Genomic DNA, 72,089 nt, shown 5'->3' with positions numbered 1-72,089 from the left:
GAAGGCAAGTTCTATTATTATCTTCATTTAATTCATTTATTTTTATTTTAAAGGCATGGAATCTGAGGCAAATAGAGGTTAAATCTTGCTGTGGCAAGAGAATAAAGGTAGAATTGAGATTGGGTCAAATAAGAGAATTCAGATTTTTTTTCTCCCTCAGAATAAAATATTTCTCCAAGTTATTTATGAATATTTTTAAAAAGATGAACTTTATAATAAATTTCATTGTTATTTTAAAAATAGTATAATTATAATAAAATAATAAAAATTTAAATTTAATAATTACTTATGAGGGTATCCAACAAGTCTTAGTTCAGTTTTAAGCTCCTGACACTAAAAACTGAACCAAGATTTTCAGAACACATTGTATTTGTCTATATATACTTTATCCCTTTTCATCCTTACAACAATCCTGTCAGGTAGAACAGAGATAGAAAGAATTTAGGTGCTTTCTCCAAAGTAACACAACTAGTTGATTGTAGAGCTAGAATTAGAACCCATGAGGATTCTATAGATTTATTCTGCTTTGCACAGTAATGAACAAGCAAACAAAAAACTTCTTTCTAAATTTCCCAATTTTGGCACGGTAGAAAGGAGAATTGCTCCCAAAGTGGTGATCTTTCTACATAGCTGTGTAAATTTGTTCATGTCAGTATCCTCAAGCTTTCCAAAAAAATGGACTTAATTGCATATAAATTAGAGCTCCACTCCTTTATTCACTCTTCTCTTGAAAGACCTGTGACCTTGTCCATGAGGACTTGGGATCTCCTCCCATGGGAAATATCATAATTGATGTGATGTGAATGTGATAAATGTGTAGATTTCCTATACCTGTCCTCCAAACCAGGTTCAATAAAACAACGAATAAAAACTGAATGCTTGAAGTTTTGAAATTTTTTTTAATAAATATTAGAGACATTTATATCATCTAAATATCCCCATTTCTCTCTACTTCCCTGACAAGACAGTGATCTCATATTAGAATTGTTTTTAAAGAAAAATAAAATCAACAAAACCAGTACTGGAAAAAAAAAATCTGATGATATATGCAATGTCCAATATTCATGGACCCCCTACTTAAAGAACAGAGTGGGAAGAAGTGTTTTATGTTTCTTTAGAGTCAAGTTTTTTATTTGTAGCTTAAAAACATCCCTTTTTATTATTTTGTGGTTACTTTCTATTTACATTTTTGTAGTCTTTGTGTATTTTATTTTCTTGACTCTGCTTACTTCACTTTGCATCAGTTCATGTAAGTCTTTCTATATTTCTCTGTATCCATTACATTGCCATTTATAAAACACTGGAAATTTCTATTATTCACGTATCACAGTTTGTTTAATCAATCCCCAATTGGGATACTTTTTTTTTCCTGGTTCTTTGTTAACACAAACAAATACAAATATGTGATTGATTGGGGGATTTTTGTTTGTTTCTCAACTTATCCTCTTAGAGTGTCATTCTAACAACATAATCTCTGAATTATAATGCAAGGATAATTTTAGTTACTTTATTTGCATAGTTCTCAATTGCTTCCCAGAATGGTTATACTTATGCATATTTTCACCAAAAATGTATTACTGTGCACAATTCCTCCAAAATGAATTATTTTCATCTTTTGACATCTTTGCAAGTTTGCTCAGTATAAGGTAAAACCTCACAAGCCTGGGGAAAATTTCAGGCTTGTTGATTATTGCTTTATTATTATTATTAGTGATTTGGAACATCCTTTCCTTCAGTTATTAGTATACAATTCTTTAAGAATTGTTTTCTCACATCATTTTACTACTTTTTAAAGTTAGATCTTAAGTATTTTTCTTTGGTCTTAACTATTTCTCTTAGTCATATCTATATCTTGAATATCAAGCCTTCATCTAAGATATCACGTGAAAAGATCTGTTCCCAGAAAAATAATTTTCTTCTTATTCTATATACATTCATTTTGTGTCAGTTTCTCAATTTTATTCAAAATTGAAATTCAAAGGTTTTTTTTTTATATTTTATAATTGTTTTTCTTCTTTGGCCAAGAATACATGTCCTACCCATAGTTGTGAAAGATATATGATCTGCTTTTCATATAATTTTATAAATGATACAATTTTTAAAATTCATGTTATATCCATTTTGAATTTATTTTGTAATATCATGTATCATTTTGATTTTCTGCCAGAAGGATTTCCAATTTTCTCAGAAACTCATATTAAATACGGAATTCTTTCTCTGGTAACGTATGTTTTAGTGTTTATCAAAACTGAGTCTTTATGTTTAAGACATAAACAGTTGGAAACCACATAGTTATGTGTCAGCTACAATAACTCATGTTTCTGTGGAGCATAATGGAGAACAGAAAATCAAGGAAGTGGTTATACTTCCAAACCACCCAAAGAATTAAGGTTATTTGAATTTTTGTGGGCAATAGCTCTCTAGACACTATTCAGAACTTCCTCTCCATTATTGTTAGAAACTTGAAAAAATTCCCTGTTATCACTGGGTTCCTTGCTTTTTAGACTATCCAGAATAGGGATTGAGAAAAACAAAGCATATACTGAAAATGCCATTCACAAGGAAGAGAAAAAATATATATTTATATACAGTTTCTGCATATGTCTAAGTCTTGCCAAATCACATAATCACAGATCATTGTAATCGGAACACATAGTTTCCAAGTCTGTTTAATCCAATCCATTCTCAAATAGGAATCCCCTTCATAATAGATCTGACAATCATCCTACCAAGCAGGAAGACCTATATTCAAGTCTTACCTCTGTCACGTGTTGTCTGTGTGACCTTGCCAGATCACATTTTTAAACTATAATTTTCATAAAAGATGCTAACCTGCAATACTGGAGGGATTTCCTCCCCTGGGAAATTCTTTAAGGAGTGAAATCACAGTTCTAATCTCTATTCTAACTTTATAAGAAATGATAACAAAAATATTTTTATAGTTTTATTTAAGATTTACAAAATACTTTCTATACATATACATTTGGTTCTACTAGCATCACTATTTGAGACAAACAATGGGACCTGGATTTGAGGGGAGTGAGAAAACATTTTGGGTCATATAGCACTCATTTCACAGTTTGAATTTATTTAGTCAGGATAAATAATGCAAATGCAGCAATTAAATCCACATTCTAAAAGCATATCTAGGCAAATTTTGTTCCATTGTCAGTTTAATTTGCTTCTTACCCCGCTGAGGTCCTAGGGTAAGTCAAAAGAAAAATCGTTTTTAAAATTTTTTTAAGTACTCAAATGCTGATGAATCATGATTCCCAATACTGCCTCAACCTTCACTTTTATAATACTCCTGTGATTTCCATAAAAGATGGAAAAACAAAGCTTTTTTCTACTGCTAAATCAGAGATAGAAAATTTTTTCTTTTTATTTTTTCCCAAAAGATAAGGTCACTGAACCAAAAAAAGTGGGAAGAGCTGATATAGGCAGGAAATATGCTGTCAGGGAGCTGGAGATAGAAGATATAAAAGTGAATTTGCTGTGACTCATCAATGTCAATGAAAGGAATTCATCTGAATATGAAAGGAATAGTGGCTATCAGTCAAGATATTTTTCATGGTCATGTGTATTGCAACCTGAAGGACTAAGACAGTAGTATCATTTTATAGCAGGGATTGGAGTTGGTTTTCTTTTAAAACTCAGCAACAATAAATCTGTAGTGCAAGGGACAAGCTTTAGAGTAGATACAACTTAGTTCAATCCATAATCACAGCTGTGGCAGGACAGGGAGCTTTGAAATACTTTTTATGATATTCTTGGTATGACTCCATATTGGAAGAGTTTTCTTTGGAAAAAGGGCTAGCAATTTCACCTGCTGAAGCTACAGATACTGCATTAACTCTATTAGAGTGTCAATCAATAAACATTTTTTGAATAATCCTACTCTGTTCCAGGCACTGTGCTAAGTGCTTGGGATACAAAAAGAAGCAAAAGACAGGCAATTCTTTCAAAGAGCTCACAAACCAATGAAGGGATTATGGGAGCTATCAGTTACTGGGCTCTGTTGATAGCTCTTCAAGAGTTATGAGCACAATCTGCTGGGATCTGTGAAGAACTGTAGAACAGAAAATAAATCATAACTGATGAGATTTATGGAATTCTGTAGCAGGTGCTCCACATCAATGAATTATAAGAGGTAAAACTTAATGGAAGTTCTAATTAGTGTATTATAAGTGAACGAAGCTATATTGATCTTGAGAAAAGAATAGTTAATTGATGTATGTCAATAATTCCATGATTTGTCATAAAAGTGCTATTTTTATTCTTTGGAATATACATTAATAACCTCCTTTGGGAATTGTATGCTTGCAAGGGAAGTTAGAGATAATACATGGTATGGTGTTCCACACTGAATTTCCCAGGGTTTTTTCTTTGTTTTTAATTAGTAGAAATTTGCTAGACATATGAGAAATCCCCCAGGATTTTATTATAATTTGTCCTACAGGCATTTAAAACATATTCCCCATCCATCCATCCATCCATCCATTCATTATTTATACAATTATAGGACAATGCCAACATGATTTTTCTTTATATAAGTGTATATTTGACTATATTCAGCACACTGATTTCTCACCCCTCCATTGCTTGTACACAAACATACTCAGTGAGGTTTAGTTGATCCTTTTTATTTCCAGGATTAAATATAATGTTCTCTGGCATTTAAAATTTCACAACCTGGGTCTTTCCAACCTTGTTAGTTTATCTACAATTTACTGTTCTCCACCCACTCTGTGAACCAGTTATACTGACTTTCTTGCACTTCCTCAAATATGGCACTCCATCTCCATTTCTGTACCATTATACTAGTTCTGCTCCTGCCTGGAATGCTGTGCCCCTGGACCTCCATATCTTAGTTCCTCTCACTTCCTTTTGGTCTCAGTTCAAATACCATCTATTTTTTTTAGGAATCTGTTCCTTCCTTACCACCTCCCACCCTTGCTAGACCTTTTCCTCTGCAGTCTCTCCCTGAGATTATCTTCCACTTATACTATCTTGCAGTTGGCTAAATGGGTCAGTGGAGAGAGTGCCAGCCCTGAAGTTAGAAGAACCTGAGCTCAAGTCCAGCCTCAGACATTTACTAGCTATGTGACCCTAGACAAATCACTTTATTCTGTTTATCTTAGTTTCCTCATCTGTAAAATGAGCTGGAGAGGAAATGGAAAGCCACTTCATCTTTGCCAAGAAAACCCCAAATAGGATCACAGAGTGTCAAACGCAACTGAAACTTATGCAACAATCTGTTCCCATTATTTACCTATTGTCTTCACCTTTTAAAAAGAAAATCTTTGAGGGCAAGAGCTGTTCTTTCCCCCTTTCTTCATATGCCCAGGGCTTGCCATAATATTGACACATTTTATTTTAATTTTTTTATTAAAACTTTTTATTGACAAAACATATGCATGAGTAATTTTTCAACATTGACCCTTGTAAAAACTTCTGTTCCAACTTTTCTCCTCCTTCCTTCCACGCCCTCCCCTAGATGGTAAGTCGTCCCATATTTGTTAAATATGTTAAAGTATATGTTAAATATAATATATGTATACATATTTATACAGTTGATACTGATACATTTTAATGCCTTAAAAAAATGCTAATTGAGTTTCTACTGGGCATATATCCCAAAGAGATCTTAAAGGAGGGAAAGAAATCCGCATGTGCAAAAATGTTTGTGGCAGCCCTTTTTGTAGCGGCCAGAAACTGGAAACTGAGTGGATGCCCATCAATTGGCAAAAGACTGAATAAGTTATAGTATATGAATGTTATGGAATATTATTGTTCTGTTAGAAACAATCAGCAGAATGAATTTAGAGAAGCCTGGAGAGACTTACATGAATTGATGCTAAGTGAATTAGATTGTATAATGATTCAGAGATCATTGTACACAGTCACAACAAGGATTATACAATGATCAATTCTGATGGGCGTGGCTCTCTTCAACAATGAGATGATTCAGGCCAGTTCCAATGGTCTTGTGATGAAGATAATCATCTACCCCCAGAGAGAGGACTGTGGGAACTGAGTGTTTTCACTCTATTTGCAGTTATTTGCTTGAATTTCATTTTCTTTCTCATTTTTTTCCTGTTTGGTTTGATTTTTCTTGTGCAGCAAGATAACTGTATAAATATATAATGCACCTATTGGATTTAACATATATTTCTATCATGTTTTTTTTTTAAAGTGCTGACTGACTTTTTCTGAGCCTTTTTTTAAAATCTGTGAAATAATGTTAATTCTTTTACTTACCTGCCTCACAGAATTTTCTTGAGGAAAGTATTTTGTAACCCTAAAGATTTATAGAAAAGTGAGCAATTTATTGAATTCAATTAATTCAACAAGCCTATATTAAACACTTAATGCAATGGATAGATAGAGCACTGGTCCTGAAATCAGAAAAACCCAAGTTTAAATCCAACCTCAGACATTTACTAGCTGTGTAACCCTGGACAAGTCACTTGACTCTGTTTGCCTCAGTTTCCTCAAATGTAAAATGAGCTGGAGAAGAAAATGGCAAATGACTCCAATATTTTTTCCAAGAAAACCCTTAAAAGGGGTCATAAAGAGTCAGACACAACTGAATAAAATGCATTCAGGTCACTGAGTGAGATGGAAAATTTGAATGATAGGATTACTTCTCTTGTATTTGCAGTCTCTTAAGGGGATAGTACCTATGTTGAAATGGATTGAAGGCAATGAGGTAGCTCAGTGGATAGAGTGCTGATCTTGGTGTCAGGAATACTTGGTTTCAAATTCTGCCTCAATATACTTATTGACTATGTTACTCTGGGAAATTATATAATTTCTCCTAGCCTTCCAGTTTCAATAACTGTAAAGTAGAGATAATAGTAGTATAATAGAGATAATAGCTAGAAGCACCTAGCTCATAGGATTGTTGTGAGGACCAAAAGAAATCATGGTCTATAAAGTGCTTTGCAAACCATAAAGGTCCAAGTAAATGCTAGCTATTATTAGTAGTACCTGAAAAGTTCAGATGAGAGAAGCAAAAGGCTAGAAAAATTTGAGAATAGTAGCAATTCACATGTTTTTCATTTGATATTAATTAGGGGAGTCATTATAGCAAGTATCATTATAGCAAGTATTATTATCCTCATTTTATAGATGAGGAAGCTGAGGCTTGAGGGTGGGGGGTTAAATAATTTGCCCACAGTCACATAGCTAATAAAAGCTAGAGTTCAGTCTCAAACCTGTCTTCTTTCCCTACCTAGGTCCAGCGTTCTTTTTCAGTATCTAATGCTATTTCTTTGAGTTTATACTTATTCTTTTGAAAACAGAAAAAAATTCTTATTAAAGCAACTTCACTTTGAACCATGTCTGTATGTCTCAGAGCATTGACTCAGAGCTACAGGGAACCTCTGGTATACAATATAGTCTGCGCATGAGCCTATGACAGTCTTTCAGTTTTTATTTCTCCCTATGGTCTCACGCTTCATTTTAAAATAGAAAATTTCCTCCACTTCTCAAGGGACTTAACTTTCTTAAAGCATTATTTTTCCAAAAGTTTAGATTTGGGGGAAGATATCAGCTTCAGGAGAATGCCAAAGAGACTGGTCCAATAATCTATAGGAGAAAAAAAATCAAACAAACAAATAAACAAACAACATGTGAAAATGCCTGTGCTTAGCCCTAGGACTTGCAGTTTGATGGCTAGTCAATTGAGTTGATATATCAGTGCAAATGTCTGGGAAAAGCATGGCAGGAGGATGATGAGGTGGGAATAGAACTGAATTAGAGGGAAAAAATAGAATGTATTGCATTTGAGAAACTGAGCAGTGCTTTTAACACTTTCAAATTGCTTTCTAGCATACAAACTCACTGCTTTTATGAAAAGTGTGATGTGTATTTTTTTACATTGCCTCCATTTTCCAACCTCTTTTACTTCCCTCTATGCCATCACGGAAAGTCAAATAGCCATATTGTATCAAAATATTTTTAAAGTGATTCTTTAAAGCTAATCAACAATAAAAGAAATCTGGGAATATTTTCATGATTTCAGAATTGTTCAGGAATTTATATGTCAAACATAGAAATTTGTATTTGATTAAAAAGATAATAGGAAGTGATTGGCATTTACTTACTAGGGGAATGATATGCAGGACAATAACCTCTGGTCCAAATAAATCCTTTCCTCATCTTCTCAACCAAATAGCACCCTCCCTCTCCAACTACCTTCTATTTATTTGGTATTTATCCAGTATTTACTTAACCTTTATATTCATACATACACACACACACATATACTTATGTGGTATACTAATCTATAAAATACCAGCTTTTTTTGAAGATTTCTTCTTCTTCTTCTTCTTCTTCTTCTTCTTCTTTTTCTTCTTCTTCTTCTTCTTCTTCTTCTTTCTTCTTCTTGTATTTCTTCTCCTTCTTCTTGTTTTTCTCCTCCTTTTTCTCCTCCTCTTCCTTTTTCTTCTTATCCTCCTTTTTTTATTTCTTCCTCCTTCTTTTCTTCCTCCTCCTCTTCCACCTTTTTCTTCTTCTACTTCTGCTGCTGCTGCTGCTTTTTCCTCATTTTCCTCCTCTTCCTCCTCCTTCCTCCTTTACATCTCCTGAATTGAGCACAATGCCTAGAATATAATAAATACTTAATTGATAGATAAATTGGTATTCCTAAAAGATAAGACAATTTGGGTTGCATCCAAAATATAAAAGAATATTTGTTACATAACTAAAATACATGTAATATTATACATATATATACCTATATCTGGATGTTAGAAATAAAATTCTTAACCCCAAGAGAGATGCAGTAAATGAACAACCTCAGGATGAATGAAGGAGTTTAAACTTTTAATGTACTTCTGCAGAAGCAAGTATAAAAACTCCATATGAGTTCACACACTGGTACAGAAAGAACAAGCTTTTATACTCTCCTCCCTTCAGAGTTCTGGTCAGCCAAAGTCCTTCTGATTTAGTCTTCCACATCCACCCCTTACATGTTGCTCCTAGACATCTTACCCCTCCCTGGTCATACATCCCACGTTCAAAGAGGATGACTCAGTGTGTATAGTTAATATGTATGAGGTTCATTAATCCTGCGTGCTTGCAAAAATCTTGTGTTCTATCATTGATCCCAGCCAGTTCTAGCCAATTTTAGGCCTGCATCCCCTTAAACTAGCATTAGCTGACTTCTTAACTCACAAGGTGATTGGTTGGAGATATCTTAACAGGATGTTTCAGTCCTCCTCCTTGTCCTTTTTTGCAATGTTTGTGGAAACCTACCAACATTTTTACAGGGATATATCTGCATATATGTAGGCACATCTAAGTGTATATAAGAGTATCTTTATCTGAATACATTCATAGAAATAGGCATCTTTGTACACACACACACACACACACACACACACACGCACGCACTCTTTAGAGTCATAATTTTAGTTGTCCATACATCATTTATAGATTAGTACAGTAATATTGTATGGAGGAAAGGTACTTAAATGAGAGTCAAAAGATAGTTATTCTAGTCCTGTCTCTGCCATGATTTTCCCATGGCCAAGCCTTGGATCCTCTGGACATCATCTAAAATGATGAGGTTGGATTTTTAAGGTCTCCTCCAGCTCTAACATCTCGAGAGTACAAAATGTCAATTAAGATAGACTCTAGAGAAAAGCAAACCATTGATCTGGTGACAGTCCACAGGGATCTGTTGCCAAATAAGTTGATTTAGAAACAAGGGATTAAATAATGAGAAACAATAGTGATTTACATTTCTACCTCTTTCGAACATGATTCCTGGTAAATGTCACTTTTGAACATCTTGAGTTGAACTTGCCTTTGCCTTTTGGCCGTAGCCCCACCTGCTAGGTTTATGCACGGGCTCACAGGTGCTTAAGAACCACTGTGTCTCAACAGCGCAGAAGTAGGTGCCTGAGTCTCCCGGCTGAGAAGCGAGGATGTGCAGGTTGCTATGCTCCTTCTCTAATGTGGCTCTAAATCTTCTTTCCTGTTTCTCTTCTCCTTTCGAATACATGGCCAGGAGAATCCTGGGGCCTTTTCCAGGATACTGTCTGTACCATTGTAAACCTCTAAAATTGCTTACTGTATACCTACAGGTCATCGTGACGTTCTCTCCCGCCTGGATGCTCAGAGATGGAGGAGTCTGTTCTATTTTGTCTTGACTGCTTACGCCTGTTTAGAAACATAGTGTTAGATACAGTAAATTATCATTTGTTCAGCATTCCCATACTTTGTTTCATCTAAAACTCCTCAAAAAAAAAAAAAAAAAACCAAGACAAGCCAGGATTAGCCCATTTCTTCTTTGCTTTTAGAGCATGTCCCCAAGGATTTTTGTTATCTGCTTCGTTAAATGACCTTCCCAACACCCATTTTCAACTCACAGTCCAGGTGTAGCCACAAAACTACTGATAAGACTCCCAGGACCTTCTCCATTCTGAGCTTCCAATCCTTGTTGTAGTATTCTAAGGATGCACAACAATAGCGAGCTTCTTCTTCTTAATTTTTGTAATACAAGAAGACTGAAAGTCTTAATTTAGCTGCCAATCAGAGACAAGCCCTTCTCTCAAATACATTCATCTACCCTGCTAAATAAGCCATTCATATTCTACAAGAATATAGAATACTATAAGAATATAGAAACATTGCCATCTTGAGGCCATATTCACAATTGTAATGAATTATTGCCAGTATCTATATCTTTTGGATTAAGTGATCCATATGATGTGCATAGCTGGAAGCCATAGGATGATTATATAAAAATAGAGCTTGAAAAAACCTTAGATATTACTAGGGAGAAGGTCATATAGGTAATAAGAGTAAAGCCAGAGTCCAACTCCATATGTCCAATTCTAAATCCAAGGATTCTTTTTCTGTACTATGATTGAATGATTTTCTTCTTACTGTCAGATGGACTTATGTGTTCATAATATTATTCTATATTTAAAACATGATGCACATGAGAGTACTTTTGCTTGATTATAGACTTAATTTTCTGGAAAGTGGGGCCCTGAAGTTGGCATTTAAAATCAAAATCCAGTCCCAACCTTTCTGATTATTTTACAATCTCATCCCACAATATACTCTTAGTTCAGCCAATCTTGGTTATTTATTATTCCTAAAATTCTGAATTCCATCTGCTGTCTCTATATTTTTATATATACTATTTTCCATGCCTGGAAATGGCAGAGTAATCTCTTTTTGAAAATTAGTCCTTGATTAGGATTAGGCTTCTATTTCCACAGCTCACTAGAAGGTCATGCTGTACATGTCCATTTGGGCTAGAGTTGGCCAGTCCTCTGTTAAAATTCCATAATAAAATTTTTATTATACTTCCCATGTTATTTGTTGCAAATTTTCTCTTCTCTCTTCATGCTTCCTCCATGTCTCTTCCTCTCATCAAATGACAGTATTGTCACTTACTTTTCAGAAAAAAAAGATATTTGTGTCTCACATCTCAGAACCTCTGAGCATTATAAACTTTTCTCTATTTTTCTTTAGCCTTTGAAAAGACCGAACTTCTCCTTGTTAAGGTAAAACTTTCATCTTGTGTCCTTTATTACATTTTTTTCCATCTCTTCCAGGAGCTTACACTATTGAGCTCTCTCATTCCCTAATTTTTTTTTCATCTTTCCTCTTTCTACTATCTCTTTGCTGCCTATAAATATGCTTGCTTCTCATTTCACTTGATTCTGACATCCCCTCAAGTTATTTTCCTGTTACCCTTTCAAAACCAAACTCTAAGGGAGGGTGGAGGGGGGTGGGAAGACAGCCATATGTATGCTCTTTGACTCTACTATCTCACATCTCGCTCAGTTCTCAATCTCTTGTTATCAGATTTCTAATACCACTACTTTTCTTTCAAGCTAAAATAAACTTTCCTTCAAAATTCCTAATTTCAATAAATTATAATAAAATTTAATTTGATCATATATAATTAAATATAATAAAATAAGTTATAATAAATGATAAAGCTGTTAAAATTTTTCTGTTTTCTTTCTTCTTGATCTCTCTTCAGTATCTGACAGTTTTAACTTATGTCCATCTTAGATATTCTCTCCTCACAGGGTGTTCATAACATTTTCCTTTTGGTTTTCTTCTTACTTGTATAATTATCATTCACTCTCCTTTGTTAGATTATCCCTTAGATCCTTGAATCCACCATGAGTGACCCTTGGGTTCTTTTTCTAGGCTTTTTGATCTTTCAATTCCTCTTGTGATGATAACATTAAACTGCATGGATTTGATTATTATTTCTGGATATGACTCCTATATCTATAAATGAAGGATTAATCTCTCTCCTGAGCTCTAGTTTTGTATCACCACCTATTTGCTGGCTACTACATATAGATGTTTTATAAACATTTAGAATTCACCATGTTCAAAATATGTCATCATCTCCTTCCAAAATCCAAATGTCCTCCAAATTTTCCTCTTTCTATGGAGGGCACCACAATCCCACCAGACATCGAGAGCTTTGGATCCGAGCATCACCCTAGATTTGTTAAACTCCCTCACTATTCCTTTCTAATCAGTTTTCAAGTCTTACAAACCACACTTATATTTATACCCTTCTCTCCACTCATATGGCTACCAGTATTGTTCAAGGCCTCATCGCTTCTCACCTTGACTATTCCTATAGATTCTTAATTATACTGCCAACATCACTATCACTCTTCCAATAATGCTCTTCAAAGCTCTCAAAATAACTTTCCTGAAGTATGTTTGATCATTTCTTTTCCTTGATCAAGAGTTTTTAATGTTCCTATATCACTTCTTGAATAAAATTTAAAGCCAAAATCTAGCTCTAATCTTTGTGATGATTTTACAGAATCTTCTCAACTTTTACCGTTAGTTCAACCAACCTAAGTCCTTAAAATTTTGCATTTCATCTCCTCTCTCTGTTTTTCTCTCTCTCTCTTTCTCTCTCTCTCTCTCTCTCTCTCTCTCTCTCTCTCTGTGTGTGTGTGTGTCTCTGTCTCTCGCTGTCTCTCTGTTTCTCTGTTCCTGTCTCTCTTTCTCTTCAAAGCTCTCAAAATAATTTTCTTGAAGTATAAGTTTGATCATTTCTTTTCCTTGATCAAGAATTTTTAATGTTCCTATATCACTTCTGAGCTCAGAAAACATGTTGATGATTTTTATAGTAATTTTTATTTGGAATCTAAGTTTCAGAATTAAAAAGCAAAGGAATTTTTACTTCGTTAACTTAGACACAATGATCTTTGTGTTACTTGATTGGTAGTGATGGCAGAGAATACCAGTGGAGCTGTGGCAAGTAGCAAATGACAAGCATGGAGGGTGTGACATCAAGACTAGTCATGGGTCCCTTATCAGCTGTGTGAGTCCTCATATCTACAGAGGCAGAATTTTTGCATGTGCAGTTGTATATTAACTCCTTATATCTTTCTATTAGTATAGTTATGGGGAACTACAGAGAAGGCAGCATGGCATGGTGAACAGAGAGTTGGTCTCAGAGCCTAGGTTCAAGTTTCATTTCTGATACACTATAACTGTAGTACTGGAGCAGGAAACCCATATATGGTAAAAATTAATTATACATACACACATATAATACATACACACATATAATTACATATGGAATGTATGTTACATAGGATTTATATAATATGTAAACATTCGATGTAGATAATATTTACGATATGTAAAATATTTTGGAGATATATTCAAGTCCCTCACCTGTTTTTATTCCTGAGAGATTTCAGTCATGCTTACTTCTCTCTTAGTTCAACTTATTCTCTACATTTCCATGTGTACTCTGAAGTTATAAGCACAGTCTAAAAGAATCCATATATGATCAGAAATCTTTTTTTTAATTTTTTTTATTTTGAAAAAAATTTCTTTACATTATCCCTTGCAGTCACTTCTGTTCCGACTTTTTCCCTCTCTCCCTCCTCCCCCCCCCCAGATGGCAAGCAGTCCTATACATGTTAAATATGTTACACTATATCCTAGATACAATATATGTGTGCAGAACCGACCAGTTCTCTTGTTGCACAGGGAGAATTGGATTCAGAAGGTAAAAATAACCTGGGAAGAAAAACAAAAAGGCAAGCAGTTTATATTCATTTCCCAGTGTTCTTTCTTTGAGTGTAGCTGCTTCTGTCCATCATTGATCAGTTGGAACTGAGTTAGATCTCCTCTTTGTCGAAGAAATCCATTTCCATCAGAATACATCCTCATATAATATCGTTGTTGAGGTATATAATGATCTTCTGGTTCTGCTCATTTCACTTAGCATCAGTCCATGTAGGTCTCTCCAAGCCTTTCTGTATTCATCCTGCTGGTCATTTCTTACAGAACAATAATATTCCATAACATTCATATACCACAATTTATTCAGCCATTCTCCATCCATTCAATTTCCAGCTTCTAGCCACTACAAACAGAGCTGCCACAAACATTTTGGCACATACAGGTCCCTTTCCTTTCTTTAGTATCTCTTTGGGGTATAAGCCCAGTAGTAACACTGCTGGATCAAAGGGTATGCACAGTTTGATAACTTTTTGGGCATAATTCCAGATTGCTGTGATTAGAAATCTTTATAAAACTTTTGTCAAGAGCTCCATGGTTCAGTTAACAAGACAGGTCAAGCCTAAGGGAAAATAGCACATTTTAAACTTTAATTTGCATTATTAGCATTTTCTTGTTCACATTCTTAATTCCACACTATCAAGAAAACTTTAAATCCTAATGTGTAGTTTTTGTTGATTTCTGAGGAGTAAATGCTCACACTGAAAATTTAATAGTTGACTGCATTTTGAGCAGATTCTGACAAACTTCTAAATCAGAGGGAATGATTCCAAATCTGAAACTCAGACTGAGCTGAGTTTTGTTTAATGGTTTTGAAATCAATTATAAATATGTTAGGATGTTTGTTTCAATTAAAATGTATTAGGATGTGGAATTTATAATTGTAAATCTTTTAAGATGTGGAACTAGTTATAGAACTAGGTTAGTAACAGCAATTTTAAGGAAAAGAAAGATAAAATTCAGATAGCTAATCTTAGCTTAACTGATTTACAAGATGAAAAGAAGATCATGGTCAAGTCACATTTTTCAGTATAGAGATAAGAATTTAAAAGTTTAAGAGAAATGAGTCCTGGTGCCTCTCAAATGTTCAGGTGAGGATGTCACCAGCAGCAGAAGTAGATTGAATTACTATGGGGAAGATGTGTTCATTTTCATATGAAAAAGTAGTATTAGGAATGAGTAGAAGATTCAAGAAGTGGATGGGATAAAATAAGAAAATTTGTGACATGGCCAGGGTAGGAGGGGAATAGGATTATAACAGTAGCCATTAGAGCCTTTGGGAAAGCTTTACAACCTGACATCATTGGTTGATAATGAAATAATCAAAGATCAATGGTAGTAATAGCAAGAAGACCAAGGAGACTCAAAATAAGGCTTAAATCTATGGATAACTGTCCATCTGAGAAATAGAGCAGAAGCAGAAGCAGAAACTAAACAGAGTATGAAGCATTAAGCAAGTTCAAAGCCAGAGATTATCTCAGAGAGCTTTAGTCAAAGGAATGCATCACCTTGAGATGTTGAAGGGAGTTAGGAGAAAAAGGCTGTGATCAAAAGAGAGTCTATATTGGGAGGAATAGTGTAGATGTAAAAGTATGGGTGAGCCACAGGCATGAGAAAGATTGTTGCCCAGCAATACTTCCTTTGAACTTAAGGAATTTACCCCTTTCTGTACTTCATTCAGCTCATTGGTTAGTTAATAGAAAGTAAATAGAAAGTTAATAGAAAGAAAGTTAAAAGAAAAATAGAAAGCCTAAGAAATGAGGAGATCATAGCTTTATATCTGGGAGGGACCTTAAAGGACCTCAAGTTTAATTATTTTTACAGAAGAGGAAACAGACTAAGAGAGTTTTAAACACTTTGTGCAGTCATATAGCTAAAAGAAAAAAAAAAAGCTTGACTAAGGCAAGAATCAAACTCAGATTCTACTGGCTCCAAGTCCAGTTTCTATCTATTACACTGTGTTGCTCCTCCAACTGATTATTCATTCACATTGGACAAAAGCTTACTTTTTTTGGAATAGTTTTTAAATGTATAGAGGAAAGTTATACCCTTAGTGTCAGTATGCAGAGCCAAAACAGCCCATCCCTAACCTATGCCATTGTAAATCAGAGCTTCCAGGTCCCAGAGGAAAGACTTCTGGCTTGGCAGAATAGTTAGAATATTTTAATTTTGATCAAAAGAAAATTACAAATGATGTGTTAAAATTTTAAAAGGATTTACTTGATGATGCAGGCCAGTTAAGCTAGGAGACTTTTGCCCAGAGGAAGTAAAGAAAGGATGCCAAGAATATTGAAAGACATTGAAAGCTATGCATGATTATAAGCCTTAAGTACAAAGGAATTCTACCTTCTTTGACCTACTTATCAATGGAGTTTTTACAGATGTCCAGATTTTTGTTAACCTTGAATCAAACATATGCCAAAAAAGAGTTATTTCTACAGTGACTTACTTGTGGTGTTATGTACATTAACAATAATTTTTAGCTCACATAAGCTACATTTAAACAAAAGAGGAAAGTGGTTGCTTCAAAAAATGTATGATGAAAAATATTTCCCACAATTTGACAGAGAACCAATTGGTCAGAATCCTAGGAGTTCTTTAGTTCTATGCTGAAGAAAGATTTTTACATCTAGAGCTATGCAGAATCAAATATACATTCTCATGGCTTTGAATCATGGCTTTTAGAAGACTGTTAAAGCCATTTATACCTTGGCAATGGTATAAGACTTAGAAAGATTCAGGGAAAGGATTTCTCGTAAGTTTTTTAATAATGGGCTCTCCAGGAGAAAATAGTATCCTAATGTATTTTAAACTTTAATCTGCATTATTAGCATTTTCTTGATCACATTCTTAATTCTACACTATCAAGAAAGCAATAAATCCTGATGTGTAGTCTGTTGATTTCTGAGGAGTAAAAAATGCTCACACTAAAAATTTAATAGTTGGCTGCAGTTTGAATAAATTCTGGCACACTTCTGAATCAGAGGGAATGATTCCAAATCTGAAAATTCAGACTTGTGTAATGCAAAAAATATCAATTCTATTTCTAACCATCTTTAATTCATCTTTCACTTTAATCCATCACCATGAGTGATGTTCTCTTCATCTTTGCCAACTAATCTATATGATTTTCAGCACTTGAAAGATTTTAAAATAAAAATGTTCTCAAGGAGCTGTGGTTCCTAGATCATATCCTCTGAATCCATCTGTGGGTAGCTTTTTTCTCTCAAAATGAAAGACCTTTTTTTTTTTTTTTTTAAAGAGATTTCCAGCTGTTCTAGCACAGGTGCTGTGCCTTTTTGTCTTGGTTAGCATAGCTTTTCCCCAAGGCCCTGGGAGTAGGTGAGAGGCCCAAAGCTGAATAATGTTGTTTATCTGTAGTTTCTCCTGTCACCTGTGACTTTTCTGAGAATCCAGAAATAAGTCCAAGAGGATGACACTGATGGATTTGTTTTCTGAATGTTCACTGAAGATTAATTCTTCATTGTGTTCTGCTGTTTAAAAGCATCCTTGAAGAATAAGGAAAATCATCTTCTTGCCAGATAGTTGTCCCAGAACAAAGTGTAATTGTACTCACACTTGTAGGTGAGAGACTGCTATATCTTCCTTGCCAAACATTGAATTACCCTTGAATGGACTCAGACTGGCTTCTGCAATAAAAAGATGAAAACTGGCTGGATCTGCTGGGTTCCATCTGGATGGGCTGTTGTCTTTAGGATTTAAGGAATAAATTAGAGGAATGAGGATATTGTTTCCCTTTCTCTCTGACTGGCCCAACAGTCTTAATAAATGTGATTAATTGCTCCCCATGAACCACTATAATGAGATCCTATATGGTGGGTGTGTTGAACAGAGAGAAATTGAAGAATTGATCAAATTGATCCCTGGCACAGGCAGGGAGAAGGCACTGATAAAGATCTGTTTAGCATTGTGGTCCCACCCTCTTGGTGCAGTCAAAAATCCAAGTTATGTCAACCCCCCAAAGCCCACCCTCTGTAGGGGTATTGGGCAGACTCCCTTTGCCATGCCATGTCAAAAATCATATCCCTGAGGTTAAATTTCCCCTATAAAACTACTCTCTGCTCTCCTTTAGGTCAGTCCGCCTTGGCACTTTGCCTTGTGGAATCTTTCTCCTCACCCCACCACACCACGTGTTGCTCCCTTAACCCTACTATGGTTCTCAACCCCACTTCTCCTTATAACAAGCTATTTTAGGGTATTAAGTACCTTTCAGGATTCAGGATCCCATCTTCATGGGGTGTTTCCTTTCTCCTGGTAAATGGCAAGTTCCACTAGGAAATTTGCCCTTTCCATCATTAATTATTAAACTTTTTTATCATTTTTTTTTGCTTTTTAAATTTTTTATCCTTTTTTATGCTTTCCTAACTCTGTTTCATATTTACCATTCCTGAAACCTCTTATTTTGTCTGTAACCTTTTCCCCTAAATAAACCTATCTTTTGCCAAAGAGAATGACTATTGTGAATTCTTCATAAGAACAACATTTGGTGCTTCTCCTAAAGTACATCACTTGGTGCCTTTTGGCGTCTACATCAGCCATATCAACTGGAGTTACACAATTGCCCTGCCAGTGAGGCTCTTCCCAAGGAAACTGGATGATACAATTGCCCTCACAGCAAACCATGGAAAAGTATATTAGTTATATTTCCTCTTTAATCTTGCAACTCAGTCAGAGTATCTATTGCTAGTGGTGACCTATGTAAAATTATAGGGGTCCTATTATGCATCTTTCCTTGAATAGGAAATAGAACTTCTGGGTAGAACAAAATTGGTCTTGACAAGCCATGCTACTCTCTGCAAAGGCTGGCAGTGACTAACCAACTCTTAACCTCCACGCAGTCTTTTTACCTTTCCCTGAGAATTAAATTGAATAATTGTGCATTTGTGATGGTACATGGGAAAATTTTAGTATTACTAAGGACACAGTGGAGAAAGAAGTCAGTAATGACAATTTAATCAACTGTTCTGTAATAGGAACTAAGTGGAATAAAGTTTATTTTGGAACATAATGCATTATAAAGAATGAATACCCTTCCTACTTTGAGATACAGTATTCATGAAAATTATGTATGCTTTTTTTTCTCTAATAATAGGATTCTGGATATAGATTTAAAAGGTATCTCAGAGGCTATCTAGTTCAACCTTACTCATTTTACAAATGAAGAAACTGAGATCCATATATTTACCCTAAGTCATACAGGTTGTCATCATTAGGCAATAATTTTTAAAAATTATATATCTAGAGATTCCCAAAAAGGAAAGAATAATCCTATAACAAGTTTAAGTAGTGACTCAAAAGAAGACAAATATTAGTTTCTATTTGAAACTTATAATGTTGTTATAAAATAACTTAAATAATTTTATTTCATTATAATAAAATTGTAATTTATAAATAAATTATATAGTTTTTATAAATGAAAAAAAATTCTCAAAAAAATTAAGAGGAGAATATGCTAAGAAACAATTTGATAAACTTTATAGAAAAAATGGGCTCCCTAAAAACTAAGATGTTAAAACAAATAGAAAATAACTCCATTGGACAATAAGACACATGAAAACCAAATCAATAAACTGAAAAATAGGAGAAAAATATAAAGTATCTGGTATTTTTAAAATTGACCTGAACAAAAAGTCAAGGAAGACCTTAAGCAAAATATGATTGCCTAAAAACCATTATTTAACAAAAAAAACCTATACATAAAATATTTCTAAAAATGATGAATGAAAACTGCCCAGAGGTCAACTAAAGATAGAATCCATCAATCATCTCTGAATGAAACTACAAAAGGAAAACCATTAGAAATGTCATAGTCAAAAATCAAATGCTTACATGTCAAAAAAAATATCACAAACATTCAGAAAGAAACAATTCAAATACCAAAGGTGTAGTCAAAATCACATAGAACTTGGCAAGTACCATGAAAAATGAAAGGAAATTTTGGAGTACAAAATTTCAAGTCAAAAGAGAGAGATAGACTTACAGCTAAAAATAACTTATTCTGAAAATCTAATTTTAAGTCTACTTGGGGAAAAATACACTTGTAATGAAATGTCAAGCTCTTCTACTGAAAGGACCAAATAGAGAATAAATTTTGAAATGCAAAAAATCAGAAATCTAGAGAAACCTAGAAATTTAAATTTACTTGAACATTTGGAAAGAGATGCATAAGGAAGTAGACAGTGATGCTATGTTAATCTTCTAAAAGAAGAAGAGAGGGGAAAATGTGTACCTTCACAGTATCAATGTCTTCAAAAGAACATTAAATTTGCAGGACTCAAGAAAAAGAGGTCCTAGGATAGATTGGATTTGTTCTGATGGTTTTTTTGGGAAATGGGAAAGAAGGATAAGAAGAGGAATACGTTAGTGTAGAAAGTGATGGAATTGATCACAAATGACGAGGTCAGGGTAGCAATCCCTAGTCCAAATAAAAAGCACAAGGCACATGTGAAGATTTCACAATGGTGTTCTATTTGCCAAAAGGTACATTAATTTATGAGGAGAGGTTACAGACAAAATGAAAAGGTAAAATAGACCCATGAGTGGCAAATGATGAAATAGATTCCAGAGAGCATATACTTAGTGATTAACAAGGGAAAAATAGGTTCCCAAGTATAACTTAAAATTAACCAGAATAAAGGGAATATACCATGAGGTGGAAGTATTCCATTAATTGACAGGCTAAATCCATAGAAGAGTTTAGCAGACTAATCCCAAAAGGGGTTAACAAGGGAAGGGAATTAATTATATCTTTGATTGGTGGGCTAAATCTAAAAGACTTAGTTATAACAAGGAAAAAGACAACATGAAGCATAGAGGTGGGGGTGAGGAGAAAAATACTAGGAGGCATAGTACCTAACATCCAACATAACACTGAACATAACTGTTTCTATCCTCATATTTCTCAGGAAGGACTAAAGTATTTTGTGGACTACTCTGGAGTAAAACTGAGGAAGCTTGTAGAGTAGAGGGGAAAGAAAGTGAAAAAAAAAAAAACCATAAGGGAGGAAAATAATCATTTCACTATAATCCACAAAAATCTAAAAAGAAATTTTAGCAAAAATGGCATAAGCCATGGACAGATTTAGAGAGGAAATTCCATCTTGGCTTTCTAATTGGAAATAGTAAGGTGAGATTTCCCAAGACTTCCACAGGAATAGGACTGTAAAGCTGAATTTATCCTTATCCGTGCTTTCTCTGCCACTGACCCTCCAGACACTCAGGTCCTCATCAAAAGAAAGAAAAAAAGGATTGGAACTTGCTTTTTTTTTCATAAATGGAATCTCATATGACCACTGTGGGAATGTGTTTTTTCTTGTATAATATGGTTTGACTCTAGCCCCACTCTGAAGGCCAAGTGTTATTTCTTATCTCCTATTGGCTTGGTTAGTGTCCTGAAGTATTTGGAAAGTCTCTCTTCTTTGTCATTGTCTTAAATCCTTATTAATTCCATTTTTAGGAACCTGATGACTAACACCAGTTATCCATTAAACATGAAATTAATTTTTACAAAGGAATATTTACTTCAAAGATATGGTAAGAGCTAACTCACCACATTATCACTTGGGGAAGGAGATTAGACTCACAGTTTCATTTAGTTTCTACAGAGCATTGATCTCACTAAATTTGAGTCCAAAATCCAACTATATGGAGTCCCCAACCCTTATTTCTTTTTTTAATAACTTTTTATTGACAGAACCCATGCCAGGGTAATTTTTTACAACATTATCCCTTGCATTCACTTCTGTTCCGATTTTCCCTCTTCCTCCCTTCACCCCCTCCCCCAGATGTAAAGCAGTCCTTTACATGTTGAATAGGTTACAGTATATCCTGGATACAATATATGTGTGCAGAACCGAACAGTTTTCTTGTTGCACAGGGAGAATTGAATTCAGAAGGTATAAATAATCCGGGAAGAAACAAAAATGCAAGCAGTTTATATTCATCTCCCAGTGTTCTTTCTTTGGATGTAGCTGCTTCAGTCCGTCTTTGATCAATTGAAACTGAATTAGCTCTCTTTATCGAAGAGATCCACTTCCATCAGAATACATCCTCAAACAGTATTGTTGTTGAGGTATATAATAATCTCCTGCTTCTGTTCGTTTCACTTAGCATCAGTTCATGTAAGTCTCTCTAGTCCTCTCTGTATTCATCCTGCTGGTCATTCCTTACAGAACAATAACATTCCATAACGTTCATATATCACAATTTACTCAACCATTCTGCAATTGATGGGCATCCATTCATTTTCCAGCTTCTAGCCACTACAAACAGGGCTGCCACAAACATTTTGGCACATACAGGTCCCTTTCCCTTCTTAAGTATCTCTTTGAGGTATAAATCCAGTAGAGGCACTGCTGGATCAAAGGGTATGCACAGTTTAATAACTTTTTGAGCATAGTTCCAAACTGCTCTCCAGAATGGCTGGATGTGTTCACAATTCCACCAACAATGTATCAGTGTCCCTGTTTTCCCACATCCCCTCCAACATTCCACATTATCTTTCCCTGTCATTCTAGCCAATCTGACAGGTGTGTAGTGGTATCTCAAAGAGTGTCTTAATTTGCATTTCTCTGATTAATAATGATTTGGAGCATATTTTCATATGTCTATAAATAGTTTCAATTTCTTCGTCTGAGAATTGTCTGTTCATATCCTTTGACCATTTATCAATTGGAGAATGCCAACCCTTATTTCTTAAGACCTGTCAGTCTTTCTGAATGGCAGACTTTGGAGGGAGACTGAAAAACAGAACCCCAGTTAAGTTATGAAACTTAACCATGAAAGTGATTAGAACTTTGGAGCTTTTTTTTTTTTTAGCATTGGGGGATATAACTATTATAATTTATATTCTTTATTTTTCTTTCTTGAAAAAAAAATCTTACCAAAAACTCCACTGACTCACTGATGAATGCAGGAAAGATTTATTTTACATTCTTGCAAGAACAGGAGCCTAGGTGAGTAGACACATCTTTAAAACTTCAAAAACAGTATTTTATCAAGCCATTCTCCAATTGATAAATGGTCAAAGGATATGAACAGACAATTTTCAGAGGATGAAATTGAAACTATTACCACTCATATGAAAGAGTGTTCCAAATCATTATTGATCAGAGAAATGCAAATTAAGACAACTCTGAGATACCACTACACACCTGTCAGATTGGCTAAGATGACAGGAAAAAATAATGATGAATGTTGGAGGGGATGCGGGAAAACGGGGACACTAATGCATTGTTGGTGGAGTTGTGAACAAATCCAACCATTCTGGAGAGCAATCTGGAATTATGCCCAAAAAATTATCAAACTGTGCATACCCTTTGATCCAGCAGTGTTTCTATTGGTCTTATATCCCAAAGAAATACTAAAGAAGGGAAAGGGACCTGTATGTGCCAAAATGTTTGTAGCAGCCCTGTTTGTAGTGGCTAGAAACTGGAAAATGAATGGATGCCCATCAATTGGAGAATGGCTGGGTAAATTGTGGTATATGAATGTTATGGAATATTATTGCTCTGTAAGAAATGACCAGCAGGATGAATACAGAGAGGACTGGCGAGACTTACATGAACTGATGCTAAGTGAAATGAGCAGAACCAGGAGATCATTATACACTTCGACAACGATATTGTATGAGGACATATTTTGATGGAAGTGGATTTCTTTAACAAAGAGACCTGAGTTTCAATTGATAAATGATGGACAAAAGCAGCTACACCCAAAGAAAGAACACTGGGAAACGAATGTGAACTATCTGCATTTTTGTTTTTCTTCCCGGGTTATTTATACCTTCTGAATCCAATTCTCCCTATGCAACAAGAGAACTGTTCGGTTCTGCAAACATATATTGTATCTAGGATATACTGCAACATATCCAACATATAAAGGACTGCTTGCCATCTAGGGAAGGGGGTGGAGGGAGGGAGGGAAAAAAAAATCGGAACAGAAACGAGTGTCAATATAAAGTAATTATTAAATAAAAATAAAAAAAACAGTATTTTATTTCCCATCCTGAAGCACAAGTCTTTCCCCTGATTCCTCATTAATTAGATGTTACAGGAGTTATAGTACATAAATTTCCACCCCTTGTTATATAGCCAGTCTCCACCCCAAAGGGTTACATTTATAAGTGGTAAGGTAACTGAGAAGGGCTAAGGGCAAAGAATAAAATAAAAAGATTCTTTCAAATCTCAGGCCCCCTTATTATAAAAGTGACTCCCTACCCCCAGGAAGCTTATGCTCTTTGGGTGGAAGATAACCTCCACTCTTGATTATTCTTTGATGTCCTTGTGGGTTTCAGTTTTCTAATTAAAGTTTCATTTCCCCAATTTAACTTTCATAACTGGGGAAACCAAAATGCCCATCCATTTCTCAAACATTTTTCTTCTTTCCTTTCTTCCTTCCTTCCTTCCTTCCTTCCTTCCTTCCTTCTTTCCTTCTTCCTTCTTTCCTTCCTTTTTCATTCCTTCCTTCCTTCCTTCCTTCTTTCCTTCCTTCCTTCCTTCCTTCATTGCTGGAAGCACTATACAGGACTTACTGCATTTGAAGCAAAGAAACACATACAAAGTAAAGATAAAGAGTCTGGAGCAGAATATATTATGCTTCAGCTAAAGTAAGAAAAGGGGTAACAACCTAATCTCAAATAAAGTAAAAGCAAAAATAGACCTAATTAAGAAAGATGAGGAAGGAAACTACATCTTGCTAAAAGGTACCACAGACAATGGAGCAATATCAATATTAAACACATATGTACCAAGTGGCATAGCATCTAGATTCTTAAAGAGTGACATAATAATCAAATTAGAAGAATAAGGAATAGTCTACCTGTCAGATCTATGGGTAGGGAAAGATTTCATGACCAAATAAAAAACAGAGACAATTATGAAATACAAAATAGATTATTTTGATTATATTAAATTTAAAAAGAAACCACTTTGTACAAACATATTAGAAGATGAACTTAGCTAAGAAACAACTTTTATAGCAAGTGTCTTTGATAAAGGCCTCATTTCTCAAATATATAGAGAACTGAGTCAAATCTATAAAAATACAAGACATTCCCCAATGAAGAAATCAAAACTATCTACAGGCATATGAAATAATCACTTTTGACTAGAGAAATGCAAATTAAAACATCTCTGAGGTACCACTTCACACCTATCAGGTTGGTTAATAAAACAAAAAAAGGAAAGTAATAAATGTTAGGGAGGGTGTGGAAAAATTAGAACACTAATTCATTGGTGGTAAAATTGTGAACTGATCCAAGCATTCATGGAACTTTGCCCAAAGGACAACTAAATTATGTATAACCTGTGATCCAGATAGGAAAAGAACCTGCATATGCAAAAATATTTGTAGCCCTTTTTATGATGGCAAAATATTGGAAATTGAGGGGATGCCCAATAGTTTGGAATGGTTGAACAAGCTATTATATATGAATGTAATGAAATATTATTGTGCAATAAGAATTAATGAACAGATTTCTCTGACGTAAAGACATAAATGAATAGCAAAACAATAGAAAATTATATGATACATTCCTGAATGAATAATTTTATTTGTGGGCTAAACCTGAATTAGGCTGGTCCGATCTCTCTCATTTAGGATTTAAAAGAAAATAAGCATTTATGAAGTGTAAAATAGAATTAAAATTTACTTTTACTGGTTAAGGAATAAAAGAATATATTTTTTTTTCAAAAAGCAAAAGTTGTAAGAAAGATATAAAATGTGATTTTTCTTACAGTCAGTCACCTTGTCAGGAACTCGAGAGTACCTAGAGCTCAGGAATCATTTTTGATGCCCTTCCAATTGCTTTTTGAAGGAAATTCTTTTATTCCTTAATGTCTACACCCCCGGCCAAACCATTTGTATTTCAATCCAGTTAGTGGGTAAAGCACCAGACAAGGTTGGGTCAAGACTTGAGTTTTGGGAGAAATATGAACAGTATGGTGGGACTGGTTCAGTCCACTGTCCCATCCAGTAATGGCCTTGACACAAGTTCCAACAGCAGTTTGAAGCTGAAATACCACAATTAAGGGCTCTGATAGGAAGGGAACTTGTGTCAGCTCTCCTTGCTATCATAGTTTACTCCTGGATAGATTCAAGAGTGAGGGCTTAGAGTCCGCACTTAGATGATCAACTTCTCTCTGTTCATCTAGACTTTATCTTACCATTCTCATATGGTTTTGGGTTGTTCCAGTTTTACGCAGTCTCTGATTCAACTTTTTGCAGGCAAGATTCTTCATTCACTAGCTTTATGTAGTATTTGGATTGTCTTGCATACGATACTGGCTCCATTCTACATGACTATGAATCTATAAGAGATCTCCCTTATTCTTATATCTTTCTAGTACTCCCTTTTGTTCAGGCAATAGCAGATTCATGGGCATATGGACTCATAGGAAATGAAGACCTACTTATCCAGGAAGATATTACACATTCTTCCCAAAGCATACTAGGAAGTCTAATCCTTTCTTATCTTGGCCACAATTGTTAATCTCCTGATTTAAAGAAAACAGAATACAGATAAAAACAAATTATTATAAAATTTCAGGGTAGGAAGGATCATTTCTGACTGGGATGGAATTGAGAGTCTGTGGAGGAGATTATATAGGAATTTGTCTTTTGAAAACAGATAAGATTTTATCTAACTTCCTTTAAGAAGTTATTAAGAATGAATCATCCTTTTAAAACGGTGGTCTCCAAAACCATGGTCTTACTCTAAGAGGGCTGTGGCCTGATCCACAATGTTTGATAAACCAGTTTCAGAATGGGAAAAAGTTGAATCCCACCATGCCTGGGATAACTAATCATGAAACTTATTTCTAACATAATCACATGTGTGTGTATTTCCCAATACTCCAATTTCATTAGTTCTCTCAGCTGTGCAAATTGCTAACTTCTCCCTTGCCCAACTGGCCATATGACCCTCAGGACAGTTATAACACAATTGCTTCCCAAGCATCCATAGCAGCATCTATGTAGATGCCATTTGGAAAACCCCATCCCCTTCTTTTCAACCATATACAGTTTCTAGTTTCCAAATCATGTTGTGTGTGTTATAAATGGCCCTTGCAGGATGGTGCTTTGGTGCAATGATCAGTGAGTTAAAGTTCTGTCTTCCCATTTTTCATTTTGAATGGAACAAAAATGAGTCTCACTGGATGAGTAGTATGAATGGGTTGTGATAGATCATATTATATATATTTTTCTTTCCTTTCTCCATAGCCCTCTCTTCCAAAATTCCCTTTGTCCTTTGAAAGAAGAAAGAAAACTACATTTCCAATCAACCACATCCACAACCTTGTGTCATGTTTAATTCTATTCTCCCTCATCTGAAGCATACAGTCTTTGTCATTTCTACTTCCACATCTCTCCCCTATGACCCACTTTCTTTGCTTAAACATCCATCATCACCCTAGTTCACCTGGACTATTACAGTAGTCTTCAAATTTTTCTCCCTGCCTCAAGTCTTTCTCCTCTCTAATCCATTTTCCTTCACATAGCTACCAAAGTAATTTTTCTAAAGTTGAGATGTAACTAAACCAGTTCCCTAGTCAACAAATTTCAATAGCTCTCTATTTGTTCTAGGATCAAATATCATTTCATCTTCATTTTATTCTTTTTAATTTTTATTTTTGTGCCAATTTTGTGATATACACCAGTGATATCAAACTCAAATAGAAATGGATCTCTGTGGGCCACATATTGAATAGAAAACCATAAATTTCAATATCCATATCTTATTGTCTTTTTATTTATTTTATTAAACACTTCCCAGTACATTTTGATATGGTCAGGCTGCACTCTGGAATGATGTGGGCCAACATGTGGCACAATGGAAAATCTACGAGTTTAATTCCATTGATAATAATTAGTGTAATTTAAAATGTATATAATTTATAAATAAGTGAATATACAAATATTGTGCTACTTAAGGGGAATGCCAGAGCCAGCTCTTAAGAGTTAACTATTGAATTTTCACTGTAAGTATTTGCACCTTGGAAATTAATAAACTCTACAAGTAAGAATTTGCTTTATTTTTTGTTGATTGTCTAGACTTAAAAATGATGGAGAATATTTAATAATTCATATTAAACTTAAAAGTGTGTCATATGTTTCCACTGTTAAACGTTTACCAGCAGACCCCTATGGTACATGCACAAAAAATGTATGAATGAGGTACACAATCAAAAAAGTCTGGAGAATTCTGCTTTAATGTATCCAGATACTTCAGGGATAATCACAGAGCTCAGATTTTCATGGTGTTACATTAGGATTATGTTTTTGCTGCCAAAAAAGAGATTATACTAAAAAAAATATACTATTAAAAAAACCCACTGCAGGGTTTATGCACAAGCTGCAGGTGCCTGGGGACCACTGTGTATCTGCTGCACAGAAGTAGAAGCCTGAGTCTTCAGGTTGGGAGACTTTGATATGCAGAAAGTAGTGTTTGGCACTTTTTTCCAGATGGACGATGAATCTTCCCTCTTCCTGTATATCCTGGGTCTCACGAATTGCTATCAAAAATGTGAGGGCCTTCCCAGAAACTTGCCGGTACCAGAGGAAGTAAGCAAAATTACTGTCTGTAAAACTGCAGTTAATTAGGGCTGTGCCTCCTTCCTGGACCTGCAGGAATTGTGGACTCTGATTTATCTTAGACTGGCTGGTAACCCCTGTGCAAAAAAGACAATACCAAATTATTACTCTTCAGCATTTATATTTGTTTTGTATCCAGTAACATCCTGACCAGACTAACCAAGCCCCAATCTTTCCCTTTCAGTCTTGCAATTTCTTAATCCCATCCATCTCTTGTTCCCAACTTACAGCCCAGTTGGAAAAATAGCATTACTAATGAGGCTCCCAGGGATTTCACCATTTTTTTCCCACCAGGTTCAATGAGGACTCTGCTTTGGGATCTGAGATGATGACTAGATTCTTCAATCAGAGAAACTATTTTCTGTCTCTTTCTTTTTCTATTCCAGGAAACAAAGAACCTGCCAATTCTGCCCAGCCAATCAGAACGATGTCTGCAACCTTCTCACATTCTCAATACTTTCCTTTCACAAGTGTTGTCAGCTAAAGAGTTTTTTGAAAATAGAAGCGCTGCCCCTCTCAAGTGAACTAAAATGCAGAAGACATGTTCCATGAGGATCCATCTAGAATACCATTCTCACTCTTAATTATAGTACCACAGAATGTTAAAGACTTTAGAAATCACTCTGAACGCTGTTCTTTTTTTATATTTTACATAACTGAAGTTTATGGAAGCTAAATAACCTGAGATCAGATTTCCTTAGAGTCCTTTAGTGTATGGGGAAAACCCAGCATTTGGAATCAGAGGATCTGGTCTCAAATACTAGCAATTGTTATTTTTCTCTTGACTGCAGTTTTCTCAGCTATAAATAAAGAATATGGACAAGGATTTTGCAGCAAATAAACAGCAAAAAGGGGAAGGAGTGCCTAAAGTCCAGTCAGTGAAAAAAAGAGAGAAAATGCAGAAAAGATGGTGAGGAAAGAGTAATAATTGTACTCTTACTTCAGACCCTTTCAGACAGTAGCTGAGGGAAACTTATTTTCATTGTGAACTGACAGAAATCAATTAATTTTCAAGGAAAGGCAGTTGAGCAAACGTGAACAATAGTACTGTCATCACCACCCCTTCCCACCAAAGGCAGGAACACTGTTCTAAATAAGTAAATGTTTTTGTTTTTGTTTTTCCCAAGAGTCACCAGTGCAGTAAACAGGCATTGACAATTCACTACGAGAATTAACTAAGAGAGCTCCTAAAAAGAATGATTCAAAACTGAGAACCTCATTTCCAGCAAGTAGGGAAGACAAATAGATGTTTTTAATGAATTCTAGGGAGGGTGTCATGTTTATGTTTCTATTGGGACAAATAACAGGTATTATATATATAAAATACAAACTGGTCATTATCAAAAGAGAAAGGCAAAAGATTTGAATAATCAATTCTCAACTTACCAAATTATCAGGAAGAATGAAAAATTCCTAAAAAGAATAATAAAAAATGCATTTCAATTGGAAAAAAGAAAAGTAATATGAAGTGCTATAGGGGAATCCTCACCTCTGACAAAAGTTGAAAGGTGAAAGAATAGAAAAGGAAAGGGGAAAAAAATTGAGCTTGTAGTTCTATATAAGTAGGGGTTTTGTAAGGTTCGAATGAAATAATACATTTCAAGCACTTTGCAAATCTTAAAGTGTCTGTTTTTGTTGTTGTCATTGTTGTTAAGCACCTAGTCTGAGTCTGAGGATGAATTCATCCCCTGGGCCTTCTATGGAACTCCTTGATGAACTCAACAATGTAGGGGTATGCTGTTAAATACTCAACACCGAAGTCTTCTGGAGGATCAGGGGAAAATGCATGCACACATTTTTTAAGTTTAATCAGCAATATTAAAATTTTTGTAAGTTGAAACAATCACCTAAGTAATAAGCCAAGTCCTGATATGTAGTGATTTCTGTGGTCAAAGTTCTCACATTGATAATTTAACAAACACCTCTCAAGAGCCAATCAGAGCCAACTGCAGCACACAATTTATATGTAATAGATAGGAATTCTTGCAGAAACTGAGATCAGACCCTGTGAAGAGAAAGGAAGATTTTTGTTTCATGGTTTGTTTTTAAACCCTATAGAATAATTATGTGGATCCATAGATGCTTCCAATATAGAGGTCCAGCAATTTTCCTCATAAATCAGAACAAGTAATTATGGTCATTATGATTATTAGATCATTAAATCAATCAATCAAGAAATACTTATTAAAATTTCTATTTATTGACTTGATTTGAAGAAAAAGGAAGGTTAAAATGCAAACTGTGTTCCCTATAGTCTGTATCTGACTTATCCCACCAAACTTCTCAAACCTGAAGACTACCATTCATTCTTGGTGACTTAATATAGAATTGAAAAAAAAATGTAGGAAAAAAAATCTCTATTTGAAATTTAGAAATGTCCCTACTTTAAAGTCAGTCTAAAACTTAGCAAAATTCTAAAGGCACTATCATATATAATTCCATATGTGAACTTTTTTCTGTTGGTTTCTTCTAGGGACAAATGGTTCATACTGCTGTCTCCCTGATTAGATCTCTTCATGATAATTTTAATAAGATTTCAAAATTCAGTTGAATTTAATAATCATTTACTAAGCATCTATTGTGTAACACGTGCAAAGCGAGGGGAATTACAAAGTTTAGATAAGAGATTTCAGGTCATTTTTATGGAGCCTAAAGTCTAGTAAGAGACTAAGACACTTCCCAAAAAAACTTTAACACACTATAACACCTAATTAGAAAAAAAGCAAGGAACATAATGCTACATGTGGTTCAGAGGTGAATGATGTTATGAAAGAGGAGACAAATAAGTATTAATGAAGTGGTGTTGAAGATGTATTTTTAATGATGGGTATGAATTCAACAAAAAAGAGAGTAAGAGGACCGTGCAGACTCCAAAAGTAAAATGAGAAAAAGAACAGAAATGAGAAGCAACAGAAAGCAAATCAAGGTTAGAAAGGAATACAATTTAACTTGTATTTGATCTTAAGTGTCAATCAAAAGAAATTTTTATTTCATTTCATAGACCATAGGAAGCCACTGAAATCTTTTTGAATCAAGAAGTAACACAACCAGTTTATATATAAGGAAGATTGTTAACAGTATTTATTGGAAAGGAAAGAAAATGGATATAGTAAGAACTATGTAATTATATTAAGACCCTTTTGAAGGGTTAGCATAAAGGGATCATAGAAACTATATATATATATATCAAACCCATTTCTTTTGCCCTTGGAAAAAATTTAGATTTAGAAGACTCATAATTCCCAGGACTCCATGTTTTCCCTGTCCCAGTGATTGAGATGTAATAGATGATTAATTGGACCCTTAGATGGTTAATTGGGCCCTTAATTTATTGGATTCTTACTTTACTCCAATCAGTATTAATCAATTTGATGTGATTCCATAGAGGTAGTGATTATAAATTCTGGCAATAGGCCTCAGAGCTATGAACTGCAGATTATAAGTTCATATGCTCACTCAGAGGAAGCTAACTAGAGGACCGTCCCCATTTCCCCCCTTGTTATAGTGTCTAAGCCCAGTGGACAGAGGTGACTCAATTACATGGAAAGTCCCCCAGGTATCTTTGTTGCCCTTCCTACCCTGGAATCCATTTGTTGCCCAACATGGGAAGGGGACCATAAGCAGGTAGCCAATAAATGACCCTGGTTGACAGACTTCAGCCTGCTCTTTTCCCAGCCTGTCAGCCCCTGTAGATGTTTTGGCATCCACTTATCAGCCCACCCCCTTAAGACTGTCCATAGGCTTGGAAATACCTCCTGGAAGGTCAAGATAGGTCTGTTAAGGTCTGCTCACAAGTCCATTAATCAACTAAGGGGATTCTGTATTTTGTGTAGCCCTTCCTAAAGGCCAAAAGCAAAATATATTAACCAATGAGATTCTGCATTTTCAGTCTACTTCTCCTGTATTGTTCAGACATCAAGCAACCAATGCTCTGGAGGAAATGGGCATCTCAAATGATGAGAAACTCTGAAGTCCATTTCATTAGAGCTGACCATGGACCATTTCATAATGTGCTATTGCTATTGTCTTGGAACTCTGCCTCAGTGGTTTTTCTAGAACATCAGGCAGCTTTGAAAATCTCTACAGAAAGCACTGGAAAGTAGATCAGGAACCTCAGTTTATGAGATTATTCATAGATTTGATTTAGATTGAAGGAAGCAAAAATACAGAAGTGAAGAGACAGAGAGAGAACAGAATAGGAAGGGATGCATGCTGTGGAGTGAAATAGAGTAAGTTGGAAGTTTCATTGCTCTTAGAACTTAAAACATTGCTCCTGTGGTGAGATGAAGCAGAATTCCAATCCAGTTTCTTTCTTTTTTGGTTTCTTCATTGTATTTCTAAAGAAATTCCCACTACACTTTTTTTTTTTAAATCTGGATCAACTACTTTCTTCTTTGTTTCCCTCAGAGTGTCTAGGAGGTAGGGGGAAGGATGCTAAAAAATGAACCATAAGTATAACTACAATTACGATCACATTGCAGACTGATATTTAAAGCTTTGTTTGATTGTTGCTTTAAATTTCTGTGCTACTTGATTATTGTTAGTAATTCAGATCCATTAATACTAAATTGTCAAATTTTATGAAGTGAGAGGGAAGTATGATTGGAAGGGTAAAATCAGTCTACGGGATGGAGGATTTATAACGAGGATATTTTGAATTTTTTGTCATTTGTGGTATGTTCCAGATCATACCACTGTATTTACATCCAGTAAACAGGGATCAGGTTAGTCACCAGAGAAACCAGTAGTGGTGAGTAGTTTGGTTATTCACAGGTGACTGGATTGCCATCTTGTGGTCAAAGAATTGTTCTACACCAGCCCAGTCTTCAGACCTCAATCACCATTAGCTGGTTAAATACTGTCATATTACATGAAATTTTACTACTCTTTGGAAAGCAGAGAAATGATCCAGGAATGGTTGGCTGCATTTACTATGTTAGCATTTAGTATATTGACCATCAGTATCTTTGAAACATCTTTGAGAAGACTATTATACAAGAGGCCATTCGGGTACTAATATGTACTTCTACAAGGGGGGATAGAAATGAATAAATGAATGAATTAATGAATGAATCAACAAATTTTCATTTAGGGGGAGAGTGCTACATGTACAACATTTATAGTGAAGAGAAGTATATGAAAGCATAAATATATAGGATATCAATTATCTATGAGAAGAAAGATAATTAAGAGTTCAAAATTAATACCAAAGTTTCACAATATAAAATTAGAGGAATGATGCTGTCAATGACAAAAGCAAGAGAATTCAGAAGAAGCAAGTTTAGAAAGAAATATAACAAATAGTTTTGGACATGTTAAATTGGAGGTATTAGTAGGACAATAAATTGAAATTATTCTGTAAGCATCTAGATCTAGAGTTCAAAAAAGGTCAGAGATACAGATGTAAAAATTGACAGTTATTTACATCCAGATACTCCTTCATCTCATAAAATTGGACAATTCACTGTTGATATACATGATTTATTAACTCACAATAAAGTTGCCTAGGACAACTGTAAACGACAATAAAACAAAGCTTTTAGTTGAAGCATTGAGAGTGACCAAGTAACACTAATAAAGGTATGTGCATAAACAAAGAGAAGGCTAAGTACAAATCCTTAGAAGACATCCAGTTCAAAAGGCAAGTTAGTCAATAAAAGAGACAAAAAATGTGGTTAGAAAGGTAATTTTAGGATAAGTATGTAATGTTTTTGATATTAGGAAGGAACTAGTATTCACTAGAAAGGAGATAGAAAGGAGAAAGTCAAATAAAGCAGGAAGATGAAGGATGATAACATCTGAATAAAGATTATCCATTGGATATAATGATTAGGAGGAGTTTGACAACATTTGAGTGAACAGTATCAGTACAAATTTAGGAACAGAAGAAGCCAAGTCACAATGTATGGAGAGAGTGAATTGTAAAGAAGTGGAGGTCGCAGTTATAGTTATAACTCCATGTTAAATAACCAGTGTTATCACCGAGTAATAGACCATTTCATGAAAACATAGTACTGGAAAGGTAGCATGGCATAGTGGATACAAAATTTGTCTCAAAACCAGGAAGACTTGAGTTCAAGGACCGTCCCTAATATACTTTTTATATTGCAACACTGAGCAAATCCCTAATTTCTCAGTATCCTGAAACATGTCAAACACATGGTCCATAACACTTCTCAATGCAGGCTAGAACCAGATTAAAATGCAATTGGGCAATATGTAACAAAATTAATAATAATAATACAATAAAACATAGTTAATATTACATTTCAAAACTAAGTCACTATATGGCCCACAGGGATCTTTTTGTATGGATTAGTGGTCACCATTTCTATTTGAGTTTGTCCCCAATGTCTTAGGCAACCTAAATCCCCTAGAGGCCACTGTTAACCCAAGTCCTTTAGAACTTTTCATTACAGCTGCTTGAATTCTCCTTTGATTGACACTGATCATTGATAGGACCTGCCAAACCTGCCCTAAATCAATCTCTGTGATTGGGCTGTAGGTTCATATACCATGTACTTTTCCTGTTCACCACCACCCTGTGCCTCGAGAACACTTCCCTGGAATTGAGGGTTAAGGGTCTGTATGGAAAAGGAAAGACAAGATCATGAAGAACCAGAATGGAGTTTTTCTTGCCTGCCTGGGATCATTTAGATAAGTGTCTGAGGTCAGATTTTTAGTTGAGCTCTTCCTGACTACAGAGCCAACATTCTATCCACTGAAGCACCTCCCTGGATCTAGGTTCTAGAATGACCTCTAAGCAGCATCTCTCAAGAGCAACCTTGATAAAGTAAGCCAAGTCTAGAATATGATAAGGGCAGTGAAAGGAAATGAAATCATGATATATGAGAGATAATTGAATAAAAATATGATTAACCTACAGAAGAAGAAATGACTTCAAGGAAATATAACTATTTGAAAACATTTTAAAGACTTATCTAAAAAAAATAATGATTAAACCTATTTTACTTAACTCCAGAGAATAAAATTAGCACAAGTACTGAGAGACAGATTTCTACTTGATATAAAGAAGAAAAAATGTTAACAATTATGTCTACCCTAAAGAAGAATGAGTTGCCTTAAGTGATAGTGAATTCTTCATCACAGGAAAGATTCTTTCAAAATCTGAATAAACATTTGTCAAGATGGTATCAAAAAAAATTCTGGCTTAAGCACACATTAGCTTTAATGACCTCTGATCCATTTCTAAGATTCTTAAGTCTACAACTATGTAGCAGTGATGGCTTCAATTCAATTCCATTTAAATGGCTATAAGTTCCAAATTTAAGTTATCACCTGAATCCCAAAGATTGCATTCTTAATGTAAACAGGCCTCCATTATTCAGACATCCATACTAGGTGATCTGTAGTCTAGAATCACATTCTCTAATCATTCCATTTATACATACTTGTAATATGCTTGCCTCATATCTTATTGTTCATGAATTTTGGTTTTTGTTTTGCTATTTACTCTTTGATATGTTTTCAGTTTTTAATCTTTTTTTTAATAATTAGACCAATGCAGACAAGATTAGAAGGGAAACAATAAACTGGGAAAACATTTTTACAGTCAAAGGTTCTGATAAAGACCTCATTTCCAAAATATATAAAGAATTGACTCAAATTTATAATAGTTCAAGCCATTCTCCAACTGATAAATGGTCAAAGGAGATAAACAGACAATTTCCATATGAAGAAATTGCAACTATTTCTAGTCACATGAAAAGATGCTCCAAATCACTATTGATCAGAGAAATGCAAATAAAGACAACTCTGAGATACCACTACACACCTGTCAGATTGGCTAAGATGACAGGAAAAAATAATGACAAATGTTGGAGGGGATGTGGGAAAACTGGGACACTGATACATTGTTGGTGGAGTTGTGAACGAATCCAACCATTCTGGAGAGCAATCTGGAATTATGCTCAAAAAGTTATCAAACTGTGCATATCCTTTGACTCAGTAATGTTTCTACTGGGCCTATATCCCAAAGAGATCTTAAAGGAGGGATAGGGACCCACATGTGCAAAAATGTTTGTGGCAGCACAAACTGCCACTTTGTAGTGGCCAGAAAGTAGAAACTGAGTGGGTATCCATCAGTTGGAGATGGTTTAATAGTTATGGTATATGAATGTTATGGAATGTTATTGTTCTGTAAGAAATGACCAACAGGATGATTTCAGAGAGGCCTGAAGAGACTTACATGAACTGATGCTAAGTGAAATGAGCAGAACTAGGAGAACATTGTACATGGCAACAAGAGTATATGAAGATTAATTCTGATGGATGTGGCTCTCTTCAACAATGAAATGATTCAAGCCAGTGCCACTTGTTTAGTGATGAAGAGAGCCGTCTACACCCTGGGAGATGACAGTAGGAACTGAGTGTGGACCACAACATAGCATTTTCACTCTCCCTGTTGTTGTTTGCTTGCATTTTTTTTTTGCAGTTTTTTTTCCTTCCTTCTTGATCTGATTTTTCTTGTGTAGCAAGATAACTATAAATATGTATATATATATATATATATATATTGGATTTGACTTATTTAATGTATTGGACTACCTGTCATTTAGGGGAGGGGAGGGACGAAAGGAGAGAAAAAATTGGAACAGAAAGTTTTATTAAGGGTCAATGTTGAAAAATTACCCATGCATACATTTTGTAAATAAAAAGCTTTAATTAATAATAAAAAAGAAAAAAAAGAGAAAAAAAGAAAATAATTAGACCACTTTTATATCATTACCCTTAAAAGTTTTCCAAACAAAGGTAAAATAGCACAAATTTAGGAAGATGATAGAACAAGTAATTCATCAGTCAACTGATATTTGATAAAGATGTGTATTTGTTTATAAAAGCAATGGAAGGTGAGCAAACAATGAATACAAAGGCATGGCATAATTTTTTTTTTAAGTATCAAGAGTGATAATTCGTAGCATTTATATAACACTTAACAAAGACCTCATTTTAACTTTATAAAAGGTAGAAAAATAAATGCTATTAGAATATCCATTTTACAGATGAGAAATCTGAGGCAAGTTAAATGAATTGTCCATAGCCACATAGATAATAAGTTTCTGAGACTGAAATGAATTTGGATTTTACTGACTCCAGACCAGCACCCTAGGCACCGAATCACAAAACTGTCTTGATAAAATTCAAAACTGAAGCTATTGAAAAAATTCTAGAATTTTGAAGAATTATTTATATGAAGAAAAAGAAAAGGATCAAGGAAGAAATAGAACCATTGCTTAGGGGTGAATGAGAAGTTAATTGATTGACAATAGAAAGACTGCAATTAAACTGCAATTACTATGCTTTTTTTCTCTTCCAAGGAAAATGACTTTTGGACCAGAAAAACCTAAGTGTCCAATAGGATGCTGGTACTCAAGATAATGAGGAGATAGTAAGTTAAAAACTTGTGAAAATTTCAAGTTAATTGGTCTAAATGTAGAGTTGAAAAACTGCTAGATTTGGAGTTTGGGGAGAGGTATGATAGGGTATGAATCTGGCTCTCCTTTTGCTTACTTATGTGACTGGGGAAATCATTTAATTTACCTGGGCTTCAGGATCCTCATCTTTAAAATGGGGTCAGGAGAGGGAAAGAGCTAATTGAACTCCTAATCTTTCCAACTCTAAGTCTAATAATTCCAAGATTCTATCATCTTTATCCTAAGGTGTTGAAATAACTGACAACTGAACCTATCTCACTGATAATTGACAGATTGTGAAAAAGGTCAGACGTCCCTTTTTATGATAAAAAAACTATAACCTAATCAACAAATATTTATTAAGTACTTAAGAAATGCCAAACACTATGCTAGATGTCTGGAATACAAATATAAAAGAAAAATTTCCCTGCTACCAAAGAACTAAAAATCTGCTAGAGCAGAGAATGGGAAAGGGGGATATACCAACTATGTAATTAAGTAGATACATATATCGATATAGATAGATAGATATATACAAAATATCTTGGGGTAAGGAAGGTTATTTTAGGATAGAAGCACTAACAAGGGGAATCAGGAAAGACCTCTTGAAGAAGATGGCATTAGGAATAGCATTTGAACTGGCCATTGAAAGGAATTAGGAGTTCCATAATTCATAAATGAATAGAAACATTTCAAGGCAAGGAAGATAGGCTGTGTAATAGCACTAATATAGGAATGCCATGTTCTGGAATGTCACATATGGGCACAGAAAGTATAGGAGTTTGACCAGAGATAGGGTACATAGGAAGCACTGATATACAATTAATCTGGGATGAAAGGTTGGATCTAAACTGTGATGAGTTTCAGGTGCCAGACACTAGAGTTCATATTTTCTCATAGAAGCAATGAGGAATCAGTGAAGCGTCACTTTGGTAATATCAATTTGACAGCTGTGTGGAGGATAGATTAGAGCGGGTGGTTGCAGAGAGATCAATTACATTGTTATTGCAATAGTTCATATGAGGAGTTATAGAAAAGAAGGTAGATAAATGAGATATTAAGGAGTTCGAATCTTAAAAACTTATCAGCTGATTGAATAAATAGGGTTACTAAGGTAATGTACCTGCATGATTAGAAGAATAGTGGCTCTCTCTAAGGAGGAAGGAAATTTAGAACAAGAGAGGAGTCGGGACCTTTATTTTAACCTCTTTCTAATGTAATTAAGCTGTTGTTTTGTTTTTCTTTAAAAAGTATTAAAACCATCCTCAAGACTTTATCAGTTCAAGGGACTAATGGCTTAGGCTATTAGAATCAATTTTTGGTTGCCTAAATACAAAACAGTCATGAGGAACTCCAAGTACTCCCTGATTCTTAGCTAAAGGATCTTTATAGGAAACTCAGGTAGGGGAGTTTCACTCAACTGAATCAGCAGAGGATGATGTCCTGAAAATATATCCTTGTTGAATATCCTTTTCCTGCTAAGGTTAAGTAAATCTTTTTCTGTTAACTATTTGAATGTATCTCACTCAAAGTATCTAACTCCATTTCAACATTAAATATAAAGTACTAGGAAACTTGTCTGAGTGAGATCTCCACGATTCATGAAGACCTGCAGAATTGGAAAGAATGATTGTGTCTAAGAAGAAAATGAAAAGATCAGTGATCCCAGATTGACTTTTATGTTTTTGATGGTACTTTTGATAATTCCTTTAGGGATAATTATCTTTTAATATGAGGCATCTGGTTATGGGGTGTGCAAGGAGGGTTAGTATCTCTTGTATGAGGACTTTTGGAGTCCCTTTCAGGATTGTTCATCCACCTTTGGTGTCTATCTAGAACCCAACTATCACCAGAGACAAGCTGTAGAATATGCAGCAGTTGTATTCCAGTAAATCATCTCAGCATATGGGTAACCTATGGGCTTCAGGTCCACCAGTGACCTAGAGAGATGTCGACTCCAAGCATGTAAAGACTTCCCCTCAGCAAAATGGGCAGAGAAGAATAATTTATTCCATTGAATAGAAAGACAGTTGAAGTAGACTGTGGAACACTTAGAGCTTAGTCACTTACTGAAGACAACAAAGTTATTCACTGCATCCTGGGCCACCATCTTGACTTTTGTCTTTCCACTGGACTTTTTTGATTCTGGAAGAGAGAGTGAGATGGATGAATTGGTGCAACCCTGCCTTACTTAATTCCAGTTCATACACAAGTGAAAATATCACCCTATGATGTCACTGGTCCTCTTCAAAAATAGACAAACAAAAGCTGGTATTTCTGGAAGAGTAAAAAACAAATTCTCTGTGGCCATTTATGAAGGAGAAACTTCAAATTCGTTAAGAACTATGTTCTTGAGAATTGTAGCTTGAAGATAATTACAATAAATAATTTAGGTCCATAAGTTAGGATGTCCTTGGGCAACCTAGTAATTTATATTTTCTTCACGTGCTATAGATGATTTCATCAGAGCTTTATTCACCTCCAAAGCACCCTAGAGAAACTGAATTTTGGGAGATTAAAGGAACTTTCTCCTCACTAAAATGGACAAATACAGAGACTGTTACTTCCCCTTCCCCCATGGGACAAGATGATAATCTTTTTACTTGAAATGGACTTCATCATCTAATTGTTTCTGAGAGAGGCATACCTAAAAAAAAGCTTCCTACTTTAAGGAATTATAAGTGAGGAAATGATGATTTAAATGACAATACAGCTGAACAATCAGTTTTCAGTCTTTTAACTGGATGTGGACATAGTTGAGTGGTGATATAAAGGACTTCAGCATAAAAAAAAAGGTATAAATTTAGCAAGGCATATTTCTGGCATTTTAGAATTGTTTAACAACTGTGCTGAAAGAAGTGGTTAAGAATATTATATATATATGCGCGCGCGCGCGCGTGTGTGTGTGTGTGTGTGTGTGTGTGTGTGTATACAATGTAGACTATCTCATTTGTATAGCCTTCAGGGAAATAAAATAGAAATCTCTAACATCAACTCCCATTCTTCTCCAAGGGAAACTTTAATTCCTATCAGGAGGGAAAGCAAGAGGTAGGGACCTGAGGCTATTACTCTGCTATCCTCAAAAAAGGGAGATACCAGGTTAGAATTATATCTATCTGTTTCCTTATTAGTCTAGAAGATATAATTTTTAGATTCAGGCTATATTCTTGATTACTAATTTAAATGGGCAAATGAAGACAAGTTTATATCCAAGGTTTGATTCTCTTCCTACCAAATACCAATTCCACAATGAATATATCATATATGAACAAAACAAATATCAAAGAAATCCATTTATCCAATTTGATAGCAAAATAGAAATCAGAGAAAGTGCACATATAAGAATATATATATATATATATATATATGAGAGAGAGAAAGAGAGAGAGAGAGAGAGAGAGAGAGAGAGAGAGAGAGAGAGCATATGAAAAACAAGTTCTTTAGTGCAATTCATCATTACCTAATAGAAAGGGAGCACCCCACGAAGTTGGGACATGTGCTTAGTTGGTAAGCTAAATCCTGAAAGGAACTTAGCACCATAAAAGAGTTAGTTAACTGGAAGGAGAAGTGGAGTTAAGAAACATAGTGGAGTTAGAGGAGATACTACATGGCAAGGAGGAAGGGGAAAGGGAAAGACACCACAAGACAGAGGGCTGACCCAGAGGAAGGCAGCAGCCATGGAATGGCCCATAAGTAGATTTAAAGGAAAAATTTAATCTTAGGGACATGACATAACTGGGATTACTCACAGGACATGGCAAGGTGAGATTGCTCAAGACCTCTACAGAGGGTGGGTCTCAAGAGTTTGACATAACTTGGATTTCAGACTAGAAGACTTCTCCAAAGGGTGACACTATGGAGCTAAACTGACCTCTATCACAACCTTCTTCCTGCTTGCTTCAGGGATCAATTCTTTAATTCTTCTTGGCCCAAAACAATATTCAGGCACTCATCAATGGTACATGAGGTTACAGAAATGCTAAACCCCAAAAATATATTGAAATTTAAGAACACCCTCTATATAGTCCACCAAATATTGGGGAGAGGGAGTTTGGACCCCAAAAGTATATTGGCGTTACAGGTTAGTGTTTGTGAAGGATATTAAAAGAATTTGTAGGTTTAGACCATCTCCAAATCAAGAAGCAAAGACTTTATTATGAAGCCTTTGACTGGTGAGCTTAAGTTCCAAAAAGGAAATAGCAGATAACAAGGGGAAAGATTTGAGACTAAATTCTGCTAGGGAATTTGTGAGATTAACCAGGGAGAACATGTCATTAGGCAGACTAAATATAAAGGAACTTGCTGCTATAAAATGGATAATTCTTAATGAACCTAAAAGAATTGGGGAATTATGGCATTGATTGCTAGGCTAACCCTAAAAAGATTTAGCAAGGAAATGAGGTTCAGGTGGATTGTTTTATAGGGGAAAGATAATCTGAGGGGATGACACCATAAATTGGTTTTCTGATTACATACTGTAATAGTAGGGTTTATCAATGCAAAGAATTGCACAAGGAATTCAACCAGAGCCTACTGCAATACAAGCCTACATAGAATAAAATAAAAGCCTAATCAAAATCAAAAGGTGAATTTAAAGAGATATCACATCAGTGCTCCTCCCTGCTTACCTCAGGGAGGCTCTTTTTGACCAAGTCCCACCCTATGGCCCATCTGGACACTGGGTTCTAGCATGAACCTGTCATTTTGTTGGGATCTTATTCAACTTCACCAAAGAAACTCTTCCTTTGGGAATGAGATCTGCCAATGCATATTTACCAAGATGGAGTCTCATATCTTTCCCAAGAGGAAATGCCTGAAGTCTATAATGTGGCAAGCTGCATAGGACATAATAGAGATTATCATTTCCTTTCATCTTGACTTTTCCCTTCTCTAGAAACTGGAAACAAGAAGCCAAATCAATTCTGCCTTGCCCCTCATGCAGGTACAAGGTATTAGTCTTCACCAGTGAGGAAAGAGTCCCATATTAATGGGCTTTGAGATTTGGATTACATTTATACACACACACACACACACATACACACACACATTAATATATACATATGATGTGGGATTTGGCATCAAAAGATTTTGAGTTTGATCAAGTGAAGAATTCACAATGGCCATTCTCTTCGGCAAAATGTAGATTTATTTAGGCAAATAAGTTACAGACCAAATGGACACATGTGTTTATGTGAGCTCTTCCAAGATGTCTCTCAAATTAATAATAAATCAAGCCTCTCAACTGGTTTTGGACTAACAGAACCCACAAATAATTGGAATATAACAAACTTCCAGGAGAAGATAATTTTGAAGAACTTTCAATCAGGCATGGAGGGAGGCAGACTGAGCACAGGCACCCAAGCTCAGGCAGTACAGAGACCCAGGGTGGTATGGATTCCAAGGAATCTACTGGGAGGAATCTACAGCAATGTCGGCTACTCTGTCCTGGTTGCTAGCCATATCAGCAGATTAGCTGTAAGATATTCAACACAAATACAAAGGACAAATAGGGAGCCCCTAAATCCCAGAATATCAAGGACTTGGCCACACCCACTCAGCACCAGAAGTTAGTCAGCACCAACCCAATGTAGCTACTGTTGCCTGTAGAGGAAGCTTGGACAATTTCCCCTTTGTCCTAAAAGCAGATCTCTAAAAGCAACGAGATTACAGAAAGTTAACCTCAGGATAGTACACCATGACAAAGTAGGATTTACACCAATAATGCAGGATTGGTTCAATGTTAGGAAAACTATTAGCATAATTAACTATATCAATAATAAAACTAACAAAAATCATATGATTATCTGAGTAGATGTAGAAAAAGCATTTGACAAAATCCAAGAGCCCTTCCTATTAAAAACACTAGAGAGTATAGGAATAAATGGAGTTTTCCTTAAAATGAGCAGTAGCATCTATTTTAAACCATCAGCAAGCATCCTATGTAATAGGGATAAAAATTTATCAAATTTGTAAAAATTCAAGCCATTCTTTGATTGATAAATGGTATAAAGGATATGAACAGACAGTTTTCAAATGAAGAAATTGAAATCATTTCTGGTCATATGAAAAGGTGCTCTAAATCACTATTGACCAGAAAAATGAAAATTAAGACAATGCTGAGATACCATTACACACCTCTCAAATTGGCTAAGATGACAGGAAAAAATAATGATGAATGTTGGAGGGGATATGGGAAAATTGGGACACTGATGCATTGTTGGTGGAGTTGTAAACTGATCCAGCCATTCTGCAAAACAATTTGGAGCTATGTCCAAAGGGTTATCAAACTGTATATCCTTTGATCCAGCAGTGTTTCTACTGGGCAAAGAGATCTTAAAGGAGGGAAAGGGACCAACATGTGCAAAAATGTTTGTGGCAGCCTTTTTTGTAATGGCAAGAAACTGGAAATTGAGTGGATAGAGAATAGCTGAATAAGTTATGGCATAATGAATGTTATGTAATATTATTGTTCTGTAAGAAATGATCAGCAGGATGATTTCAGAGAGACCTGGAGAGACTTATATGAACTAATGTTCTTACACTTACATGATGCTAAGAGAAATGAGCAGAACCAGGAGATCACTGTACACAGCAACAGCAAGATTATAGGATGATCATTTCTGATGGATGTGGCTCTTTTTAACAACAAAATGATTCAGGCCAGTTCCAATCATCTTGTGATCATTAGAGCCATCTATACTCAAAGAGAGGATTGTGGGAACTGAGGGTGGATTACAACATAACATTTTTAGTCTTTTGGTTGTGGTTTGCTTGAATTTATATTTTCTTTCCCATTTTTTCTTTTTTATCTGATTTTTCTTGTGCAGCAAAATAATTACATAAATATGTATGCATATATTGGATTTAACATATATTTTTACCATGTTTATTGGATTACTTGCCACCTAGGAGAGAGAAAGGGGAGAAAAATTGGAACACAAGGTTTTTCAAGGATCATTATTGAAAAATCATCTTTGTATATGTTTTGAAAATAAAAAACTTCAATAAAAAGAGGGGAAAAAAGAAAATCACAAATTTATTTTTTAAAAAAATAGTTAGCCATAATAAAGAGAAATGGGGTTGGGAAGCATAGTGGAGTTAGAAGGGAGATACTACGTGGCATGGAGGAAGGGGAATGGAAAGACATCACAAGGCAAAGGGTGGTGACACGCTGACTGAAAGGAAGGTAACAGCCATGGTATGGCATACAAGAGGTTTTATAGGGAAAATTTAATCTTGGGGAAATGGTTGGGATTTCTAAAGAGAGTGGGTCTCAGGAGTTGGACATAACTTGGATTTCAGACTGCTCCACCTCCACAAAGGGTGGGACCGTGGAGCTAAAACTAACTTCTATCAGAGCCTTCTATCTTCTTGCTTGAGGGATTAATTCCTCTACAAACTACACCTGACATTGAAGGCCCCATCACATACACACACACACATATATACCTTTAATGTAGCTCCTTCCTTCCTTCTTTCTTTTTTTCTCTTTCTTCTTTTTCTTCCTCCCTTCTGTCCCTTCTTTCCCTTCCACTTCTCCTTCTCTTTATAAAGGGAATCATAGCCTTACCTACAGGTGCTCTGCCCAAAGGAATATAAATTTTGTTCACTGAAACCTCACAAGATATCTTCAGGCTTACAGGCTAGATTTCTTTCTAAAAGACTGCCTTAAATCCAAATCACTCTGACTTTCATGGACTGGGCAGTAATAGGTCTGAGCCCAAGCCTCATTTGGTCATGGTTTGGTCTCATACGGCTTAGAATGAGCACAGTATAAATTCTTTCTGTTTTGACTCTGAAGATCTTCCCCTGTAAGACTGATTTTTTTTTTTGACTATGTAAAATTCTTTGACTCATTTCTTACCAAGCCTTAAACTCTGAATGGTCATTGCCTCAGACAACCTGAGACCTGTTAAAGGCCTTAATATAAAAAGGCCAAGGTCTCCAGGGCCATCTCCAGGCGTCCTGATCTCTATCTGGGCATTGGACCCAGAGGGCTCTGGAGGGGAAAGGGAGGCGGGTGAGCTTGTCCAGCCTCCCTTACTCAAATCCAATTCACCTACATGTCATGGCTTCCCCTCCCTGATGTCAGGGAACTCTCCAAGAAGGAAGGACAAATATTTATATGTGTATGTAAGTATATATATTTATATTTGAGTATATATACATGCAGATATACATACATATGTGTGTGTGTTTAGAATTGGGGAGGCAAAAAGGAATTACGCTACATAAACTTTATTGTTACTCTTTTGTGAGAGCCAGTTGGGAGAGACACTTAAGAGGACGACAAAGCATAAACGCAGTAGTCCAGAGACACTTCTGAAATTGGGGATGTAGATAAATGTGCCAAGTAAACACAATTTAATTAGCTGAGGACAAGCAGGGATGCTATATTAGTTTTAGAAGTTTCCACTTCCACTCTCTGAAACTGAATTGTAAACTGTAATTCTCAATCTCTCTCTGTCTCTCTCTTTCTGTCTCAGTCTCTGTCTATGTCTCTCTCTCTCTCTCTCTCTCTCTCTCTCTCTCTCTCTCTCTCTCTCTCTTCTCTCTCTCTCTCTCTCTTTCTCTTTCTCTCTCTCTCTCTCTTTCTCTCTCTCTGCCTATGTGTGTCTTTGTATCTCTGTCTCAGTCTCTGTCTCTCTCTCTGCCTATGTGTGTTTTCTGTCTCTCTCTCTATCTCTCTCTCTCTCTCTCTGTCTGTCTATGTCTCTGCCTATGTGTGTCTTTGTATCTCTGTCTCAGTCTGTCTCTCTCTCTCTGCCTGTGTGTGTTTTCTGTCTCTCTCTCTGTCTCTCTCTGTCTCTCTGTCTCTCTCCGTCTATGTCTCTGCCTGTGTGTGTCTTTGTATCTCTGTCTCAGTCTCTGTCTCTCTCTCTGTCTGTGGTTATCTTTCTGTCTCTCTCTCTCTCTCTCTCTGTCTCTCTCTGTGTGTCTCTATCTCAGTCTCAGTCTCTGTCTCTCTCTTGATGGAGTGCAGCTTTTGGGGGAAATGTTGCAATAATTCTGGGATCCCCTGAGCTTAAGAATACTATAGTAATATTTCTTCTCTTAGCTTTTAGAGAAGATATATCAGTGATCCTGAGGCCTCTTGACCTTAGGAGTGCTATTTTTCTAATAATCTGTTTGTAAATAATCCTAAAGTCTCCTGGCCTAAGGAATACTATAGTATAGTCCTACAAACATTGCTGACTATTGGATAAAAAAATCTGTTGGTCAGTGATAACAAAGTTTCTGAAACAACAGTGAAAAGACCACCCCTCATACCTACCTATAAACCATAAAACTAGCAAATAAGTAACATGAAGCTCCTGGTCTCTCTTAACTTTTTTTTATAAATATATCTCCTTTTTTCTGGTACTTTGTTAAATTCTTTTGGAATTTAGCTAGCTTCAATTGGTGTTACAATTGTAATAAACTGTTCCCCTTGATTTGGAGATGGGTTCAAGCCTGCAAATTCTTTTGAGACACCTAACAACACCAGTCTGAAACTCAACTTCTGTGGATCTCCTTTGAACCTCAATACTCCCTCTGTCTCTGTCTCTGTCTCTGTCTCTCTCTATCTCTGTCTCTCATCTCTATCTCTCTGTCTCTGTCTGTCTGTCTCTGTCTCTCTCTTTGTGTCTCTCTCTCTCTCTCTTTCTCTCTGTCTCTGTCTGTCTGTCTTTCTTTCTCTCTCTGTCTGTCTCTATTTCTCTGTCTCTGTCTCTGATCTCTATCTCTCTGTCTTTGTCTGTCTCTGTCTCTCTCTCTCTCTCTCTCTCTCTTCCCTTCCCTTCCCTCCAGTGAGGGAAACCTGCAGAGATCATGTCCATATACCTTCCCTTACTCCCCCAAAATATCTGCTGGTTGCACATGTACTGGCCTAGAGAAGTGTCTGGTTTCCTATCACTTTATTTTACTTTATTGCTTTTTCCTGAGCGTAAGTGGGTAATCCACAGCTGGACATTCATAATCTTTGAGGAAGATTACAGGGGAAGAGATTGGTCATGGGGAGAGCAGTTAAGTGGATATTGCAAGACTTCTTTCCAGAGGCAATGAAAGCCTAAACTAAGGTGGCTGTGGTATGCATGAAGAGAAAAATGTAGATAAGCAAAATTGAGGAGGCAGAATCAAAATTAATACATATGACTAGATATGGAAGCTAATTGGTTAAGTGGATAAAGTATTAGATCTGATGTCAAAAAGATCTGAGTACAAATTTATTCTTGGGCACTTACTAATTGTGTGACCCTGGAATCTCCATGCCTCAGTTTTTTCAACTATAAAATAAGGATAATAATAATAACACTTCTCTTAATATTGTTATAAACATAAAATTAGATGATTTTCATAAAGTCATTTTTCAAACCTTAAAACATTTCATTGTGGGGCGTGTGTGTGTGTGTGTGTGTGTGTGTGTGTGTGTGTATAAAATTATAATAGTGGGGGGAGTTGACTCTTAGGTATAAACCTGAATGGTAAAATGAATTGCAGTACTCTCTACAGAGATGTAAAAATTGAAATAAGGTGTGAGTTGAGTGAGACATATGATGAGCTTGGATTTTGGACCCATAAGGGAAGAACGGTTTGTAAATGATAGGACAGTGAATTGATTTTGATTACTGGGAAAATTCTAGAATATACTCACTACCTAGTAAAGGAAGCAATGCACACATAAAAAAATAAGGTAATGGCTCTATAAGCTTAGGTCATGCCAGAAGAAGCTTTCCTTTCTTTTTTTTTTTTCTTTGACAAGTTTATTTTTCTGATGGATCACAGGATAGAAGAAAATAATTTATCTAGATTTTTGTAAAGCATTTGATGAAGCATCTCAAATGTTTCTTATAGAAAATATGGAGATACATAGGCTTTATAGTAGCAGATTTAGATGAATTCAGAACTGGTTGGCTGGCTGCATTCAAAGAGCAGTCATTAACGATCTGTTGTCAACCTAGAAGGAGGCCTCCAGTGGAGCGCACCACACATCTCTTCTTGGACTTGTACACATGTGGAGGGGGGAGAGCGTGATTTCAATGGACAAGCTCAGGATGATTCAACAATTTAAAATTGGATGGCAACAATTAATGTGGCCATGGGTTGTATTAAGATGAATGGCTTCTAGGAGTAAGAAGGTGATAGTTCTCCTGTATTCTTCTCTATTCAAGCCACATTTTCAGTATTGTATAAAGATCTGGATGCCCAAATTTAGGCATTCATAAACTGGGAAACATACAGAGGAAGACAACCAGAATAAGGTAGAGCCTTTAATCCTTATTATATGAAGATCAATTAACAGATTTGGGGATGTTTAGCTTGGAGAAGAAGAGATATGAGGGTGGGCCATGGCAAATATTTTTAAGAATTTTATTTTATTTTATTTTTATAAAATAATCGCTATTTTATTTTCAAAATATATGCAAAGATAGTTTTCAACATTTACCCTTGCAAAACCTTGTGTTCCAAATTTTTTTCTCTCTTCCTCAAATTTTTTCTCTCCCTAAGACTTTTAAAGGCTAAGACTTAGAGAAAGAATTAAACTTGATCTCCTTAGCCCCATAAGAAAATACCAAGAACAATGAGATGAAATTTTAAAGAGCCATCATAACATATGATGTTAATTTAAAAAACCTTCTGAATGATTAATCACTCATAAGTGTGTTTCCTACTTCCTTCGAGTAGAGATTTTGAAGCAGAAGTCAGATGGCCACTAATCAGGAATCTCTTAGTGGGCTTTCCTTTTTTGGATAGAGAGCTAATTGATTAGATGATTATAGAGATCCCTTTCAATTCTAAAATGCTGTGATTTGTCAGAATACTCTCTCTTCAGTACTCTTTTGCCAATAAAGGTTTTACATTCCAATGACATTTTCCCCAAATTAGACCACACACTTTCCTAGGGAGACATTTGTCATATTTTTCTCCTTATCTCTCTTCTTTTCCTTCTTGTCTCACAGGAATTTTCACTGAATTACTATGTCAGTCCCATCATAAGTGGTAAACTTAATAAGTACCTATTATATGCAAGTCGTTGTGTCAAATACTGGAAATACTGAAACAAAAATGAAATTAACCCTGTTCTCAAAAAACATATAATCTGCTGAAAATATTGTCCTCAACAATCAGAGCAATACTCTGAATACTCTTTCTGGAACAGACATTTGACTGTAATAAAAGCAAATGTATGTGAGTCATAGGAGTGGTCCAGACAATAAGTATTTTAAGCGTGAAGAGGAAGAGCAATTTCAGTCAAGATGACTGCCTGAATGGAGATAGATCACTTAGATCTCACATAACTTATAGCAATAAGCCAATATTTGCACCAGCTAAAATATTGATCAAAGAATTCATTGAGAAAGAACAGTTAAGTTTCCTCTTTCAATGGAGAAACATACAAGATGTCAGCCCAAAGCCTGTGGATAATAGGAAAGGGGACTGTCAGCAAATCGGGTAGTGATACAGCACAGAAGCTCAGGCAACTAGAGGCAGCCAAGGATGCATGCAGCTTGCAGTGGCTTTTGCTCTCAACCAACAAAAGTGGAGAGATTCTCTGAGAAAGATCCAGCATAGTCAGAAAGCCCCAGAAGGAGGACCTAGGAAACTCAGAACACTTGTATCATTGACCTGTTCTGCATGAAACATTTCAGTACTTCACCCCAACTGCCAGGCCCAGTGATTCTGAAGTCCTTAGTACTATGTTTGAAACCCAAAGAAAGTCTTGAAGGTTCAACATTCCAAACCTCAAAGATTCATGGAACTTTATTACCAAAAGGTGGAGGTCAGCACAGCAATCCAGGGGACCCAGGGCAAGACCAAATAGGGCTGTCCATTTCCCTCAAAAGTGCAGTAAGATGATACCTGGCCCAGGGAAAATTGTTCAGTTCAAGAATTAACACTACAGAGATGAGTAAATAAAAGAAAAAATTACCTAATGTTTAAAATTTTAATTGTAACTCTAAAGATCCCCCAAAGAGAAAATAGGTGTATAGAGTACCTTGCCTCCAGTCAGAAAGGCCTGAGTTCAAATCTATTCTCAGATATTTACTAGCTATATGATCATAAGCAAGCCACTACATCTTCTTTCCTTCAGTTTCCTTATCTGTAAAATGAGATGGAGAAGGAAATGGCAGCCCACTCTCATATTTTTGCCAAGAAAGCCCAAATAGGGTCATGAAGAATCAGATACAACTGCAACAATTGAATAACAACAGAGATCCTCTAAAAGGAGAGAATAATGTTATAACAAATGCAAAAAATGACTTAAAGAAAAAAAATAGATGTTTTACAAGGAATAAGGCAAAATAAATCAAAAGATTTCTAAAAAGAAAGAAAATCTCCAGAGGAAATAATTGAAAGGGGAATAACTTGATTGGAAGAGAAAATGGCACAAACCTTACTCAAGAAATAGACCTTTTAAAAACTAGTATAGACCATGTGTGTCACTTACCCAATTTGAATCTGCTTCCTCATCTGCAAAATGAGGATAATAATCCTTTAGTACTGAGTTTATGGTGTTGTTGTACATATTAAATGAGATAAGGGGTGGAAAGAATTTCACAGATCTGAAAGTAGCATATAAATGCCAGTTGTTCTCATCTTCTTTGTCATCATCATCATCATTATCATTATCGACCAGCCTTGTGATTTCATTAATGTAGGGCAGCACTTCTTAAACTTTTTCCACTCATGACCCTTTTTTGTCAGAGAACTTTTTAGATGATCCCAAGTATATAGATATATAAAATAGGTGAAGTCAAACATTTAGTGATAATAAATCATAAATGAATTTAATTTTAAATGATCCTTTATGATATACATATAATTTTACCATTTATTTAAGATAAAAAGCAAATTTGTATACTAATGAAATGGATTGCTTATTTATTTTTACATAAAGAATTAAATTTTGGCAGAATATTTGATACTTAATTAGGAGAGGGGAAGGAAAGACTTAGGGAAGGAGATTTTTCTAGGATATGTGTCCAGATGACATCTTAGGATTTATGGGAATTTTAGAGTAGATGAAAATTGATTATCTTCTAGCAGAAACTACTAGATTTCTTACTTGTCAAGTATACTGTAATGGCAATTCCTTCCATGTAGGGGTTGGATTTAGTTGGTCACTGAAAATCTCTTTCACCACTTAAATCTTGAGACAATTGCAGGAATATAGTTACCTTATATGATCATAGAGAATAGAAGCTTGTTATCTTGTCTTTGTTGGACTTTGTTAGAGAAAAAACAGAAATAAAGAAAATTTGTCTCCCCTTTGTCCTTCTCAATTCCATCATATCTTCCATGGCTACCTCCAGGCACCAGTATCAACTATGACTGTTTTACTTAAGGTCATGTCCCTCTTACTCAGCAAATGTTTACAGGTTAGTCCTGATTCTATTTCCTCCCTCATTTCCAGTTCCAGCAAGACCCTGGGAAATAAAAATCCTCTGGGTAATAGAAGGTATTATTCTTTAAGGGAATAGCCAGAAAATTTTTGTCTCTATTTTAGATTTAAGGTGATGGCTGTTTATTGCCTGACATAAATGATAACAGGAAAGGGAAGATTTTTGTTTTGTTTTGTTTTGAAGTACCTATGTCTAGAAAGCAGCTCTGAATGTGAATACAAATTCAGCAATTTCTGAAGGCTCCATCCTCCCCTGTACTGCTGTCTGCACAGAATGGGGGACCGTGTATGAGATATGGCAGTATATAAATTTGATTCACTGAAAATCTCATCATCTCAAGAGGTTTGTGTTCAGCTCCCTCTGGAGGTTCCTTCACTGTGCACTTATAGCACAGAAGTACCCAGCTGAGTCACTCCTTTGGGCTGAGCGTTTCTTCAGGTGGAAGGAGGTTTTGCTCTTGTCAAATTCTGCTTCAAAACCTTTGATGCCTTTAACCAGGTTGCTCCCTGATATGTATTTCAAGAGTAGCTGGGGCCCTTGATTGGGATGCTGGATGTACCAGAAGAGAGATGGAGTTGCCCCATATGAATAGGTGCAGTTCACCTGCAGTGGATCCCCTTCAGAGACAGTAATCTGGTCTTCAGGCTGAGTCACTGATTGAGCTCCTATTTCTCCTGTAAAATACAATCCGCATCAGAGAAATTGGTACAAAACTGTCCTGCTGAAGTCAAAGTATTTCATGCATAATACAACTAGAGAAGAATACTGGAAATGAATGGAAACATTACTTACTCAGAAGGAAGAACATCATGAGAGCGGGGATGGGCACACGAGTCATGGTGGAGCAGAGAGGGAGTTGGGGATTCCTTCTAGGCTCACCTTCACAGAAGAGAGTGAGTGTAAGGATGTTGGAGACCTGGGAGCCTGGGATGGACAATATTTTTTACTAGTAGCTGTCCTTGATTGCCTTTAGTGCAGGGTCTGGCTTGGCAGAGGCTCTTTTGCAGTGAGCTCAGTTGCTTTCTGGCTTTATGTTTGTACAGGTGCTCAAGGTATCTGGAGAGTGATGAGTCTGAGCAACTTCAGGGAGTTGTAGGGAGGTAAGACTACTGAATGCTGCTGAGTGGTTACAAAGGAGTCGTGTCATTAGCGTAACATTGCCCTCTGGAGGCCACGTCCAGAAATATGGAGCACGTCAAATTTGCCAGACAAAAGTCTCCTCCCCCCACCTTCAGATCCTTTAGCCTGAGTTAGGAAGCAGTTCAACCACTGTCTGTCAGACTTGATTTATTATTACTTTGCCCTAAACCAGAGCCAGATCAGGACACAATCGAAAGAACACTAACTTTATAGTGCAAGCACTCTATTATTTACTATCCCGATGACATAGACAAAGTCATTAACCACCTTGTGCCTCAATTTTCTTTCCAGTAAAAAAGACTCTTGAGGTCTCATAGCTTTCATTCTGATTCTACGACTTCTCCCTGAGGGAGAGACATTATATCATAGTGGAAGAACACTAGTTCTGGAGTTGAAAGATCTGATTTTAAATTTTGTCTCTGATTCTGCCTATCTGTGTGACTTTAAACAAGTGATGTAAGCTCTATAGGTCTCAGTTTCTTCATCTTAAAAACATAGTTTTTGTGCTAGATGGTCTCTGAAGTCCTTTTCAACTCTAACCTAGGTCTTATGCATCTCAAGGAATCTGTCCATTCACATTGGGATTACCTTGGGATAGCCACAAATTTACTTAGAAATTATTTTCTATTTCAAGAAAAATTTACAAATGGGTCATTTGTAACCTTTAAGTTTTCAGGGGTCCTCAAACTACGGCCCGAGGGCCAGATGCAGCAGCTGAGGACATTTATCCCCCTCCCCTAGGGCTATGAAGTTTCTTTATTTAAAGGCCCACAAAACAAAGTTTTTGTTTTTACTATAGTCTGGTCCTCCAATAGTCTGAGAGACAGTGAACTGGCCCCCCTATTTAAAAAGTTTGAGGACCCCTGCATGTGATACCTATTACTCAGCTTCAAATGTTAAATGATTCTCTTCTTCCTTTCTTTCCACGTGTCATGCTTATTTTACCCTTATATAGTTCCAATAAGGGTGGTATGTCTCTCTGCATCTCCATATCCTTTTCCTGCTTTATTTCTTCCCTAAAGCATTATTTGCATTCTTTCAAAGAAAACTATCTTCTGGAAAAGAAATTTGCATCCCTCCAGCCTATCATTTCCCTAAAGATGGAGACCAATTTGTACTGTGTGCATACATAAGTTTCACTTAGCCCTGGGAGAAACACAAACATTGGATGCTTTCAGGAAGTCACTGCAAAACCCTTTTGTTTGTATTTGATTAGAATGTGATCCCCATCTTCTCAGTCTGTCTGTCTGTCTGTCTTTCTCTCTATCTCTGTCTTTCCCTCCTTCTCCCTCCCCTTCTCTCTTGTCTTTTCTTCTTTTGCCCTCTCTCCTCCTCTCCCTCTCTTCTCACCCCTCTCTCCTCTTTCATTTACAAATCTTCTTTCTCCTCTTTATCTCTGTCTGCCTCTGTCTCTGTGCTTCTGTCTCTTTTTTGTCTCTCCTCGCCTCTGTCTCTATCTCTGTATCTCTTTGTCTCTCTGTAGTGACTCCATTTGACTAATTCCTTTAGTAAAATTCAGTGGCAAACTATTTCCCAAATGTGTTTGCTGAGTTTGTGAGTTTATTTGCTGAGGAAGCTCATGAGTGAAGCTTAATTTATTTCTGACTGACTTCAGCTTTTTCTGGAGATTAGACAACATAACCTAGATAGGAGTCTTTAACTGAGAATTAGCACCTTGCTGACTCACCCTAAGGCAAACAGAAGTCACTGCACAAGCCAAAATAAAATTATCTAATTATATTTAATTACCTACTGAGTTTGTACTCCATATGCAGGGTCTCTTCTGAGAGAGATCTTTTTCAAGGGTAAAGAAAAGCCAGGGAGCAGGTGTTATGTATGAATCCATTCTGCTCTCTCTTGCTCCCAGAAGAGCCATAATTAGCCATTTTGGCACCAAAGTCAGTTTAGATTTAGGCAAGGAGTAGGACAGGTAGGCTGCGGAGAGACATGAGACCACTATACAATCACTATAGGGGAGATTACCACAGCGAGGGGCGGGGGAGCCAAATTGGGAATATTGGATTGGCAATAGCCAATCAGACGCCAGCATAACCTGTCCCAAAGTGACCAGGATGAGCAATCCTTCCTCGGATTATAGACTTTAGAGGCCAGTCCGCCCAATCTCCTTATTTTAAAGTTAAGGAAACTGACTCTCAAAGAATTGAATTGTTTGCCCAGAGTCACAAACATAGTAAATGGCAGGATTGGAACCTTGATTCTTGAACTCCAAACTCAGCATCCTTTCCCCTTTACCATTTTTAAGCATTCTTTCACTTTACCACATTGCCTTCCTGCTTCTATGGTGTGTAGCTTTTTGTTTTCTTTAATTTAGCAACATATAAATGCCATTTATTCCATGGCTAACTGGTCCTTAATTAAGGTAAAACATGGCTGTCTTTGATCCTTAATCATTCCCTTCAGTAAACATGTTGATTCAAGATCTGTCCATTCACAGGAAAAGAGAATTTATGGTTTGCTTTTATATTTGGGAGGTGAGAAGGGGGTGGGAAGACTTGCTTTTAACGTCTGTATTTTCCTAAATTTGAATTGGTGAGAAGACAAGGTGCTATATTTTGACTAAACTTGTCCATTTTTGCCTTGGCATCTGTGGCCATTGTAATTGATTTGGGCTGGTTTGGCTTGTGATTAATTTTGAAGCACATACATAGCATACAGTATATATATATATAATATATATATATATATATATATATATATATATAATATATATATATATATATATATATATATATATTATATATATATATATATATGTGTGTGTGTGTGAGCAAAGAGACAATTTGAGTGTATTGGTTGGTTACTTACATGGCCTTGAAGATAGTTATTTATTTTATACAGGTGAATAAGTTTACCCAAATGACCTTGCAGATAGTTATTTATCTTATACAAGTACAGAAAACTGAGAGGTTGGAAAATCTGTACTGAAAAATTTCTTCAAGAATGCAACAAACATACAAAAGGTATTGCTGTATTAGTGTCCATATGCATACATATATGCTAATAAATATTTAGCAAGTGAGCAAAAGTATTATAGTATATCACATTTACATATCTATGCACTCATATTTTAGCATATATATGTAAACTTATATATGTAACAGATATCTATCTTTACTTGAAATTTCCTATGAGAAAACATGTTCTTAAAGTTAAAATACACATATTTCTTCAGAATAGGTTACTTATTTGAAATGGAACAGTAACTCATTTGTCTTCTAATACAGCAAAATGGACCCAACTAGTTTATTAGTCAAATTATTTTTGCTAACTAGGTGCTGAGATTTCTCTAGAAGGAGCATGACTTTTGTCAACATTCCCAAAATTCAGTGCTCCAGGGAGAAACTGAGTCACTATGTCCTAGGTATTATTCTGTCCCTAAGACACTGTTCTCTGTATTTACTGACTCAAATACTCAGTTCCAGCTTTCTGCTCTCCCTACTGCCAATTACTTTGTTTTTGGTATTTGTCCAAAAAAATTGAATAAATGATATGTAAGTATGTATACACACATGTGCCAGGATTCATCAAACCCACAAATCCAAACAGCTGGAAAAAAATATCATTTATTTCTGAGACAACTGTAAAGCATTTAGTCACAATACATTACAAATATATCCAAAATCTAAGTATACAGTGTCATACTATTAAAAAATAAAAGAGGGCTATATCTTTCATTGTTTTGTATAGGATCAAAGACTAAACATGTTCCATTTATCCCCAGAGAGAAGGATATAGAACAGTGTGAAGTAGTTTTAGAGAGTGATATTTCAATTCAAGGTAATCAAAAACTCCCTACCAAAGGTATCCAACATAAGAATGGTAACCTGATCAAAGGGGAGGAATATATTCTTTTTCAATGAATAGTATTTAATAAAGTAATGGATGACCACTTCCTAGGTATATTATAGGAAAGGTATATTTGGTAGGCATAAAATGAAATGACTTCTGATGTGTTTTCTAACTCCAAGATTCTATAAATCTATTACTGATTCATTTTATATAATACACTCCAAATAAATATTCTTATTAAGTCTGACACTACAGAGCCCAGATACCACTCTACCCCTGCCTCCCATCCCATCTCCACACCACCTGTCATCTTTGAATATTTTACTACTTTCTTCTCTAGTGTGATTTTTTTTTGATCTTGTATTTTGGGACTAGAGTGCATTTTCAGTCTTTTTAAATTATGACTTCCTTATCTCAAGTTGGATAGATGGGTAGATGACAGAAAAGGAAAATTTTCTTTTCCCTTATCAAGATGCAATACTAATTTTCTTTTCAGTAGTCTTCAGCTTTTGATTTTTTTGATAATTTAGTAATGAATTTTTTTAAACAGATGTCTTTCAAATGTATCATGGTCTGCAAAATCACCTCTTCCTTTGGCACAAGTTTGCCTTTCTTCATGAAATCTCCTTCTCTGATAATAGTGAACTCTACCTCACCCTTCCCATTTTGGAAATCTTTCTGGAATCATCCCTTGGGTAATTTGAATAACCCAGGCCATCTGCCCCAGAGAAATATGGGAAATGGAAAAGCAGGAGCCAATGGGAGCTGCTAAAAGGACACATCTCTCAGTAAGGTGAGGAGGAGGCAAATGTAACTAAATCACCTGATAAAAGAATGAAGCTAGAAGCAAAGACATTTCTAAATAATGGAGAAAGACAAGAACATTTTAAAATAGTATTTTATTTTTACAAATACATGCAAAAATAGTTTTCAACATTCATCTTTACAAAACCTTGTGTTCCAAATTTTTCCCTCTCTACTTTCCCTTCCCCAAGACAACAGGCAATCCAATATAGGTTTTTAAAACATATTTCCATATTTATCATGTAAAAAAAATCAGAAGGGAAAAAAACACAGGAAAGAAAAAGAAAAAACAAGCAAATAACAAGAACAAAGATAAAAATATGCTTTGATCCATATTCAGTCTTCATAGTTCTCTCTCTAAATGTGAATGACACTTTCCATTCATTATAAGTCTATTGGAATTATCCTAAATCACCTCATTGTTGAAAAGAGTCAAGTCCATCACAGCTGATCACATAATCCTATTGTTCAATATTCTCTTGGTTCTTCTCACTTCACTTAGCATCACTACATGTAAGTCTTTCCAGACTTTTCTAAAATCAACCTGCTTATCATTTCTTACAGAACGACAATATTCCTTTGTGTTCCTATACCGTATCTTACTCAGCCATTCCCCAACTGATGGGCAGGCAGTCAGTTTCCAGTGTCTTGTCACTACAAAAGGGGCTGCCACAAACATTTTTGTCCATGTGAGTCCTAAGAAAAGAACATTTTGATAGAACTGAGATAGATCCTTGAAGAAGCTGAAGGCTGGGAACTGGATAGAAAAAGCCAATTTCAAAAGAATGGAGGCAGCCCCATAATTCACTGTCTCCGAATTGCTCTATGAAACCCCATACTCCCCTGCCTGTGCTGAGACTTTATCCACAATAAAATTGCCCTCTTTTTATCATCATACCTTCCTCTTGCTACTGCCCCTACCTCCATTTCACCAATCCTCATGTCTTCCTTCTAACCCTTTGTGTTTGTAATGACTATATGCAAAGAAGTTAATTGTCTAAGGCCATATAAGAAACAAATGGCATAAATGGGATTTTAATCAAATTCAGTATCTTTTCCACTTCACTATTAGTCTTCATACCATTCTCCCAGAAGCTAGGGTTCTCTGCCCATCCTATTTGCTTCCATGTGTGATGGACAATAGCTAAAAAACTAGTTATTCACAGGTATAGGAGGCAATATGGTATAATGGGTATATAATATGTCTATGTAGAGGAACATAATTATAACTATAACGTATTTTAATAGTACTAAATTGAGCTTTACTTCTATAATAACTTTCATGTTTTATAACAAATTAATGTCATATTTACTATAATTATTAATAACATGCTTTATTTAGCTATTATTGCCTATCACATAAGGCAAAGAGTAGTATTGGAGCCATAGATTCAAAATTTTGGTGCAGGTTGCAGGTGGCTCAGAAACACGGTGCGCTTGCCACACAGAAGTAAGTGGCTGAGTCTTTAGATTGGGAGTTTGTAATACACAGGGAGCCCTCTTTAGAAGTATCATTGAGTGTGGCTTTGAATCTTCCATTTGATTTTCTTTCATCAGAAAAACGAATAAATGTCAGGAAGACAAGGCCTTTCCCTGGAGACTGTTTGAACCACTGCAAGTTATTAAAAGGGGTTATCTTGTAACTACACTTGAAGGTGGAATCTTCCCCTGCCTTCACAGCCAGTAGCCGAGGACTCTGTTCCACCTTATTTTGGGATCTTGACCCTGTTCAAGAAGACAATTTCATACATGAGATATTGATAATCAGACCAGAATTTAGTGATGAAAGCTCTAGAATTCTTATTTTCTTACAATAATAGCTATAGAGACCCAGAGGAATCTATCTGCACCCTTATCTTCCCCTTCTTGATTTATGAGAAATGTTCTCTAGGTCTTCTCTCCGTCTCTAGAAAACTACCAACTTACAGACCAACTGAAGCCACAGGATCATTAATGAGACTCTCCAGACTTCCATTTGTCTTCCTCCAAGGGATTGCCAAAAATTCAGTTCTAGAGTCAGAGATGTTGAGCAGACATCCTTAGCTACCAAAGAGGCTGTTCTCTACCCTGTTTCCTATTTCAGTAAACAGACTCTCAGCCTGGCTAGCCAACCAATCAGAGACAACAATCTGTTTTCCAAATATGTACCTACTAAGTAAGGTCTATATTCTATATTATATATTCTATATATAGACTAAGGTCTAAGGTCTATATTCTGCCATCAAGTATCAGAAGAGAAAGAAGTATTAATGAATGGGATAGAAAAAGGAATAGGGAAGCAGGACAGTGATGATATTTGAAAAAAATAACGATGGATAGAATTTTTTAAAATGCGTAGTATAAAAGTGGAAGACATTACGAGAACATAGAATGACGTTAGCACAGATGTGGTGGGGTGGGACAGTATGGGATATAAATGGTAGCAACAAGTACCTCAGTTTGGCCAGAACATATCATTTATGGAGTAGAATATGAAAAGCTGGAATGATACCAGTCGTGAGGGAAAATGAATCCCAGAGGAGACATACGGAGCCAGTGAAAATTTTGAGCAGAATAATAAGATGATCAGCTGTGTACATAAAGAAGATCAATCTGGCAACAATGTGAAGAATATGTTAGAGGAAAGGGAGAATAGACACAAGAACTAGAAAGAAAGTTATTGAAATTTTTTTAGCAAATTTCAGAGAGCCTTCACTATTGTGGAGGTTCTAAGGATAAATAGGCAGAAACGTATATGAAAGAGAGTAGGGTTTTATTTTTTTATTATTTTTTTTAAAGAGTATTTGGTAACTGACTGGAAATTAGGCACAAGGGGCAGGAGCCATGGGTGGGAAGGCCTATTAACTGAAGAGCTAAGAAATCCCCTGAAAGGTGCTTAGGTTGAATTTCTTGTCCAGAGAGTTCTGGCTTTTTCTTGCAGTAGACATGCACAACTGTTAGATGTAGAGAAGGTGCTGATCTACACTGGTAGATGGAGTTTTTCAGCAGTTCTACTAGACATCAATGAAATTTAATTTAAAAAAAAATAAAGCAATGTGATAATAGATTCTCCCTTTCTCTTCCTCATTTGTCTCTTCTTTATTGAAAGAAATTTTTTAAGTGGAATAAATCAATTTGAGAAATTAGTAGGATTTAATAAGAAACTAGATTTTACTAATCAAACTGGTAAGTGGAAAAAATGCAAAATTTTGAATAACATTTTCCTCACCAAATAGTAGTAGGCTATCCATCATTGAGGTGGAAGCATTGGAAAAGGCTTTGAAAAGACCTGAATATCTCAATCAACCTCTATACCTTATCCTGAGTTGCACTTGGCTATGATGTACTGAATGACACACATGAAATATTTTATAGATCTTAAAGTTCTATATATATATATATGTAATGATGACAATGATGATGATGATGGTGATGGTGGCAGCTCTTCAATCTAATAATAACTTTTATTGGTAAAGATCCTCACTTTCTGCTTCTCAAGAAGAAGAAATAGTGTGATTCGTGTAGGATGCAGAATTAGCATTCCTCTTGCTGACTCTGATTGTATATCTGCTCTGGAAAACCAGTGCCCTCCAGTGGGCAAGAGAATGAATCAATGGTAAAAGGTTCTCTCCTGACACTCTTCTTTGTCACCCTTTTCCATTAGATCCAGTTTCGGGGCTAAACAGCTTTACAATCTGTTAAAGTTGAAAGATGTATCAGCAAATTCCCTCATGACTCTAAGCAATTCTCTTTATTTCTCTCAGCCTCATTTTTTTAAAATGTAAAAGTTTGTAAAAAGGGGAATAATAGCAGCACCTATCACGTAGGGTATTGTGAGGATTAAATGAGACAACATTTATAAAGTGCTTGCACACTTTAAAGTGATATATCAAACTAGTTAATCATCATCAGTGTAATTTGGTCAGACTATTGCCTGAATGAAGGGAAATAGAGTGAAATAAGGGAATTTGGAACCAGATTGTCAATGCTCTTAATATTTCAGGAAAAGGAATTTGTATTTAGTCCTATAAATAATAGGGAGATATTAAAAGGATCTTTATTTATTTGTTTTTGTTTTAAATTTCTGCATTAAGAAAATTTATATGTAGTTTGGTAAAAAAAAAAAAATAATCAGAACATAGCTCCTCTTTGAAGGGAGTGTAGTGCTGAAGTTGTGAGTGCTGCATATGCTATCAAACATAGATAATATCCTGTCTGATTTTGCTGAGCTGCATTTTTCTCACTATTTCTTTTTAAATCTTTAATGCAAAGGATGGCTTGCTAGGAAGGGGAAGGGGAAGGAATGTTCAGAAAGGAGTGTTATATAAGAATAAAATATTTCAATTAAATAATATTTTAAATTAATGAATTAAAAAAGAAGAGCCTGGGAGTGCAGAAGAATAGGAGATGACTATAATAATTTAAGGTAGAAGTGATGATGATATAGATGATTATAAAAGGTGTAAGATATGGAGTCAGAATCAATAAGACTTGACAGCTACTTAACTATAGGGACTAGAGGAAAGTGAGATGGAAGAGGAAAAGTACTTTTAAGTTTCCAAGACTAACAGACTAGGGGGAATGGTGATAAATATCATCGTTTTATAGCAAGATTATCACTTTCCTTGGTGACACTGAACAAATTTCCTCATTTCTCTGGACTTTGGTTTCTTCATGTATAGCCTGAGGAAGTTGGACCAGAGATGACCTCTAGGGTCCCTTAGAATTCTAAACCTAGAATCCTATAACTCAACTGAATGTTCGGATTATATCTATTCACCAGATTATGAACATATTCCAGAGGATCCAGCTCTGATTTGAAACCAGTCACAAATGAAAGAGAGATAAACAGACAGAGTCAGAGACAGACAGAGACAGAGAGACACAGAAAGAATATGACGTAATGGAGAGAGATCTGGCTTCAGAGTTAGGAAGGCCTGGATTCAAATCCCACTTTTGACAATATTGACTGTGTGTCAATGGAAGCCATTTGACTTCCCAGTGTCTTCCCATCACCCCTAATTCTGAAACTGTTAGTTGTAGAGAGATAGCAATCTGCATTGGCATATAAAGTTCCTCATCAGGAGTAGCCTATACCAATGAAACCTAATTCTAAAAAATAAAGAAATATAGAAATAGATTATTGTTATGGGCAGATCTCTGAACTTGAAACAAAGGATTCTTACAAGTCAGTGTAATTGATAGAGACAATAGTTACCTAATTTAGCATGGTTCAGTATGATTGATGTAATTCTACAAGGAGAAATTATGGGCCAGAACTTGAAACAAGGTACTAAGTGGAATTGAGGAGACAGTTTTAAATCTAGCTTAGCATTGATTTAATCCTACAACAAATCATGGTTTCCTAGTGATATAATGATTGGTTTGTACTCAGTGTGGAGCATATAAGCTAGGAGCTTCATCCAGGGAGATTCAGAAACATTTGGAAGGCAAAGGACTGGTGGCAGGAGCTTAAGCTCTCAGAACCAAGGGGAGAAATTCCGTTCGATCTTTGATCTTCCTGGTGGCTGGTCCAGTGTCCTGCACTTCCCCCACTAAGACCAAAGCCAGACTGAAAGACTCTCCAGAAACTGCCCAGCCCCAGGAAGGAGATAATAAAGGATCTGGACTATAAGGAAGCTAATCAGGCCCCAGGAAAGAAGACTAGACTTGGAAAGAGACAATAAAGGATTTGGACTTTATAATCCCTGGCTGTACTTGTGGTGATTACAGAACTGAAAGGAAGGCTGTTCCCAGAGACCCCAAGAAAACTGAAACAGAGAACTTTACAGATTATTTCTTTTGCTGTCTTGTCTCTTACTGTACTGTACTGAAAGAAATGTTTGCTAATAGAATTATGCAATTCAATGTAATTCTAAAATTACATGGAATTTCTTAGATGATCATATTCCTGGTCAAACATGTCAGCCATGAGGAAGAAAAGAGAAATAAGAAGGGGAACTAAGGATCAAAAAAAAAGGGGGGAAAAAGGAAAGGGAAGAAGTTTATTATTATCATATTCGATATAACTGGTAGTATTAGCACATACTGTGCTAGAAAATTAGCTTAGCAACCAGAACATTACCATGATTTTTAAAAAATCCATTATTGCATGTTCCATTTTTCCTTTTCCACTAAATAATATAGTAGCCACTTTTCATATTTCAGAATCTTACCAATTGTTGACATATGCTTTCCACATTTACCTCCCCAGGTTATGCATGCATCTAATACCATTAACATAATTGTTTTTTATTATATGTAATCTGTAAATAATTATAGAGTCAGGACCATAACTAGCAAATGACAAGGAGCTTGTTCCTGGGTTCTGTTATCTACAGGAAATGTACTTCCTTTTGGACATGTAGGGTAGAGAAGGATATGCATTTCCTTCCCGCAGTGATCCAAAGAATGTCATCCCCATATATTCTATTCCATTATTATCTGGACAACATGACCACACTGCCTCCTATGCTACCACCCCCAAGGTCCTATACCACAATTTCCTTCTCCTAATTTCCTAGTCTGCCTTCTCCCTTAATTCCTAAGGAAACTCAAGAGAGACTTTCTAGATAAAGAGCTATTCATCTTGGCACAATTTCACTCACTATTGAATTGTCTACTACACTTCTATTCTTCTCCTTTCCCCCTCAGCTAAATACAAAGGGAAAAACACTTAATTTCCCCCCAAAATGAACATTCCTACTTATTTTGACTATATGGAAGACAGCCACTGAACAGCTACGGAATCCTACAAAAGTTATTTAAACTTTCACTATTTCAAATTTCTCATATGTTAAATGAGAGAGGTGGACTAAATGATATCCCATAATCCTCCAAGTTCTAACATACTATTTTTTGCTCTGATTTTTTTTTCTTCTTAAGTGAAATCATGTTAGAATTCTGTGTGTGTTATCAAATGCTTTTCTGAAGCTAAAGAGTTGACAGTTAACTACAACATGAAAGTATCTCTTTTCTGCTTACAAAGGCTGATAGAATTCAAAGGTTTGGGTTCAGCATCCCCTACAGTCTCTGTCACTGTGTCTGTCACAGTGCAGTAATACACAGCAGCATCTTTCCTCTGCACCTGATGAATGACCAAAGATGAGGAGAATCGTGTGTATGTCATGTTGTATCTCTCCTTCTGCATTGCCTTTGAGCCAGAAATGATGAGGTGTGGAGCAGATCCCAAGATCTGCTTGTACCAGAAGAAACTATAACCATTGGACACAGAATGGTTACAGGGAAGTATCACTGAAGCTCCTTCAGAAGACACCGCAGAAAGAGGCTGAGATACTTGGTTCTTGCTCTCTGCAGCTGCAACAGGGAAAATAACATGAAAATGGTTTCTATCATTGGCATTGGGTACCTGCCTGTCAATGGATCTCTGCTACTAAACTGTAAGCCCCTTGGAGACAGACATTGTACTTTATTCATCTTTCTATTCCCTTAGAACTAAGCAGAATACTTTGTATGTAATAAATATTTCAAGGATGTTTGCTGAATATTGAGTGACATATGAATCATGCATTGAAATTTAATTTGACAATTGTCTTAAAGCACTGTATAAGCAGGGAAAATTTTGAAAATGATCCCTGGTCTATCAAAGTCCTTACTATAGCCCATATTGGAGGGAGGGAAGGAGGTGAGAGTAATGGGCAAAAATGAACAATATTATTGAACTTAGGAAGTCCTGAGTTCAAATGTAGCCTTAAATCCTTACCCAGGTGACCTTAGGCAAATACCCTGTGCCACAATTTTCTTCATCTGTAAAATGGGGATAATAATAGCTTGGTTTTGTGAAGCTAAAATAAGATAATATTTGTAAAACATTTTGCCAATCTTAAAGCATTATGTATATGTTAAGTATTATTGTTACTTACCTCTTGAAAGAGAGACCAAGAGGAGCCCAATCAGCACTTTTGCAAAAGTTCTTTCAGTACTCATACTTAAAAATTTTGGTTACAGAATCCTAGTTTCAAATGCAGCTGGCAGTTACCCGAATAAAAAAAACAGTTTGAATTTTTCTGAATCTGTCACTCAGCCAGTTCAATACTTCCATCTACTGTTATACTGATAAACTCAATACATTTGAAGTTCTTTCAGGGTAGATGAGGTTTGTTGAGAGTCTTTATGTTAATGCAACTGTGGACCAATCAGAGGCAAAGTGAATGAGACAAATTTATGTACCATCTGTAATCAGACACATTTCCTGTTTCATCTAGCAACTACACAAACATACCTGTTAAACAAGCATTTCTCCTTTAAGATTTTTGAAAAGAATGTATCATATAAACAGTAAGTATTTGTTAAAGAGTCTACAATATACCAGAATTTAGGGATGCAAATTAGAATGGTTCAATCCTTCCTCTAAATGAGCTTTCATTCTAAAGGGGGAACACAACATACATATATAAACTACATACAGCATAAGTGTAGAGTTAATAAATGTGAAAAGATGCTAATTAAGTAAAGATCTTTTGAAGTGAAGCCTCTGGTCATTAGGGAAGGTAGAAATCAGGAAAAGTTTTATGCCCAAGATGATTCCTAAGTTGAAAGCAAGTATGCTACATTACACAGATACTCTGATGAAGGTATTAAAATGCCTCAATAATAATAAATACAGAAATTCTGAAATAAGATCTAATCCATATTTTTTTAAAAAAATAGTTTGGGGCAGCCAAGTGGCACAGTGGATAGAGCACTGGGCCTGACCTGGAGTTGGGAAGGTTCATTTTCCTGAGTTTAAATTTGGCTCAGACACTTACTGTTTGTGTCATTCTGGGCAAGTCACTTACCCCTACTTGCCTCAGTTTCCTCATCTGTAAAATGACCTGGAGAAGGAAATGATAATCTACTACAGCATTGCCGAGCCCACATGGATTTCAAAAAGTCAGACATAACTGACATGATTGAATAATAACAAGGAACAGTTCTGTCCCAGGAAAGTTTCTCTTAGCAGAGAGACAATGAAATTTAGTGAAAAGAACACTGGACTTGCAGTCAAAAGCCTGTTACTGTTTGTGTGACTTTGGAAAATTCATTTAACCTGTGCAGCAATTTTTTGTTACCTGTAAAATGAGGATAGCAGCTCTGTAGTCACAGGCACTAAACTCTCTATATACTCCTTGTAAGTCACACAGCAGGTTCTTTAACTAGATCATGGGTAAGAGGAGTTTTCTTATTAGAAGTTCTTAAAACTGATGAAATCATAATTCCTTGTCCAAACAAAGGAGGAGTTTAATATTTGTCTTCTTCTGGAATGGGATCATTATTCTTGATAACCCTTAAAAAGCCGCATAAATACACTCATCCATAGTTTTCCACCTACATATTTAAGATGTTATCAATATTAAAACTAAGTACAAATACTGAATGGTGATTTCTTGTCCCTTAGAAGAAACAAGACAATCAAGAAGTTTTTAAGATATATTTCACAGTGCATTTGAGTATAATTTCTTCTTTTGGATGGTGCCTTTAATATACCTTATTCATTACCACTTAATATATTTAATACAATCTATTCATATGCTTTTATAGTGTTACTTGAAAATTGAAAAATTATCATAATTGGAAGAAGCCTTGACAGCTCTAAGTAAAGAATTCTATTGTATAATGTTCTAGACTCTATATTTAAGAATGGCACTGACAAATTGGAGGATGTCTAAAGGAAAGGGACAAAAATAGTGAGGGAACTAGAAACTGTTGTTTAAGAATCATTTAATGAACCAGTGAGGTTTAGCCTATACAAAAGATGATAAGGTGAATTCATGACAGCAATTGTAATAGACTTATGTAGCAGGACTACAAAAAGGAGAAATATAGAGATTTACAGAGTCAGGTTTTGTCTTAATGTAAGGAAGAATTTCCTAACAATCAAAACTGCCCAACAATGAAATGAACTACTTTTTGAAAGTGTAAAGTCCTCACTAGAGGTCTCTGAACAGAAGCTGGCTCAATCAAACAATCAATCAAGACATGAAGCATTTTTTAAGCACCAATGTCTCAGGTACCAGGCAGTAGAAGACCTTTTATTAAAATTAGACTAGATGATCTTTTATGTTCCTTCCATTATCAGGACAGAGTGGAAATAACTAATCCTATCCAAAAATGGAATAAAGTTGACCTAATGTTTTTTATAATGTATAGAGAACATTTGTTTTTGCTTTTAACATATTTTGTTCCTTGGATGTGACTTTAGAAACTGTATTAGCTATTTAAGCTAAAATATCAACAGCAACTAAACTTTTTTTTTTTACATTGGGAGGATGATAAAGAGTAAATATGTAAAACTCTACAGAGAAGAAACAGCATATGCTTAGTCTACTAGAATGGTGAAATGAGGACACTAAACTGTGCATGAATTCCACTATCAGTCACATATTCACTCAGAAAATACCACATTAATATTATCTAATTTCTAGTGTATTTTTATATATTTTATTAAATATTTCTCAATTACATTTTAATCTCCTTTGGGCAGCACTGGTGACTACTGCCTCTGCAAAATCCCCCAAGCAATGTGTGTTTAACACTTCTACTCTAACATAGTGAGTGTCCTATTTATAAAAGTTTTTGATGATGTTAAAAATGACTGATGAGTACAGTACTGCACAAATGGAAAAATACAGCTCACAGAGGAGTTTAATTTTCACCTGGAAATGGTTTGGAGATGTATTGAAGCTGGTTCATAATTCAGCAAAGAAATCTTTATTAAAGAAATCTTGTTTTGATTGACTGTACCAAATCAATTCCATAATGTCTAAAAAGTTTACAGTGGCTGAACATGGAAGACTGGATTACCACCTGGGAGATATAATGTATAATGAATTCTTGTTCAGTTAAGGATTAGACTAGATATCCTCTCATGTTCTTTGCAATTGTGGTATTCTAATAGTTTTTAAGAATTTTTCATGTTCAACACCACCCCCTAGTGGGAGATGCATGAACTGATGACAAATTATTAGGCTTTTTTTGAGCTTTTTATAATCTTAAAATCAAAGATATAAATCAGATTCGGAAACAGTGTCCCGGGGATGATACGAATTTATATCATATATTTTTCATGCCCTTATCGACTTTGCTGTCTAATAAGGGGATATACTGATGGAATATTCAGCATACTTTTGGATCTGAGATTCAATCAGTCCATTAAGGAAAGAGTATTAATTGGGCACCTATTATGTGCTGATACTTTTAGTACTTCCTCTAAAGCTACAACCTGACATCTATCTACACTTAATTATGCTGCACTACTATACAGTATATCCTTGTCATTCCACAGATCTTTTCTAGGACTGTTCCCAGAATAATGTGAAACTTCTTCAAAATCTCAAGTTATATGTATGCCAGTGGAGCATATGGACTATTTTCTGGGTAAACTGCAATTTAAAATCTAAAGCTATGGTATTTATTAACTCACAGCCATACAGTATCACCAGAAGCATATTAGTTTTTAAAAATTAGACCATTGTTTCAGAAAGAAACAATACTTGTTTGAAACAAACTCGTTTATAAAATCTTATGGAGGATGGCAGAAGCAATTGAGCATGAGCAGTAAACAGAGAGAAGCAATGGAGAGTAAAACAATTTTAAAGAAAGCTTATCGAAGTACATACATAACAAAGTAAAATCATATAAAGGGAATTAAATTATATAAATGGCAGGCCAACAAATAGAAATTTGGATTTTATCTTAGAGGTTATAAGGAATTATTGAAGCTTCTTATTTTAGAGAGTGATGTGGTCCATTTATATTTTAGCAATAACAATGTGTCAGCTATATGGAGTATGAATTGGAGAAGTAAAAGAGGTGAAGGAGGGATATCCATTAGGAGGCTAATGCAATTGTCCAAGTGTGACACACAGTGTCATTGAAAGAATACATTTAGGTCAAATATTTATATGGTTTAAAGTAAAATGTTTTTTTCAATACTGTGAAATGGCGATCAGCAATGATTTCAGAGTTAGCAATGCACCCCAGTTCCCTCTACAACTTAATTCTAATAAAGATCAAAAAAGATGGCCACACCAATTAGAAATTGGCAGATGTAAGGGGAAATCACAATAGATCATCATTCCATCCCAAGATCACATTCAACTCACAGCTAAGTGATAAGTGCAAAAACTGTGGAATAGGAAAGGATCAGGATTGAAAACTCAACACCTGAGCTCAAAACAGTTATCAGTTAGCATAGTGCTATTACTCTGACCCTACAACAGGATCTTGTATTCAAATCTAGATTTAGAAGAGAGACACAGAGCAGCTGCTCTGGCCCAAGAGTGCAATTGTGGGTTCAACCGAGAATTTAGACTTAGGCCAGTGGATGAATTTCTTGAAATCAACCCCAGACTCATAACAGAAATATGCACACAATGTGTTCACTCTGAACCTGCAGCCCATTAGTTGGCAGGGGCTGGACTCATCAGCTTTCTACTAGAGCCCCCTCCAGTGGCAAGCCTATAACTACAAAGATTAGTCCCAAATCAGGGTCTAGATCCTGGAAAACCCAGAAAGACAGAGATCAGACTATGCCATTGATCAGATAGATCCTAGAGGGCACAATGAAAATTTAAAGTTCTCTGTCGCAAGCTCTGCCTGTGTTCCTTGAAGAACACCATACTCAAACTCAAATATAGAGGCAGGATCCAAGATGAGACAGTCCAAGACCATTTTGGACTTGTCTTAAAAAGTAATGAATTTGTGAAAAGTTTTTGTACAAACAAAACAAATGCAAACAAGATTAGAAGGGAAACAATAAACTGGGAAAACATTTTTACAATCAAAGGTTCTGATAAAGGCCTCATTTCCAAAATATATAGAGAACTGACCCTAATCTATAAGAAATCAAACCATTCTTCAACTGATAAATGGTCAAAGGATATGAACAGACAATTCTCAGATGAAGAAATTGAAACTATTTATAGACATATGAAAATATGCTCCAAATCATTATTAATCAGAGAAATGCAAATTAAGACAACTCTGAGATACCACTACACACCTGTCAGATTGGCTAAGATGACAGGAAAAAATAATGACAAATGTTGGAGGGGATGTGGGAAAACAGGGACACTGATACATTGTTGGTGGAATTGTGAACACATCCAGCCATTCTGGAGAGTAATTTGGATCTGTGCTCAAAAAGTTATCAAGCTGTGCATACCCTTTGATCCAGCAGTGTCTCTACTGGGCTTATACCCCAAAGAAGTACTAAAGAAAGGAAAGGGATCTGTATGTGCCAAAATGTTTGTGGCAGCCCTGTTTGTAGTGGAGAGAAGCTGGAAAATGAATGGATGCCCATCAATTGGAGAATGGCTGGGTAAATTGTGGTATATGAACGTTATGGAATATTATTGTTCTGTAAGGAACGACCAGCAGGATGAATACAGAGAGGACTGGCGAGACTTACATGAACTGATGCTGAGTGAAATGAGCAGAACCAGGAGATCATTATATACCTCAACAATGATACTGTTTGAGGATGTATTCTGATGGAAGTGGATCTCTTCGATAAAGAGAGTTAATTCAGATCAAAGATGGACAGAAGCAGCTACACCCAGAGAAAGAACACTGGAAATGAATATAAACTGCTTGCATTTATGTTTTTCCTCCCGGGTTATTTATACCTTCTGAATTCAATTCTCCCTGTGCAACAAGAAAACTGTTTGGTTCTGCACACATATATTGTATCTAGGATATACTGCAACCCATTCAACATGTAAAGGACTCTTGCCATCTGGGGGAAGGGGTGGAGGGAGGGAGGGGAAAAATCGGAACAGAAATGAATGCAAGGGATAATGCTGCAAAAAATTACCCTGGCATGCGTTCTATCAATAAAAAATTATTAAAAAAAAAAAAAAGTAATGAATTTGAC

At 35.7% G+C, this 72,089-nt stretch overlaps 3 gene segments (V, D, J or C); all 3 read right to left on the bottom strand.

Annotated features, from left to right (window-relative positions):
• Window positions 1-9,787: 9,787 nt before the first annotated feature.
• On the bottom strand, window positions 9,788-10,501 carry LOC127546855 (T cell receptor alpha variable 20-like). The segment is given in 2 exon segments: window positions 9,788-10,173; window positions 10,383-10,501. Coding segments are annotated over 2 exon segments (438 nt in total).
• A 17,844-nt stretch (window positions 10,502-28,345) lies between these two features.
• LOC127547101 (T cell receptor alpha variable 29/delta variable 5-like) lies at window positions 28,346-29,050 on the bottom strand. The segment is given in 2 exon segments: window positions 28,346-28,739; window positions 28,891-29,050. Coding segments are annotated over 2 exon segments (423 nt in total).
• Window positions 29,051-51,993: 22,943 nt separating this feature from the next.
• Window positions 51,994-53,569, bottom strand: LOC127547100 (T cell receptor alpha variable 3-like). The segment is given in 2 exon segments: window positions 51,994-53,154; window positions 53,273-53,569. Coding segments are annotated over 2 exon segments (348 nt in total).
• Window positions 53,570-72,089: the final 18,520 nt, after the last annotated feature.

This window comes from Antechinus flavipes, chromosome 2 (genome assembly GCF_016432865.1).
Source record: "Antechinus flavipes isolate AdamAnt ecotype Samford, QLD, Australia chromosome 2, AdamAnt_v2, whole genome shotgun sequence".
Taxonomy (NCBI): domain Eukaryota; kingdom Metazoa; phylum Chordata; class Mammalia; order Dasyuromorphia; family Dasyuridae; genus Antechinus; species Antechinus flavipes.
This window is presented reverse-complemented; position numbering and strand designations above follow the sequence as displayed.